This window comes from Saimiri boliviensis, chromosome 11 (assembly GCF_048565385.1).
Source record: "Saimiri boliviensis isolate mSaiBol1 chromosome 11, mSaiBol1.pri, whole genome shotgun sequence".
Taxonomy (NCBI): Eukaryota; Metazoa; Chordata; class Mammalia; order Primates; family Cebidae; genus Saimiri; species Saimiri boliviensis.
The window spans coordinates 103,200,850-103,254,922 of NC_133459.1; the positions used below are offsets into that span (position 1 = coordinate 103,200,850).

Below are 54,073 nucleotides of genomic sequence, written 5' to 3' on the forward strand. Positions count from 1 at the left end.
CATCCCAAAGTGCTGGGATTACCAGCATGAGCCACTGCACATGGCCTCAGTTTTCTTTTGAAGACTTTTAACTAGTAAGAAAATGAAATGTGTATATTTGTCTATGTGTTACCATTTCTAGTGCTTGACATTCTTTTTTGGACACTCAGATTTCAATCTGATACCTTTTTCCTTCTGTAGGAAGGATGTCCTTTAACATTTTTGAAGGACAGGTATGCTGGTGATGAATTCTTTTACATTTTATAGGTTTGAATAGTGTCTTTATTTCACCTTTGTTTTTTGAAAGCTAATTTTTCAGGGCGTAGAATTCTACGCGGACAATTTTAGTCTCAGAGTGTTTAAAGATGTAGCTCCACTGTATTCTTCTGTGCATTGTTGCTGGTGACAAATCTGACACCATCCCTCTAATATCTTTGTTCCAGTGTAGATAATGTGTGCTTTTTCTCTGGCTGCTTTTAAGATTTTTTTATCATCATTGAGCAATTTATGATATGCCTTGGTGTCATTCTTCATATTTCTAGTGCTTGAACGTGTTGAGCTTTCTGGATCTGTGCATTTATAATTTTATTACATTTGATAAGATTAGTTTTTTTTTTTTTGGAGGTTCCCCCCTGCCGCTTGGGACATGGTCTTGCTACATTGCCCAGACTCGTCTCAAACTCCTGGGCTTAAGGGATCCTCCTGCTTCAGCATTTTGAATAGCTGGGACCAGAGGCACGTGCCACCATACCTTGCTTGGTAAGTTTTGGATTATTATTTCTTCCATGAGTTTTTCTGCCATCACTGTGTTTGCTTTTGATGGACGTTAGTCACCCATATGTGAGGTCAGCCGAATTGTTCAACAGCTCATTGATGCTATTTTCCTTTATTATGTTTTTCTCAGTATTTCTTTTTAGCTACGTTTCTTTGCTATGCCTTAACAATTACAATGTTTTTCTTCTATATTTTCTAATTTGCTGTTAATCCCTTGCAGGACATTTCCTCTCAGATATCACAGTTTTTCTTTCTTTTTATTTTCTGTAGAGATGGGGTCTTACTATGTTTCCCAGGCTGGCCTTGAGCTCCTGGGCTCAAGTGATCCTCCTGTCTTGGCCTCCCAGAATGCTGGAATTACAGGCATGAGCCACTGCACCGAGCCCAAATTTTCATTTATTAATGTTAGTGTGGATCTTTTTATATCTTCCTTTGGTCTACTTAATTTTGGGGACTTATGGGATTACAGGTATAATAACTGATTTAATGTTCTTCTCTGGCAATTGTAACGTGTGTCAGCTCTGAGTCAGTTCAGCATGACTGATTTTTCTCTTCATTATGGTCATTTCCCTGTTTCAGTGTGGCTCTACATTTTGATAGAATGACAGACATTGTAAATTTTACTTTGTTGTTTGCTGCATATTTTTGTGTACCTATAAATTTTGAGTTTCGTTCAGGGATGCAGTCAAGTTGCTGACAACCAGTTTGATGATTTCAGCTTTTGCTTTTATGATTTGTTTCAAGAGGTCCACAGCAGTGCTCCCTCTAGGGATAATCAGTTCTTACTACTGAGACAAAATTTTCCTGAGTTTCTACTCTATGCCTTGTGAATTATGAGGCCTTTTTCTTTAGTCATCCTTTGGAAAATAGGCCTCATTCTAGCTGTTTATGAGTTCCAGGCACTGTTCTTTTTAATCCTGTAAAATGATGTTTTCCTCTGAACCTAAGTGGCGTCCTCATGTGGATCAGCACTAGCTGCATGCTGGTCATTGTCTGCAGTATTTTCTTTTTTTTTTTTTTTTGAGACGGAGTTTCGCTCTTGTTGCCCAGGGTGGAGTGCAATGGTGCGATCTCGGCTCACCGCAACCTCCGCCTCCTGGGTTCAGGCAATTCTCCTGCCTCAGCCTCCTGAGTAGCTGGGATTACAGGCACCCGCCACCATGCCCAGCTAATTTTTCGTATTTTTAGTAGAGACGGGGTTTCACCATGTTGACCAGGATGGTCTCGATCTCTTGACCTCGTGATCCACCCGCCTCGGCCTCCCAAAGTGCTGGGATTACAGGCTTGAGCCACCGCGCCCGGCCGTCTGCAGTATTTTCTATTTACTTTCCACAGCTCGTTCCACCCTGCTACTCTCTCTCTATGGACTCTATGCTCTCTTGGCTTCCGTGGACTCTCAGCTCCGTGTCCTCAACTCAAAAGGCTCACCGAGCTCCTCCTTACTTTCCCCTCCCTGTGCCTAACTTGGAAACCCTCGCAAGGCAGTAAGTCAGAACAATTACATAGGGCTCACCTGTTTGGTGCCCATCTCTCAGGGATTACAGCCCTGTCCTTTTTTACCTGATGTCTAGTATTTTGAAAATATTCTTTTTTTGAGACGGAGTTTCACTCTTGTTACCCAGGCTGGAGTGCAATGGCGCGATCTCGGCTCACCACAGCCTCCGCCTCCTGGGTTCAGGCAATTCTCCTGCCTCAGCCTCCTGAGTAGCTGGGATTACAGGCACGCGCCACCATGCCCAGCTAACTTTTTGTATTTTTAGTAGAGACGGGGTTTCACCATGTTGACCAGGATGGTCTCGATCTCTTGACCTCGTGATCCACCCGCCTCAGCCTCCCAAAGTGCTGGGATTACAGGCTTGAGCCACCGCGCCCGGCGAAAATATTCTTTACATGTATTTTGTCTGTTTTCTATTTTTCTTTATTTTACCAGGCAGGAAAGTGAAATCCAATTCTTCTTACTTCATAGAGGTTGCAGCAACTCTGTTATTAAAAAAGTTGAAAATGTCAATCTAGATTCTGAATAGGAACTTTTAAATTCTGTACAGTATGAAACCATGAACTAGAAAAATCCTTAACTCCTGTATTCAAAAAGCACCTTATCAGTTCTAAGAACAACTTCTGCTTGACCCTATGCGAGAAAATGCAGGAGCCCCATCATCTTTTGCCCCAAGAGCTGGGCAGATGTTCCTGCGAAGTGTGTGGTAAAAACCTGTCCTGGGGAAGATATGCCTCCTTGAGAGCATGTCAGCCTTAATCACAGGTTACTCTCTCACGAGTACTCCACAGGAAGGATGAGGAATGATGACAAAGTGAGAAGGTGGGAAGTCTCAGCTTCCCATGAGCTCTTTGTGGGGTCTAACGAGTAACACTGGGTCCAAGTTGATTTCTTCCTGGGGGGCAAGGGAGAGACATCATCCTTGCCAGATATGTGGCTATAACCCAGGGCCTGAAATAGGGCCAAAGATTTCCAGAGCCTCTTCCAGGCCCTCATTGAGTCACTCCACAGGAAGCCTCAGAAAGGGAAAATGTTTTTTTCAGTGGGTCTTTCTTTCCCTGTTGTCAGAAAAAATTTGAGTATAAAGCTGCAGAAATACCACAAGGTACTATCTGCAAGTTAGTGGTATTGCTGTGCCCAGGATAGAAGATGAGAAGGAAGAGGAACAGGAGGAAGAAGAGGGCAAGCAAGATATGTAAAACACCCTGCTGAAGTTAGTTAGTGAGACAGAGTTCGCAGGAGTTAAAGTGTGTTCACAGGAGGTTAGCACAGATGCCTTTATGTTTTAGAGTAGGGTGCAGATAGTGGTTATAGAAACATTAAAAGCAATGACAACAAACAAAAGTTGAGCAAATCATATCCATGAGATGTTTCAAAGTGGATTGAAAGGAATGGGTACCATGTGAAAAAAAGTGATTGCTAGGGGACAGAAGGAATTCAACCCCTCAAACATAAGTCCTTCGGTTGCATGTCAAGTTATTCTCACACTGCATCATTCTGACACGGACTCTCCTTCCTCCCTCTCTCATTTATATGCACCCTTGTGATGGCACTGGGTTCTCCAGGATAATCTGCTTGTCTCAACATCCTTAACTTAATCACCTCTCCAAAGTCTTTTGCCGAGTAAAGTAACACAGTCACAGGTCCCAGAGATTAGGATTGGACATCTTTAGGGGAGTTTACATACCACAGCCATTCACCTTGGTGAACATATTTCTGCAAGCCCCTCAGTCAGTGCTAGCCCCTCACTTCCAAAAGTAAGCTAGTTGAAAGCAACTCTGTCCAATGAGCAGCTTTGAGTGCCCACCAGTCAACACCAGCTCTATGTCTATGCCCTTAACCAGTTTCTGAATCCCGCACTTGCTACAAATTCTAAGTCCAGTATGCTCAGATACACTGAATGATCAGCATAGCTCTATCCTTAAAGGGAGGTCTCAGGGCGACCCTATGACCTCACATGGCCCGTACTTCCTTTTCCTAAAAGCTTTCACTGCTGTGGACTCTCCAGAACCACAAGGCGAGGGTTTGACTACAGGTGATGCAATAAATTCAGTCTTGTGTTTACTAATGCAGAAATTATGAGGTGGTCTGTTTATTCGACAAAATGTCTCAATGTTACATGTATAGAATTACAAAGAAAGAAAACAGAAAGAAGAAAAGAATGGAAGGAAGGGAGAAAATAAAGAAAGAACACGCAAGTGCTACTGCAGAGGGATCTGAATCAGAGAGAGGAGGAGAAACTCTCAGGGAGAAGAACCTGAGGATCCAGTGCCTGTGAGGCTCCCACAGAGCTGGGAGCTGCTGACATCTAGATGGGAGGAGCAGGCTGAGGGGAAGCCAGAACTGAAGGTTTTCATCCATCCAAAATGTACATGTTGAAGCCCTAACTTCAGTGTGACTTACATAGTGATGAGGCCTTTAAGGAAGTGATTAAGGTTAAATGAGGTCATAAGCTTGGGGCCCTGATCTATAGGATTAGTGTCCTTCTAAGAGGAAACTCAGGGAGCTTGCTCAGAACCTCACTCCTCCTCCCACAAATCACACACAGCGAGAGAAGGCCATGTGGGGAAATTTCTGCTTTCTGAACCACGCTGTCGTGTTTTGTGATGGCAGCCTGAGCTCACTAATACAGGTTTGTTAGACGGTGGCCTAAGCAGCTCCGACCTGGGCCTTTGTGGGAGCTGCCAAGGTTTTGCTCATTGCTCAGTTTCTGTAATCTGCATCCACACCTGCTCTACCCTTGTTAAGGCTGATCTCTGGCTTTAGAAAGAGAATTGGTCATAAGTTTATGATTTGATAGCCTACTTGGTCACAAGAAAGAATGACCCGGACCAAGGATCTTCTTTGATTTTTCTCTGGGAAAAGTTTGACATCTGACCTTGGACAACTGCACTCAGATTCTACAGGGTGACCCTATGACCTCACATGGCCCACACTTCCTTTTCCTGAAAGCTTTCACCGCTCTGGACTCTCCAGAACTACAGGCAAGTGTTTGGCTGCAGGTGAGGAACCTGAACCAGCCCTGGAAGACCCAGTGGCAAAGGAAAGAATCTCCAGAATGAGGAATGGGAAGGAGGGTCAGAGGCTTTTCTTACAGGAAGAAAGGAGGCTGGAGGATCAGAGACCTTGTGTGTGTGTGTGTGTGTGTGTGTGTGTGTGTGTGTGTGTGTCCAGGATGAGGTTAGCAGAGTTCCAGAGAGACTGGGTTACCCGCCTGGGGCTGAGTACAGATTCCTTGGTATTCAGGCTCAGGTCCTCTTCCTCTGCAGGTCCTCCCTATCCCGCCTCCCTACACCTCCCTCCTCCTCATTCTGTCCTCCAGCCTTTGTGGCACCACCCCTCCTTCCTCTCCCTGCTCCCCCTTCCCCTCTGCCCTGGCACCTCCTCTTCCTTTCACACACACAGGATGCAGGTCAACACTGGAAGGTGTTGCCACCGTCTGAGAAGCTGAGGGAATGTTTTACACCAGCAGGAGAAGCACTACTGAATTTCTATGTGTTCAGGACCTGTTTTTGAGGAGACCAAGTGAGATGGCTCCAGCCGTAGGGTGAAGCCTCCACAGGCAAATCCTGAGGCCAGGGCAGCACGGGCCTTAGGCTAAGCTTAGGTAAAGTAAGGAACCATCAGTACTTTTGGTCCCTGGCTAACAACTGGCCCCCAGTCTGCCAGGAACTTGAATTTTCCAGGTACCCTGCTCCTCTGCAAGGGAGTTCCAAGGGGAAGGACCATGCTGCTTTCTTGTGTCCCTTTGGGGAGGGGCGACAAGTGTATGAGGATCCCCATGTTTCAGGAGCTGGGGGCAGCAGGGAGGCCAGGCCAGGGCAGATTCAAAGGGAAACACCCAGCTTCTCCACTTAGAACTAGCTGAATGTTCAGAGCTAAAGGGTAGTGCACCCCTAGGCTCCCCGACTCTGTTGTTGCCTTTCCCTCCTTTCCATGTGATCTTTGCTTCTTATGAGATTTCTGCCACTAAAGCCAGCCTATCGGGAAGTAAAAGCACACTTAAAGAAAACAAAGAGTATTAGTATCAGCATTAGTATTGGTGCAGTCCTATGGTCCTCAATGAGTTACCTAGAATGGAGTTGGCACCTGGGTCACCTGGCTAAGGCCTGTTCAAAGAAAAGCTACCTATATGCCCATTTAGACCTAGGTGAAAGTTCCAGAGACCTAGCCACTCACCAGGAGATTGACCCTTACCATCCTCCTGAGTGTCTGGAGCCTCACTGCTGAGAGCTCTTAGCCTACACCCAGGGACACTGCTCACCCCCGGGGTCCAGGGCTTTCAGTGGCGTCTCTGTGGCTCTAACATGGAATCCTTCTGGTTTGCTGAACCAAGGGCCATCTCCCACAAAGTGGGCAGACATGGAGAGTTACCAGATTCAAAAGGTAAAACATAGTTATGTGATTTATTATATAAAGAGAACTAAAACCAAAACAACATGATTATCTCAATAGATGCAGAAAAGACTTGATATAATTCAACATCCCTTCATAGCGAAACTCCAAACAAACCAGGCACCAAAGAAACATACCTAAAAATCATGAGTTATCTATGATTAACCTTCAGTCAACATCATACTGAATGGGCAACAGCTGGAAGCACTTTCCCTAAGAACTGGTAAAAGAACAAAACAATAAATTGAATTTCAACATTTATAAAAAATTGCTTGTTAAAAGGCATTGGTAAGAGAATGAAAAGACAAGTCACACTTAGGGAGAAAATATTTGGAAATTACATATCGCATAAAGGACCTCTGTCTACAACACTAAAGGAACTCTCAAAGTTCATTAATAAAGAGACAGACAATCAAATTTTCAAATGAATAAAAGATTTGTAAAGACACTTTGGCAAAAAAGATACATGGAAGACACATAACAATATGACAAGATATTCAACATCATTAGTCATTAGGTAAATACAAACGTAAGCCACTACATACCAAGTAAAATGACTCAAGTTAAAAGAACCACCATTCCAAGTATTGGCAAAGATGTACAGGAACTAAAATTTCATGTACTGCTGATGAAAATGTGAGATTTTACAAGTACATTATTATACAGTTTGGCAGCCTCTTAAAATAGTAAACCTGCACCTACCATATGATGCTGGTATCTCACCTGAATGAAAGGAAAGGCTATGTTCATACAAATTTATTGATAAAGCTTTAATTTTAAAACCAGAAGCCATCCAAATGCATAAACAGGTGAATGAATAAAATAAATTGTGATATATCCATCACATGGAATATTATATTACTCAGCAGTAGAGCAGAGTGATCTATTAATACACCAGACATCATGGCTACATCTGAAAACATTATTCTGAATGAAAAAATAAACCAAAATACCTAAATGTGTAAACCAAAAATGCATACATAGTGTATGATTCTATTTACAGAAAACTTTAGAAAATCTAAATTAATCTATTATGACATTACACCCATCAGTGGCTGGCTGAGTTGGGGTAAGAAAGGTAAGGGAGGAATTACTAGGAACACAAGGGCACTTTGGAAGTGGTAGATATATCCACTGTCTATTTCTTTTTTCTTAGACAAGGTCTGGTTCTATCACCCAGACTGGAGGGCAGAGGCACAATCTCAGCTAAATGCAACCTCTGTCTCCTGGGCTCAAACCATCCTCCCATCTCATCCTCCTAAGCAGCTGGGACTATAGGCACATTGTGCCATGCCTGACTAATTTTCTGGTTTTTTGAAAAGATGTGGTTTCACCATGCTTCCCATGCTTGTCTTCAACTCCTGAGATCAAGTAATCCGCCTGCCTTGGCCTCCCAAAGTGTTGAGATTACAGGCATGAGCCACTGTGCCCAGCCTATATCCACTATCTTGATTACAGATGTATTTAAAAAGTTTAATTATGTGCAAATTTGCATGTAAGTTATATCTCAGTATAGTTGTAAAAACAGTATAAAATATTTAAAAACTGTCATAGCTTGATTCCATAAATCTTTTTATATTTTCAGAAAACCTCAAATAATTCTCCATATTATCAGTACAAAAGAGAAAGACTGTATGATTACCTTGACATATGCAGAAAAGGCATTTGGTAAACTTGAAAACTTTTTAAATCACAGATGACACATGCAATACTTGAATACATATAATGCAGCAGGTACAAAGCCCCTAAAAGCTGTTGGTGAGAGAACTTAAAGAAGACTAAATAGCGAAATATATATTATGTTCATGGATTGGAAGACTCAATTTTGTAAGGATATCAAATCAATATAATTCTGATTAATGTTTTTAATTGGGGCTTTTAAATAAATTTAAAAGCTAATTTCAAAATGTATTTGAAAATCAAATAATCTAGAATAAGCAAGTTGGTCTTGAAATAGAAGGAGGACTTACTCTGCTAGATTTCAAAACTCATTTTAGAGTTACAATAATTTAAAAACTAAGGCCAGGCATGATGGTTCACGCCTATAATCCCAGTACATTGAGGGGGTCGAGGTAGGCAAATCATGAAGTCAAGGGATCCAGACCAGCCTGGTCAACATGGTGAAACCTCATCTCTACTAAAAATACAAAAATTAGCTGGGCAAGGTGGCACATGCCTATAGTCCCAGCTACTCTGGAGGCTGAGGCAGGAGAATTGTTTGAACCAGGGGCAGAGGTTGCAGAAAAAATAATTAAAAATTAAACCTGTGGTACAGATGTAAATATGCATAAATCTATCAAAATAAAAGAATACAGATTCAAACAATGTGCCCACAAATGTAAAGTTATGTTAACAATATGCAACATATATACAGTTTTAAAACAAAGATACCAATGCCCTTCATTGGGGATGTGAAAGACTTTTCAATAGAAATTTCTTGAGTGAAAAAATATTTTCTATTTTAAAAAGTTAATAGTAAAAATATATCTACCATATATTGAAATTAATTTAAAATGTGAACATTAAAATAAGAAACATCGTAAAGAAAAATTGAAATTATTTTCACAAACATGACATAGGAAATTACTTCCTAGACTAGATATTGTAGCACTCACCTTAATAAGAAATTAATTAGATTGTACTTCATTTTTAGAAAGCTTCTGCTTATTATAGGTTAGTGTTTAACAAAGCAAAAACTATCCAGAGAACAAGAATCATTATTTGCAATATATGTGCATGCTGCATATATATATTACATAATTATAAATTATACTGCAAATGTATGTATATAATCTTGACTGAGTCCAAACCCTATGGTTTCGTCTGTCTGGCATGGACGGATGAAGTCCACTGTAGCCTTAGAACAGCATGGGCTGCCAAGCATTGTCAGAGAGGCTCTCAACCTCAGTGCTTCACATACATGTATATGAAAAAATGGAATTCTTCAAAATATATGAACAACTCCAATAGATCATAAGGAAAATGACAAACAACCCAGTATATCAATAATCGGAAAACTTTGAAAATTTTCCGATTTACATAAGGAGATATCTAAATGACCAATAGGCATGTGAAACCAAAATAGATGATATCACTACACAACTTGTAGAATGGCTAAAACTTAAAAGACTGATAATATTGAGTATGTGGCAATGTAGAGCAACTGGAAATAGCCTACATTTTTCATAGAAATGTAAAATAATACAACCTTTTTGCAAAACTCTGTGTCTGTTTTCAGCCTTTTACTGAGCAATTCCTTCTCTAGCTATAGATACCCAGGAGAAATGAGTATGTATCTTCACAGGAAGAATTGCACAAGAATATTCATAGTTGCTTATATGTAATAGCCAACAAGTAAACCTGTCTACCATCAGAAAAATGGATATCAAATTGTGTGATAATTATACAATAAATAGGATATTACCAGTCCAAACAAAATGAAATGAGAGAAAAACACAAACAAATCAGTAGCATATATAGCCACCTAAGTGAGGGAAGTCAGAACAGAAGACACTGGATGATTTCATTGTTATGAAGCACAAAAATAAGTAAACTTAATCTGTCGTGGCTTCCATAGTTTACATATTTGTCCCCTCTAATCTCATGTTCAAATTTGATCCCCAGGGTTGGAGGTCAGGCTTAATGGGAGGTGTTGGATCATGGGAGTGGATCCCCCATGAACAGATTCATCCCCACCCTAGGAGAAGGTAGTCAGTGAATTCTCACTCTTTTAGTTCCTGCAAGAGCTGGTTGTTCAAAAGAGTCTTGCACTGTTCCTCTCTCTCTCTTTTGCCTCCTCTCTCACCATACGATCTTTGTGCACACTGGTTGCCTTTCATCTTCTGTCACAAGGAGAAGCAGCCTCGGGCCCTCATTAGGAGCAGTTGTTGGTGCCATGCCTCTTGTGCAGCCTGCAGCACTATGATGGAAATATGCCTCTTTTCCTTATAAATAACTGAGTCTCCGGTATTCCTTTATAGCAACACAAAGGGCCTAAGAAAGTGACAAAATTTAGAATATATTCCTTATTCGGGGGATGAGTATGACTGATAAGGAATACGTCAGAACATTTTGGCATAGAGGAAAATGTTCTCTAACTTGATATGGGTATTATGATACAATGTATAATTATATTAAGATTCATTAAGCTGAACCCATAAGTTTTTTTGTAGTTTACACCATGCAAATTATACCTTAGTGAAGAGCTATTAGCAAAAACCAGAAAGACAGGTGACAAAAACTCAAAGAAATAAAAATTGACAGAGGATAGATAACAAATATTGAGTGGATAAATAATAGGAGTCTGTTGAGAAAAAAAAGAAAACAATGGAATAGGACAACCACAATAAGGCATAATTTTTAAAAAGACTTTGAAATTTAAAAGTTTGAAATACTACTAAAATGACACAATGTTTTCTTGGAAAATCAGTCTAGAATCACACTCTGAGATATAGTCTAGCAAAAGTACTATCATTGAGTTTGAGCTAATTGTAGAAGGCAGGCTTTGAAGGTCAAAAGAAACTGCTTTGTAATTCTTACTCATCACTGGATTTGTGACCTAGGGAAATTCCATAATCTTTCTGAGTCTGTTTTCTTATCAGCAGCAGGACAATACCTAAGTAATAGGTTGTATACACAATTAAACATGATCTTATGGCAGTGGACATCAAGCATAATTAAGTATTAATAATATATTTACATTGAACTCTCCTTTATCTACTTTAAAATTGTAGACAAACAACAGTTGACAAAGTATAGACAAAAAGTTCTAACATAAATATTCTTCCATTGTTTCTTGGAAGAAGTCGCACATAACAGTAAGAATAATTAGAGAGGATCTAGTTCATATAGAACAACCTTCCCCAAACCCTAAAGCAAGTCTGCTTTCTAACACCAGAGATGAAAGCAGTCTATTCCACACAGAGTGTACTGCAGGGGTTTGACTCTGCATATGTATGACCCAGTCAACCCTTGCAGTTCCCTCTGTAATAGACTAAGGAAGTCTGCTCCTGCTTTAGAACAGCATGGGCTGCCAAGCATTCTCAGAGAGGCTCTTGACTTCTACTCTAGATGTCCTGAGGATTATGTTCAAGTGAGTTGGCCTAAGGCCAGCTGGATCACATGATCAGGGCTCTCACCAGCGTCAAGGTCAGTGGAAGGATATCAGTCCCCAGAGCTCTGTTCCAGCCCATAAGATGCTCCATGGAGGGATGGAGTGCATATAAATACCAATCAGGAGAAGTATCAGAAATGGACAGGAGTCCTGAAGGAGCAATGTCAACCCTCCACTAAAACCCAGGAAAGTTCTCATTCCAAAAGTGATGTCTTAAAGAGAACATAGTTACAAATCTTTGTGACCTTGGATAAACATTTCTTAAGTAGGCACAGGCAACGCCAAAACAGATAAATGGACTTCATAAATAAAATATTTCATGCTTCCAAGGACTCTGCCAAGGAAGTTAAAAGATAATTCACAGAATGGAAGAACTATTTGCAAATCATATGCCTGACAAGGGTCTAGTATCTAGAGTATATAAAGAATTCATATAACTGAGCAAAAAAGCCCAATTATTCAATTTAAAAATGGGAGACAAGATTTGAATAGACATTTCTGTAAAGGATACATACAAATGGCCAAAAAGCACATGCAAAGGTGTTCAATGTTTTTCATCATTAGGAAAATGTAAACTTACGTCAAAACAAGATATCACATCAGACTCACCAGTACTTTACAAAACAAAACAAAACAAAACATATGTTTGGAAAGTTATGGAGAAAACAGAATTCCCATAGATTAGTAGTGGGAATGTAAATTGGTATAGTCACTGAGATTGGAAAACGGTCTGTTAGTTCCTCAAAAAGTGAAACATAAAGTCACATATGAGGCAGCAATTGCACTCCTAGTTATATCAGCAAGAAAATTAAAAACAAATGTTCACTCAAAAACATGTGCATAAATGTTCACAGCAGCATTATTCATAATAGTGAAAAAGTGGAAACGTCCCAAACAGCCATCCTTTGATAAGCAGATAAACAACATGTGGTGCAACTATAAAATGGAATATCATTTGGCCATAAAAAGAAGTGAAGTACCAATGCATGGTACAACAAAGATGAACCTTGAGAACTTTGTGATACGTAAGAGATGCAGATGCAAAAGGCCACGTTGCATTATGCCATATACAGGAAATGTCCAGTACAAGTATATCCAGAGAGAGAGAGAGAAGGTAGATTAGTGGCTGACAGGGACTGCAAAAACGGTGAAATTGGAGAGTAACTGTCAGAAAGTACAGGCATGCATTTTGGCATTAAAAAAGTATTCTGGAGGCCAGGTGCAGTGGCTAATGCCTGTAATTCCAGCACTTTGGGAGGCCGAGGCGGGTGGATCACGAGGTCAAGAGATAGAGACCATCCTGGTCAAAATGGTGAAACCCCGTCTCTACTAAAAATACAAAAAATTAGCTGGGCATGGTGGCACATGCCTGTAATCCCAGCTACTCAGGAGGCTGAGGCAAAAGAATTGCCTGAACCCAGGAGGCAGAGGTTGCGGTGAGCTGATATCGGGCCATTGCATTCCAGGCTGGGTAACAAGAGCGAAACTACATCTCAAAAAAAAAAAAAAGTATTCTGCAATTCGGTAGTGGTGATGCTTGCAAAACCTTTGGAATACAGTAAAAGATGCTGAATGGTATGCTTAAAAATGGTGGATTTTTTTCTATATGAACTATACCTTAGAAGATTATGCTTTAGAAGTGAAAATATAACAGTAATAAAGTGAGGTGTCTTTCCACATTCCATATGCTGTATTTTTATTTTTATTATTATTTTTTAAAAAGCATTTTAGAACCACATTTAGTGGCTTTCTTCTGTAATCCCAGCCCTTTTGGATGCCTAGGTAGGAGGATTGCTTGAAGCCGGAAGTTCTAGACTAGCCTGAGCTAAATAGCAAGACCTTATCTTTACAAAAAATAAAAAAGTTATCAGAAATGGTGATGTGTGCCTAGAGTTCCAGCTACCTGGGATGTTCAGAGAGGAGGATCACTTGAGCCCAGGAGTTTGAGGTTGCAGTGAGCTCTAATCACCACTGCACTTCAGCCTGGGTGACAGAAAAATACCCTGTCTCAAAAAGAGGCATCTCACGGTAATAGTAAGTGGTTAGAATAGGATGCTGCCAGCATGTTGTGAGGAAGTAAATTAAATGCTGAACTTTTGTTTTTTGGGTTTTTTTTTTTTTTTTTGGCAGAATTGAGATACAGGGGAGAGAAACATCTACTTGGAAAAAGCCCACACAACTGAGTTGGAAAATGTGGGAAGAGGTTTGTGGGAGAGGGACTGTACCTGAGATCTGGCTCCAGTACTTACAGCAAAGGGAAGTTGGGCAAGTTACAGACCCTCTGTGCCTTGGTTTTGTCACCAACAAAACAGAAAGAGTCATCCCATAAACTGTGGTATCAGAGGGTCCCCAAACTGACTGCACATCTGAGTCACGTTAACAAACACCTTCCGGGCCCCGCCTGAGCTCACTGAATCAGAATCCCTGCAAGGAGGACAATAAACTTGTATTATCACTGACCTTCCCAGGTGTTTCTTACTCTGATCAACTTGGGGTTAGTAACCATTGAGCTGCATCACATCATTCCAAACCAAAACACAAAAGCAGAGCAAGAATATTTTCAATGCAGTCACTACAGCTGAGGAGAAACTGTTGGGGGAACGTGGAAATGAGGGAGATCTGGCTTTCTGGGCTCTCCTGAACCTTAGCCTGAGTACAGCAGACACAGGAGTCCTTCTGGACACATGCCTGTGGGCATGGCAGTCCAGTATTGAAAGAGTGGAAGCCCTAGTTTCAAATTCAAGCTTGCTTTGAGTAGAAATAAAGTTTACCTTTTTTGGCACAGCAACAGGACCAACCTTCTGCAAACTGCTCACCTTACAAGAAAAAAAAAATCATACTGCCAAGAATTCAAACTTCAGCAGACCTGGGTAAGTAAAAAAGTCTTATAACTCTAACCAGCCACATAACAAGAAACCAAACATTTAGCAAGTTTTTTCACATTCAGGAAGCTGTGTTCACTAGATCAGAGGCACTGAGATGTGAGGAATAAATCCCCTAAAAAGGGAAAGCATTCCTTCCTGTCCTAGGACATCACAGCCAAGCTCAGAAAGGTGGGAACCCAGCTGCTCACTCTGCGGTATGGGTTGCTTTTGTATCTGGAATGTGTCTGACATCCTGAGACCTGGACCCATTTCAGGGAGCTTTGGGAGGAGCGTGAATCACTGATGGAATTGGACAGTGTGTGGAGATGCTTCAGCAGGACAAGGGTAAGTGGAGGGGCACGGCCAGGTCACAGTGAGAGACAGTGAGCCGCGCTGATGGGGATGATCGAAGATTAAAAAGAAAAGTTTGTGCTTCCACTTCAGAAACTGAAACCAGTAACTCATTTGCTCTTATAAATAATAACAAGTATTCTCCTATTTACATAAGAATTTAATCTCAAAATAGAAATCAGAAAATTATTAAGTCCAGGACATAAAACTTAAACTATAGCTGATGTTTATTCTTTCTAAATAGAGCTAAGAATAAAATCTTCTTCATAAAATATCTATCATTATTATAAAAAGGCAGAAGTCTTAACGAGAATCATTGCTACTCAATAGAAGAGTGAATTAAATACAGTCAAGGGCAGATCCAAGTCTCATACTTCTATTGTATATTCCAAATTTCCAGGGAAATTCCAGGTGCTAGAGGCTATTTCCTGCGCTGTTAAAGCAAGGTGCACACACTTCTGAATTTTGGTCCCAATACTCTAGGAGGGAACACATAGGTCTTGGAAAATGATACAAGAATGAATATTCTTCTCATGACTCATTGTGGTCCTTCAACCGGAACCACAGAAACAAAAAAATGGAACTATGGTCAAATAAATGATTTGGTTATCCCTCTTCTTTTTTTCAGTTGCATTTTAGGTTTTGAGGTACATATGACAAACAGGCAAGATTGTTGGATAGGTACGCACGTGGCAGTGTGATTTGCTGCCTTCCTCCCCCTCACCTATATCTGGCACTTCTCCTCATAGGCTATCCGTCTTTAGGTTTTTACTTGTTTCTTACAGATGATAACAATGCCTTAAGGATTATGATGAAAATATGATATCCAAATATGTGTACACTTTTGAAAAAAATGCCTAGTACAAATTGGTCAGTGAATAATTATGGAATAATCATGTGAATCTTTACTGAAATATACAGATTCTCTGAACAATTTCTGAATAATCATTGTGATTGCTTTATTTGCAGTGCTCAAAACTCATCACTGTTTAACCTCAAGTAAATCACATAACTTTGTGAACTTGCAGTTTCATCATCTGCAAAATGAAGAAACTTGAGAGATTTTCATTCTGACACAGAATGTCAGGTCTTCCAGACACCAGAAAATAATGTATTTACAGCCTGTGATACATCTCAAAGCACTGTCATTACACAGTGTAGCTGGAGGATGGTGCAGGCTGCTGAGAGGCACGTTTTCAAATGGGATTGACCCAGTCCTTCCTTCACTTCTACCTGAATGCTGGGTAGCCTATGTTACACTCATCCCACCTTCAACTCACGCAAGCCCGGCAGCCAAACTTAGGAGACCCGGGTACGGGACCATCTTCCAAGTGCTAGCCTCACAATCTAGATAAGAAAGAAAGCTGAGAAAGTGAAGAGGTCCCTGTCATCCAACTAATCTTCTACTGCACAGGAACACTGAGGATCATCAACCACCCCGACCATGACCAGGATCTTGCCAGGTTCTGTTAGTGGAAGGCAACAACATATCAATGGTGTTGTAGTAACTATCTATCTATCTATCTATCTATCTATCTATCTATCTATCTATGTATATCTCCAACAATACTCCGTAAGAAGTGTTCATGGCCCTGTTCCTTTCAATACATGGGAACATTAAATGAAAACAAAAAAATAGAATCATGTTTACAAGACTTCCCAAAATATATGTTCACACATGTTTTCAGGGGATATACACAAATGATTTTGATCACTTGATACCTTGAAAAGAGCTCTCATGGGACACAATGATATTGGTAAGTGACAAGTATGAAACGAGTGTTCAGTGACATTAAGGAAACAAATCAACCCACAGATAGAGGAAGAGTTTTGTGCATAAGGATGTGAAATGGTCTTAAGTGTAATGAAAAACCAAGATGCTACCTCAGTCAGAGAAAAAAAATCAACATAATAATGGGTTACATTGAGGAGAATACTGAGCCAGGGGAGAAGATATTTTTAAAAATAAATTATTGATTAACTTTTCAGTAGATATAGAAGAAAATGCAGAACCCAGAAGGTACCATGACAGTCTAAAATTTTGATATCATTTATTTGTGGAAAAGCCTTAAGATCTCTTTGAACTAGAGCAGGTGGGGTGAATTCCTGACTACCACTAAGAAAACGTAACTTCGTGGGAAACTATCTCTACCTTGATGATTTTATACACACAAGATGAACAACAAGGAATATGCTTAGATGTACTGAGAAAGAGGTGAGTCTGCAGCACTGTCAAAAAGGTGCACAAATACTGAGAGACTGCCGAGGAAATGGTCCCCATCAGTGACTCGCAGGTGAGACCGGGGGCCTTGGGTTTCAGCACAGCCTGGGCAATTGGAATGCAGGGCTCCTGAGAGTCCATGACACCCCCACCTTTGAATTCTGTTATTGCAACAGCAGATGGTTACCTGGCATGCTGGCTCTGACCTCCCTCACTCTTGTCAGAGGCAGAGCTACGAGCAGTACCTTTGGCTCTGAGCTCAGGACTCATAAACCCTGTTTTTACGGTTAAGGACCCCCAACGACTGTGTTGTGTGGATCAAGTACTTCTCAACTGTAAGTTAACAATTCCAGCTGTTGTCATCCCTCAGTCCTGACGAAACCTAGTTGATTTCACTAGTTTTTGATCCATCATGTACTTGGGTTTCTTCTCCCCAGTCCCTGTTTGAACTCTCCTGCCACAAATTTCAGCAAGGTTCTAAATGCCACACATTTGTCCCATGACAGGACAGAGATGAATATACTAGAAACCAACCAGAAATTGTGCTCCCAGCTGGCAGAGAGCCAACAGCAGTTTGAAGACCTCAAGGAGAAATTTCTTACAAGTCAAGCTACTGCCTACTCACTGGCCAAGCAACTGAAGAAATATGGTAAGTTCTATAGATTCACCATCACAAAAGAGATGAATCAGCACCTGTCTTCTCTCTGAGATACTGAACAGTCTCTTCATCAAAATTAATTTCATCATTTCCTTAGTTCTAAGAAAACAGAAATGGGTATTTTAACTTCATTGTGTTAAGAATGGGAAACAGAGGCACTACGTATTTAGCCACTCTTCCACATTAGCAGTCCGATGTGAGGTGGGACTAGAGTTAAAATCCTGCTTACTGACCTCTGACACAGGCAAGGAACCACTTGCTCTTCTCAGCAAGATGCTCAATCATGTTTACGAGAACGCTCTCTGTACCCTAGAAGATCCTGCAGACAAATAACATCTAGTCTGTTGGTCTAAAGGCCCGGAACTAACCAACTGCCATTCCGTTTAAGCTTCCTTTAGGCCCAATAGGCAAACCTCTCTTCAGGGAACCCCAGAGAAAGGTGGCAACAGCACAGAGTACCTGCTCTAAGGAGCTTAAAGAGGAGACTGCTCCCAATAGTAATGGTGGCATCCGTAAGTAACAGCATGAAGAGCCGGGAGTACCCTGGAGAGAGGGAAGTCCTGCTTCCTGGGACACAGGCTGTTTTTCTGAAGAGGAAGGAAGATGGCACGTAAGACGCTAAGGAGGCAGCTGTCCTGTGTGTAGAGGAGGGGGCCTGGGCCAGTCTCCTGGGCTTGATCCAAGTGGCCTATCTTCTCTGTGCCTCAGTTTCATCATCTGTTCATTGGATACTATAGTAATACCTACCTTTGTAACTTGCTGCAATGAATTACATGACATGTTTCTTCTCAATCTCCTAGAACAACTCTTGGAACAGAGTAAACACTATCTATTAATTCTTCATCCTACTCTTTCTACCTTAATTCAAACCTTATTAGTATTTGGTCATATTTCTATGATGACCTCAGGGCCTTAGACCTCATATTTATGCAATTATATTCAGATATGACTTTTAAAATCTTTGACATATTTGTGCTTGAAATTCCCAGTACCAGGGAATCCATGAGTCCCATAGTCCTAAGGGCCTTTCCTACTATACAGGATATCACTATTTCATGCCCCAGTAGAGTGTTTGACAGGAGAGACTGCAAGGCTTGGGAAAGTGTCCCAGGATTCAGAGACAGGCTTTGGGGGCTATGACTTCTAACTCTGACTCATCCCAGGTGAATTATCCTGTCCAGTTACTTGATGTGCCACTGAGTTTCTTTTTCTCCATCTCTAATTTGGAGAGTGTCAGATGCCAGCAAGATGGGAGGTTGATAATAAAAGATGAAAAAATCCCTCACTGCAATCTGGGACTGGGGATGCTTTTGTCCTTGGGATAGACACTGCCACCTGCCCTGCAGGCAGTGACCACACCAGCATGTCCAGCCTTCCACTGAGGCAGGCATGACTGTCTCTTCTCAGAATGTGAAGAGGACAAAGACATCATACACTCTGCGCTGAGGGATGAAGTGCAGTTCATAGAGGAGAAGCTGGCAGAGAAGCTCAGGTAAGCGGAGGAGCTCAGGTGAGCAGACGCCGTGGGGACAGTCAGGTGGGCAGGGCTGTGATCTCTGAAGTACAGCAGTTCAGCTGGGAGAAGCAGGAGCTAAGCTGGGCCAGGACAAGGGCAGGCATTTCCATGGCAGGCACATTTCACAAAAACACTCATAAAACAGAACAGTAATCTTAGCAAGTTATGGGTTGCAGTTGTTTCTTGAGCTTTCTTTTCTCGTCTTAAAACAACTAATTGTTGAGTTGAAATTTGCAAATCCAAAATTCATTAAAAGAAAATGAACCACCCAGCAGCATTTAATACACTCAAAATGGTGTGTGATCACCACCCATTTAGTCTCAGTCAGAGTCACCTCCTGGCTGACAGTTTTTGCTCTTAAGGATTCTAAACTGCCGGGGGATGTTGATTAAGTTCTTCACAACCGTAAGTCAACAATTCCAGCTGTTGTCATCCCTCAGTCCTGATGAAACCTAGTTGATTTCACTAGTTTTTGATCCATCATGTGCTTGAGTTTCTTCTCCCCAGTCCCTGTTTGAACTCTCCTGCCACAAACATCAGCATGGTGGTAACTGCCACACCTTTGTCCCATTACAGGACAGAGATGAAAATCCTAGAAATCAACCAGGAGTTGCGCTCCCAGCTGGCAGAGAGCCAACAGCAGTTGGCAGACGTCAAGGAGAAATTTCTTATAAGTCAAGCTACTGCCGACTCTCTGGCCAAGCAACTGAATAAACATGGTAAGCTCTATAGATTCACCATGACGAAAGTGATGAATCAGCACCTGTCTTCTCTCTGAGATACTGAACAGTCTCTTCATCAAAATTAATTTCTTCCTTTCCTTAGTTCTAGGAAAACAGAAACAGGTATTTTAACTTCACTGTGTTAGGGATGGAAAAGAGGGGCACAATGTATTTAGAAACTTTTCGATGCTAGCAGTCTGATGTGAGGTGGGACTAGAGTTAAAATCCTGCTTACTGACCTCTGACACAGGCACAGACCACATGCTCTTCTCAGCAAGATGCTCAATCATGTTTATGAGAACGCTCTCTGTACCTTAGAATATTCTGCAGACAAATAACATCTAGTCTGTTGGTCTAAAGGCCTGGAACTAATGAACCGCCATTCCATTTAAGCTTCTTTGAGGCCCAATAGGCAAACCTCTGTTCAGGGAACCCCGGGGGCAACATGGCAACAGTACAGAGTACTTCTACTAAGGAGCTTAAAGAGGAGACTGCTCCCAATAGTAGGAGTGGCATCCATAAGCAACAGCATGAAGAGCCGGGAGAACGCAGGGGAGACGGATGCCCTGGCTCTTTTTCTAAAGAGGAAGAAAGACAACACGTAAGACACTGGGAGGTATCCGTGCTGTGTGCAGAGCAGGGAGCCTGGGCAAGTCTCCTGAACTCCATCCAAGTGGCTTATCATCTCTGTGCCTCAGTTTCCTCATCTGTTCATTGGGTACTATTATAATACCTACCTCTGTAAACTGCTGCAATGAATTATATGACCTGCTTCTTCTAAATTTCCAAGAACAATTCTTGGCACAGAGAAAACACTATCTGTTAGTTCTTCATCCTACTGTTTCTAACCTATTTCAAACTTTATTAGTATTTGGTTATATTTCTATGATGACTTTAGGGTCTTAGACCTAATATTTATACAATTATATTCAGATATGACTTTTAAAATCTTTGATATATTTGTGCTTGAAATTCCCAGTACCAGGGAATCCATAGTCTGTTGGTCTAAACAGGCCCATAGTCCTAAGGGCCTTTCCTACTATACAGGATATCACTACTTCATGCCCCAGTAGAGTGTTTGACAGGAGAGGCTGCAAGGCTTGGGAAAGTGTCCCAGGATTCAGAGACAGACTTCAGGGCCTGTGACTTCTGACTCTGCCTCATCCCAGGTGAATCATCCTGTCCAGTTACTTGATGTGCCACTGAGTTTCTTTTTCTCCATCTCTAATTTGGAGAGTGTCAGATGCCAGCAAGTTGGGAGGTTGAGAATAAAACATGAAAAAGTCCCTCACTACAATATGATACTGGGGATGCTTTTTTCCTTGGGATAGACACGGCCACATGCCCTGCAGGCAGTGACCACACCAACATGTCCAGCTTTCCACTGAGGCAGGCATGACTGTCTCTTCTCAGAATGTGAAGAGGACAAAGACATCATGGACTCTCTGCTGAGGGATGAAGTGCAGTTCATAGAGGAGAAACTGGCAGAGAAGCTCAGACAAATTGAGAAACTCAGGTGAGCAGATGTCTTGGAGACAGGCAGGTGGGTAGGGCTGTGATCTCTGAAGTACAGCAGTTCAGCTGGGAGAAGCAGGAGCTAAGCTGGGCCAGGACAAGGGCAGGCATTTCCATGGCAGGCACATTTCACACAAACACTCGTAAAACAGAACAGTAATCTTAGCAAGTTATGGGTTGCAATTGTTTCTTGAGCTTTGTTTTCTCTTCTTAAAACAACTACTTGTTGAGTTGAAATTTGCATATCCAAAATGCATTAAAAGAAAATGAACCACTCAGCAGCATTTAATACACTCAAAATGGTGTGTGATCACCACCCATTTAGTCTTAGTCAGAGTCACCTCCTGACTGACTGTTTAGGATGCTCAGGCATCCTAAAGGCTGTTTTTGCTGTTAAGGATTCTAAACTGCCGTGGGGTGTTGATTAAGTTCTTCGCAACCGTAAGTCAACAATTCCAGCTGTTGTCATCCCTCAGTCCTGACTACACATAGTTGCTTTCACTAGTTTTTGATTCCTCATGTGCTTGGGTTTCTTCTCCCCAGTCCCTGTTTGAACTCTCCTGCCACAAACATCAGCATGGTGGTAACTGCCATACATTTGTCCCATGACAGGGCAGAGATGGAATTCCTAGAAATCCTCCAGGAAGAGAGCCAACTGCAGTTGAAAGACATCAAGGAGAAATTTCTTAGAAGTCAAGCTATGGCTGACTCTCTGGCCAAGCACCTGAAGAAATATGGTAAGCTCTATAGATTCACCATCACGGAATTGATGAATCAGCACCTGTCTTTTCTCTGAGATACTGAACAGTCCCTTCATGAAAATTAATTTCATCCTTTCCTTAGTTCTAGGAAAACAGAAACAGGTATTTTAACTTCATTGTGTTAAGGATGGAAAACAGAGGCACTACGTATTTAGCCACTTTTCCACATTAGCAGTCCAATGTGAGGTGGGACTACAGTTAAAATCCTGCTTACTGACCTCTGACACAGGCGCAGAACCACTTACTTTTCTCAGCAAGATGCTCAATCATGTTTATGAGAACGCTCTCTGTACCCTAGAAGATCCTGCAGACAAATAACATCTAGTCTGTTGGTCTAAAGGCCTGGAACTAACAAACTGCCATTCCGTTTAAGCTTCTTTGAGGCCCAATAGGCAAACCTCTGTTCAGGGAACCCCGGAGAAACGTGGCAACAGTACAGAGTACCTGCTCTAAGGAGCTTAAAGAGGAGACTGCTCCCAAGAGTAACGGTGTCATTCATAAGTGACAGCATGAAGAGCCGGGAGTACCCTGGGGAGAGGGAAGTCCTGCTTCCTGGGGCACAACCTCTTTTTCTAAAGGAAAAGAAAGACAACACGTAAGACACTGGGGAGGTAACAGTGTCGTGTGCAGAGCAGGGGGCCTGGGCCAGTCTCTGGGCTCCGTCCAAGTGGCCTATCTTCTCTGTGCCTCAGTTTCCTCATCGATACATTGGGTATTGTAATAATACCTATCTCTGTAAATTGCTGCAATGAATTACATGACGTGTTTCTTCTAAATCTAGAACAATTCATGGCACAGAGAAAACTCTACCTATTAGTTCTTCATCCTACTGTTTCTAGCTTAATTCAAACTTTATTAGTATTTGGTCATAATTCTATGTTGACCTCAGGGCCTTAGCCCTCACATTTATGCAATTATATTCAGATATGACTTTTAAAATCTTTGACATATTTGTGCTTGAAATTCCCAGTACCAGGGAATCCATGAGTCCCATAGTCCTAAGGGCCTTTCCTACTATACAGGATTTCACTACTTCATGCCCCAGTAGAGTGTTTGACAGGAGAGGTTGCAAGGCTTGGGAAAGTGTCCCAGGATTCAGAGGCAGACCTCGGGGGCTGTGACTTCAGACTCTGCCTCATCCCAGGTGAATCATCCTGTCCAGTTACTTGATGTGTCAATGAGTTTCTTTTTCCCCATCTCTAAGTTGGAGAGTGTCAGATGCCAGCAAGTTGGGAGGTTGATAATAAAAAATTTAAAAATCCCTCATGGCAATCTAGTACTGGGGATGCTTTTTTCCTTGGGATAGACCCGGCCACCTGCCCTGCAGGCAGTGACCACACCAGCATGTCCAGCCTTCCACTGAGGCAGGCATGACTGTCTCTTCTCAGAATGTGAAGAGGACAAAGACATCATAGTCTCTGCGCTGAGGCATGAAATACAGTTCACAGAGGAGATGCTGGCAGTGAAGCTCAGGCAAACTGAGGAGCTCAGGTGAGCAGACGCCGTGGGGACAGGCAGGTGGGCAGGGCTGTGACCTCTGAAGTGCAGCAGTTCTACTGGGAGAAGCAGGAGCTAAGCTGTGCCAGGACAAGGGCAGGCATTTCCATGGCAGGCACATTTCACAAAAACACTCATAAAACAGAACAGTAATCTTAGCAAGTTATGGGTTGCAGTTGTTTCTTGAGCTTTGCTTTCTCTTCTTAAAACAACTACTTGTTGAGTTGAAATTTGCATATCCAAAATTCACTAAAGGAAAATGAACCACCCAGCAGCATTTAATACACTCAAAATGGTGTGTGATGACCACCCATTTAGTCTTAGTCAGAGTCACCTCCCGACTGACTGTTTAGGATGCTCAGGCATCCTAAAGGCTGTTTTTGCTGTTAAGGATTCTAAACTGCCGTGGGGTGTTGGTTAAGTTCTTCGCAGCCGTAAGTCAACAATTCCAGCTGTTGTCATCCCTCAGTCCTGACTAAACATAGTTGATTTCACCAGTTTTTGATCCATCATGTGCTTGGGTTTCTTCTCCCCAGTCCCTGTTTGAACTCTCCTGCCACAAACATCAGCATGGTGGTAACTGCCACACCTTTGTCCCATGACAGGGCAGAGATGGAAATGGTAGAAATCGTCCAGGAAGAGAGCCAACTGCAGTTGGAAGACGTTAAAGAGAAATTTCTTATAAGTCAAGCTACTGCCGACTCTCTGGCCAAGCAACTCAAGAAATATGGTAAGCTCTACAGATTCACCATCACGAAAGTGATGAATCAGCCCCTCTCTTCTCTCAGAGATACTGAAGAGTCTCTTCATCAAAATTAATTTCTTCCTTTCCTTAGTTCTAGAAAAACAGAAACGGGTATTTTAACTTCATTGTGTTAAAGATGGGAAACAGAGGTACTACGTATTTAGCTACTTTTCCATGTTAGTGGTCTGATGTGAGGTGGGACTAGAGTTGAAATCCTGCTTACTGACCTCTGACACAGGCGCAGAACCACTTGCTCTTCTCTGCAAGGTGCTCAATCATGTTTATGAGAACGTTCTCTCTACCCTAGAAGATCCTGCAGACAAATAACATCTAGTCTGTTGGTCTAAAGGCCCGGAACTAACAAACTGCGATTCCGTTTAAGCTTCTTTGAGGCCCAATAGGCAAACCTCTGTTCAGGGAATGCCGGAGAATCGTGGCAACAGTACAGAGTACCTGCTCTAAGGAGCTTAAAGAGGAGACTGCTCCCAATAGTAACAGTGGCATCCATAAGTAACAGCATGAAGAGCCGGGAGAACCCTGGGGAGAGGAAAGTCCTGCTTCCTGAGGCACAGGCTCTTTTTCTAAAGAGGAAGAAAGACAACACGTAAGACACTGAGAAGGTAGCAGTGCCGTGTGCAGAGCAGGGGGCCTGGGCCGGTCTCCTGGGCTCCATCCATGTGGTCTATCTTCTCTGTGACTCAGTTTCCTCATTTGTTCATTGGGTACTATTATAATACCTACCTCTGTAAATTGCTGCAATGAATTACATGACGTGTTTCTTCTAAATCTCCTAGAACAATTCTTGGCACAGAGAAAACACTATCTGTTAGTTCTTCATCCTACTGTTTCTAATTTATTTCAAACTTTATTAGTATCTGGTCATATTTCTATGATGACTTCAGGGCCTTAGGCCTCATATTTATACAATTATATTCAGATATGACTTTTAAAATCTTTGACATATTTGTGCTTGAAATTCCCAGTACCAGGGAATCCATGAGTCCCATAGTCCTAAGGGCCTTTCCTACTATACAGGATTTCACTACTTCATGCCCCAGTAGAGTGTTTGACAGAGAGAGAGGCTGCAAGGCTTGGGAAAGTGTCCCAGGATTCAGTGACAGACATTATTTCACAAATATGTATGACTATATTTCACAATGAGATAATGCCCCTTGCTGTGTGATGTTGGAGAAGGCACTTGATGTGGGGGCATTGGTAGTAGGAAGTGGTCTAGACTGGAGCACTCCCCATGGAGAGAGTGTCCCTGGATAGCACAGTGGAAGTCACTTGGAGGACCCATGAAGTCCCCGATGTATGGAGTATTGTGGGACAAGTTTGTCCTGTCCTAAGAGAAACATACAGGTTGTAATGCAAGCTGTGAGAGGACACAGAGCCTGTGCCAGGGCATCAGAACAGTGGCAGGATTGGGGAGACAGCTGCTGAAGCTTAGAGAGAGGCTGGACAAGCCTCCAGTAATGTGGGGAGCAAGAAGTCTTTTCAATATTTGGCCACATCTTGATTGTGACCCTCCAGTTCACAAACACATTCCCTCATGGATCAGAACATGCCAGGGCATTCTTTAGAGATAAACAGGAGAGTTTTCAGCACAATGCAGACCCATACATGGATGTTCATGTCTCAGTGCACATAGGGCTGACTGTGCTTCCAGTGGGTGAAGTGGGAAATATCTGAATAGATGCTTCTGTATTTGTAGAACGTGATAAAGATGAAGATAAAGATGTTACAGATGAGGAGGTCGAGAAGGTGCAGGAATCAGCTCCCCTCAGGTAACACTGAATAATCAGGAGTGGGTAATGGTTGGTAAAATATGGAAAAGATCTCAGAAAGAACACAATGTAGGTAAAGGTAGTCACAGATTCCAGATGCAGGATACAGACAGCTGCAGAGTGCACTGATTTCATGCACTCACCAACAAGGAAATAGCCCTGTGAACATGCGTGTCCATTGTCTTCATGGCACATGTAAGCATGACCCTCGATGAACTCACTCGCCCTAGGAACTTCCTGCACACACAGAAGAAACCTGTCCTCCCATGTAGTGAAGCCAGGATGAGATGGAAAGCCGCTTTCCACATGGTTGTCCTTAGACTCTTGTTGGGGAAGCTAAATAAATTGACAAGAAGCAGAGGAATTAGAAAACGCCTATCAAAGTTAAACATCAAGAAAAGTGCCCAGGAAAACTTTATATTTCACATCACAATGTTAAAATTAAAAAAAAATCTACAAGGCACGCCATCCCTGGAGTCTACCAAGGCTCAGACACCTGTATTCCCTTGGGAATTATCATGTTTGCAAGTATTAGATAGAAGGAAAGGCAATAAAAATAGCTCATGTCATGCTCACAGTTTTGAGGACAAGTGATGTTGAGGATAAAGGAACTCTTTCTATCAAGATTCAACAACCTGTATTCAATTGGCCTCTGATGCTAGTTGCAACAAAATGTATGCAGAAGTGCTGAATGCACTGTGTCCTGGCAGTTTCCCACAGGGATCCCTCCATCTCCTTCCTCCCCAGCTCACTGTCTGTGCAGTGCACTGAGCACCTGCTGCTCTGTCTCCTGCTTGAGACAGGGAAGAATACGTGTGTCTCTCTGAGGGCACTGCATTGGCTTCCGCTGGCCTCTCCTGTGGTCCTCCCTCTAGAACCAGCAGGGCGCAGTGGTTTTGGTCCTGTCCAGTGTTTATTCTCTGTCGTCTTTACTCCAGGCTGAGCCAGGAGCTGCCAGAGGTAAAAGAGCTGGAAGCCCCAGAAGACTCCTTGGATGAAATTTACTTGACTCCTTCAGTTCAACATGACCTGTCTGACTGCCACCAGCCTGATAGCGGCACCTTGTCTTACCTGGATGATCAGTTCACATGCTGTGCTCTGGATGTAGCCTGTGAGTACCCCAGCCTGAAGGTCACAAAGCTTCAGTGTCTTCCCAGGCAGCCTCCATATGTTTTCTTTCTGCAACTTGTGCTGCTGAGACAGGCTGTCAGTGCAGGCAGGCCATCGACACTGAGCCTGTTTTCAATCTGGCTCTGGGATGCAGTTTTGATCACATCCATCCAGAGGGTGAAACTTCCTCTACTCCTGTCCCAAGTGACTCCTCTGTGACCTGGCTCCTTCCTACTGTGGACATGAAAGCTGGAAAGGGGTTAGGGCTTTTAGCAAGTTCTTGCCCACAGTAGCTCATCTAGATATATTTGCACAAGAAACCTTCTTCTTTAAGACCTGGAATCTCTCCTTTCTGAAAATCTGTCGTTATCTACATGCCTTCAACAGTGCCATTATCTCTTCTCCGGCCACCCACACATGCAGGCAGTTTGGCACAACTATTTCACTTCAGGGACACCCTAGCCCTGGAACCCCAGCCCCTGTCAGTGTCCCCAGGCACAGGAGAGGTGACATCGCCTGCGTTTACAGGATGTCTGTGTGGCCTGGGTCACTGGAAGGCTTTAGTGAGAAGCAGGGACAGCAAAGATGTGTGTTCTGGGTGTGTTTACCAATGGGAAAACTGAGATTGTTTCTACTGAAGCCCTTTTTTTTTCAGCTCCCACCCAGGAGACCTGTCCCCAAGGGACTTGCAGTGGAGACTTGAGCCACTACCTGTCAGAGGTGCAGGCTTCACAGACACAGCTGGAACCAAACACCCTGGTGCCCGTTTCTTTGGGACTACAGCTGGATCAAGGGATCGACTGCGGGAATGGCTTAGCCAGGCAGGGCCTTTCCACCACCTGCAGCTTCACAGCCAATCCTGATTCTGGGACCCAATGTCCCTTCCAAGGTAGGGAAGGAAAGGGGAATAGGAAGGTCTAGTCCAGGTCTTGGTGGTCACAGTGCTATGGGTGGAGGAGAGAATGGGTCCTCTTCGTGCTCACTCAGGATCAAGTTGAAATCCATGATGCTCCAACCCAGTGAGGTGAGCAAGAGCCTGGGGCTTAGGACAAAATCTGCTCTCAGGTCCTGGGTTTCCCTCTTTCTGGTTGTTCACTTTGGCCTATGAATTTGTCTTTTGGGGATATAAATCTCTGTCTCCTCATTGGACCTACCTAAAAAATAGTATCTACACATAATCATTGTTGGGAGTATTATTATAATTTCTAAAGGACCGGATTCAATAACAATTTCTCAATAAACCTATATATAGCTGTTATCTAATCCACTTATCTTTCTACCAAATTTACACTTAGAAAGTGACTTCACAGACTATGCCTTCTCTGAGGTAGAGCAATTGTGACGCTCCCTGTTTTCTAGAGACCCCTCTTCCCTTCATTTTTCACACATACCCCTCCGCCTGTTTTCTTCTTCTTCCTCCCCATGCCTCGTGAAGCCAAATCTCCACTATGAGGCACTTTCATTGACCTATGAGGTCAGTATATATCCTGGGCCCACAAGTCAGTGTCATGACATGTCCAGCTCCTTTTTCTCCTTTTGGTCTTTTTTCTTTTTCTGTGTGTGGCTCTTTTTGAAAACAAAGGGAAACTTTCACACAAAAAGTATTAACATCAGTCTCTTTTATGAAAATCCATTGAGTTCATCATCTCCACTCATGTCCAGAGCCTTGTCCTCAGTTTCCATCTCACAGGGATCCACTTGGGTTCAGATTCCCTTAAAACCCTGGGTCGTGTTCATTCTCACTCTCCATCGCACTCAATATCACCTCCTGAGCCCCTGGGGCTGCCTGCTCCTCATCTGTCAGGGGATGTCCACAGCTGAAGAATGAGGGGACCCCTGTCCTCAGGAGGAGGGATGGTCACATGAGATAACAAGCATTATCTGTGTCCCTGGAGAAGACACACGGATGGTGCTCAGTGGTTGTCGGGAGATAGGCAGTCCCTTACAGGTGCCAGGATAACTTATTTAAACTGATTTCTTCCCACTGGAACCTCCTTTGCTTCTCTATGGATTCTCACACCCCCAGCCAAGACTCACCCCAGTGGCTCACACACACTCTTTCTTACTCATGTTCCCTGGAGTCTAGAGACTGAATCAGGCTCCAGGTAAGAGGACAGTGAATGCTTTTGTCTCATTTATATTTTCCTTCAGCTGGTGATTTCTCCTGCTTTCTAATAGGTCATTTGTTTCTCCCACACCTGTTCTTCCTCATTGTGGTCAGGCTTCTAATTTTTCTTCCAATTTCAGTAAACCAGAATAGTGATTATAATGTTACATTCAATATCTCCCACCTTCCTGTATAACAGGTTTTCATTCGATTATGTCCAGATATATAAATGGATGTCATTTATCACATATATTATGTATATTTCGTGTGTATGCTACATAGGGTGTATATGTATATGCAATAGGCCTTATAATGATGCAAGTTTTGTAAATTCTCCAGGTTTAGGCTTCCCCGGTTCTTTTCTCATCAGCTGCTGTAACCTCTGCCTGGTCTCACCTCTGTGTCCCATGGGCTGCCACCCAGCCAGGCCCTTCCATCCCCATCTCCTGTTTGCACTCAGCTCTGATTTAACTTTCACTTTTGAAATCTCTTCCCTCCCCAAAGCACAGACTACATGCAGGGAGTTTCCTTGCTTTTGCCTTATCTACCTGGAAGCTATTTGTGTTTCTTAATCCTGTGTTTCTTGACTATTTTTGTGAATCAGGAGTGCCTTGTCCTCCTGACAATCTTGTCCTTACCGAGTAATGGAAGAAAGATCAACAAAAAGAAAATATTAAAGTCACTCTATTGGCTTCCCCTCACACTTTGGACTTTCTTGTCCAAGGCCACATTCCTGGTTTGACGTCCTTTGGGTGGAAGAGAAAGTCACAGTAAGATCATGGATGTCAGTGGGTGTCATTGGCTGTCATTTTGTTTTCAGAGCTGGTTTTAGAGCCCTCTGTTGGGATGAAGAACCCTCCGCAGCTGGAAGGTGATGCACTCGAAGGATCAGCGGACAACACACAAGGGCATCACGTCACTGGCTGCATTCATGCCTCAAGTGTTTTGAAACCCAAGATGATTAAAAGAAAACTGTGGTTCAGCAAGTGGATTCCCAGGCCTTCATGCTTAGGGCGCAGAGGTAATCCCATCTATGACTCTTAGCTGCACTCACTTCTTATTTCTCTCTGTCTGTGGTGACAGCTCATTCTCCCACTGCTTCTTCTCTTCCATTTGTTCTCTCCAGTGGCTGCTGTAACCTCTGTCTGGCCTTAACTCTGTGTCCCATGAGCTCCCACCCTGCGAGGCCTTTTCTGTCCCCATCTCCTCATTGCTCTCTGAACTCTGCTCTATTTCTTATTCTGCTGTCTTCAGAGTACATCTCACAGCCACAGGAGAGCCAGACCTCCTTGTCCTCACCCACATCCACAGTTTAAGCTGCTGAACACGGGGTTTCTTTGCTGGAATTGCACACTCTCCTGGGAAATTTACCTTTCCTCCCAGCATCCCCAACCCCATTGTCTTTTTCTGCAGGGAGCATTGCCTTAATGCCTCATTTACCCAGTGAGGTGAGCAAGAGCCTGGGGCTCTAGGACAAAATCTGCTGTCAAGTCCTGAGTTTGTCTCTTTCTGGTTGTTCACTTTGGCCTAAGATTCTGTCTTTTGGGAATGTAAATCTGTTTCCTCATCAGAGCTACCTAAAAAATAGCATCTACCTGTAATCCTTGTTGAGAGTATTAATTATTATCATTTCCAAAGGGCCTGATTCAATAACAATTGCTCGAGAAACCTATAAATAGCTGTTATCTAATCCACTTGTCTTTCTGCCAAATTTACATTTAGAAAGTGACTTCACAGACTATGTCTTCTCTGAGGTAAAGCAATTGTGACGCTCTCTGTTTTCTAGAGACCCCTCTTTTCTTCTTTTCTCACACTTACTCCTCTGCCAGTTTTCTTTCTCTTCTTCCCCATCCCTCATAAGGCCAAATCTCCAATCTGAGGCACTTTCAGTGACAACCTATGAGGCACATTCAGTAACAGTGTCAATCCTGGGCCCATGAGTCAGTCTTATAACATGTTCAGCTCCTTCTTCTCCTTTTATCTGCTTTTGTTGAAAACAAAGGGCTACTTTCAAACAGAAAGTATTCACATCAGTCTCTTTTATGAAAATGTATTTAGTTCATCATCTCCACTCATGTCCATGGCCATGTCCTCAGTTTCCATCTCACAGAAGCCAATTCTGCTCAGATTTTCTTAAAACCCTGGGTGGTGTTCATTCTCACTCTCTGTTCCACTCAATATCTCCTCCTGCAGCCCCTGGGGCTGCCTCATGCTGATCTTTCAAGCAAAGCCCTTAGCGGAGGAATAAGGGGACCCCTGTCCTCAGGAGGAGGGAGGGTCATGTGAGAAAATGGGCACCATATGGGCCTGTGGAGAGGACACATGGAAGCCACTCAGCAGGTGTCAGGGGATGTGCAGTCCATGACACGTGCCGTGATAACTTATTTAAACTGATTTCTTCCCACTGGAACCTCCTTTGCTTCTCTATGGATTCTCACATCCCAGCCAAGACTCACCCCAGTGGCTCACACACTCTCTCTTACTCATGTTCCCTGGAGTCCAGAGCCTGAACAGGCTCCAGGTAAGAGGACAGTGAATGCTTTTGTCTCATTCATATTTTCTTCAGCTGGTGATTTCTCCTGCTGTCTAAAGATCATTTGTTTTTCCCACACCTTTTCTTTCTCATTCTTCTCATGTTTCTATTTTTTTCCCAATTTGAATGAAAAAAAAAATAGTAATTATAATGTTACATTTACTATTTCCCAAATCTCTATATAATATTTTTTATTAGATTAATACTTAAAGATATATGCATTGAAGTAATTTATCATGTATATTATGTATATTTCATGTGTATGCTACATAGGGTGTGTATATATATATATATGCAATAGATCATATAAAGATGAAACTTTTGAAAATTCTCCAGGTTTAGTGTTACCTGGTTCTTTTCTCATCAGCTGCTGTAACCTCTGTCTGGTCTCACCTCTGTGTCTCATGGGCTGCCACCCTGCCAGGCCCTTCTATCCCCATCTCCTGTTTGCAGTCAGCTCTGATTTAACTTTTATAATCTCTTCTCTCCCCAAAGCACAGACTACAAGCAGGCGGGTTTCCTTGCTTTTGCCTTATCTACCTGGAAACTATTTGTGTTTCTTAATCCTGTGTTTCTTGACTATTTTTGTGAATCAGGAGTGCCTTGGCCTCCTGACATACTTGTCCTTACTGAGTAATGGAAGAAAGATCAACAAAAAGAAAATATTAAAGTCACTCTATTGGCTTCCCCTCACACTTTAGACTTTCTTGTCCAAGGCCGCATTCCTGATTTGATGTCCTTTGGGTGGAAGAGAAAGTCACAGTAAGATCATGGATGCCAGTGGATGCCATTGGCTATTGTTTTATTTTCAGAGCTGGTTGTAGAGCCCTCTGTTGGAATGAAGAACCCTCCACAGCTAGGAGGCGATGCAGTTGAAGGCTCAGCAGACAACACACAGGGGAACCAAGTCATTGGACACATTCATGCCTCAAGTGTCCTGAAACCAAAGGCTATTAAAAGAAAACTCCGGTTCAGCAAGTGGATTCCCCGGCCTTCATGCTTGGGGCGGAGAGGTAATCACATCTATGACTCTTAGCTGCACTCACTTCTTATTTCTCTGTGTCTATGGTGCCAGCTTATCCTCTCACTTCTTTTCCTCTTCTATTTGTTCTCTCCAGTGTCTGCTATAACCTCTGTCTTGTCTTCCCTCTGGGTGGCACCTCCCCCAACCACCAGGCCCCATCTCCTCTTTGCTCCCTGAACTGTTCTAGTTCTTCTCCTTCTGCTGTTTTGAGAGTTTCTCTCGTGACCACAGGAGTGCCAGGCCTCATTGTCTTCATCCAACTGTATAGTTAAGCTGCTGAACACAGGGTTCTTTGCTGGAATTGCACAATCTCCTGGGAAATTTACCTTTCCTCCCAGCATCCCCAACTCCATTATCTCTTTCTGCAGAAAGCATTGCTTTAATACATCATTTACACATAGGTTTTTCTCTTGATTCGGCTTTTAAGCAACCCAACTGATTCAACCCTTAATCTTCCCTTGTTCCTCTGAATGAGAAGTGTTAAAACTGAGCACAAAGAGCCCCATTTAGAAAACTCAACTCGAATCAGGTGGCAGTTTCCTACTGGCCTGGAGTCAGGTTTGTCTTCAGCTCCAGATCTGCAGAATTGTCCAATGTAGATGGAGTTGCCGGGGACTCAGTGTTCTCACCTCATGGACTCATTTGAGCTGACATTAACTGGGGGACATTTTTGATCCTCTAAAGTGACATCACTTCAAAAGTACACACAGAGGGCAGGACTTCAAAACTGCATACATCGTGAGGTACATCATTCCAACCTCTCTCCTTTTTATTCTCATTTCCACTTCTACAAGTCCAGTTAATGGCCTAAAATGCAACTCAGATGAAACTGGAGGCCAGTTTATATGAGATAGCATTTTCTGAATTTATGTTTAGAAAAGTGACTCCACGACCAGCTTTATGCATGCACAAGATGACAGGCAAGACCTGCCCAGTTGATAAGAGAGAAATTTCATTGAAGTTGTCAGAGAGAAGGCTAAAATCCATGGAACTCCTAGGAACAAAACTGACCATGAGATGGTCAGCAAAAGGAAAGAAAATGGTGGTAAATTGGGTTGTTCTATTTAGTATCTCTATCTCCTGCTGCCATGTAATAAACACCTGGTGAGATTTCAATGAAGATGAATGCCTTGAACTCACACCTTGAGATTCTCACTTACATGGCCTTGGGGTGTGGTTTGGGTGTGTGTAGTTCTACAACAGTCCCATGTGCCTCTAATCCATTGCTAAATATAAGACCACTGGTCTTCTATGATCTCAGGTTACCAACATGGAAGTGCCCCATATGTGCAGCCACTCCAAAGGCTGAGCCTCCGTCAGGCTTTGATGAGACCTATATTCCCCTCTCAACAGTACTGTTTGCATAGCATAGAAAAAATCAAGAAGAAAAACAAGAAAATTAATAGATTAGACCTTTAGCCTCTGCCTGAAGCTCACTTGGTCAATTTAGAATACAAGATAAAGTGAGAAATAGTCATTACATTAACATCTAATGTACAGAAATAATATTTCTGTACCTATTACATATAGTGGAATTTAGTATTTTCTTTGGCAGTTTAAAATAAAACTTCCAGTTTACATTTAACCACAGATTTTACCGTGCACTAATTGGCTCAGCCCTGCATTGGGAACATTTTACTTTTGGTCAGTTATTGTCCTTCCGCAAAGCCCTGAAAGAAAACTTACTGGCTTCACTCTCCTGAAGAGAATGCAATAACAAATCAAGACTGAAATTCTGCAAGAGCTCATATGTGAATACTTCTTTATGCCACTCTTGACACTGACATTAAATATTAAAAAATAAACTTTCCCCAAAATGTACTTTGGAAAAACAATGAGTGGGAGGGGAGAATGTAGTAAAACAGAAACTAATCCTTTTCACTTTGGACTTCAGGGTTTTGTTGGTGTAGATCAGGCGTCCCCAAACTTTTTACACAGGGGGCCAGTTCACTGTCCCTCAGACCGTTGGAGGGCCGCCACATACTGTGCTCCTCTCACTGACCACCAATGAAAGAGGTGCCCCTTCCTGAAGTGCGGCGGGGGGCCGGATAAATGGCCTCAGTGGGCCGCATTCGGCCCACGGGCTGTAGTTTGGGGACGCCTGCTCTAGATATTGAGAAGATTTCTAGAAATCCGGTAAGGTGTAACCAGGTGTGGAATCAACTTCCAGGCATTAGGGAAAATAAGTAGGGTCATCATTACAGTCCCTGCTCTCTCTTTGCTAACTCCATTTGGAATGTCTTTTTTTCCTTTAATTTTCTTTCCTCATCCTCTTTGAAAGAATACTTATAAATATATTTGGTTTTTCTTTAAAAAATTATTTTAACCAACCAAACAAGCACCACAGGCATTATATCTCTTATTTTTTTTGTAAAACCTTATTTCTGTTCCAGCCAAGGTGACCCAACAGCCTCTCATGACTGTTGAGACCTCCAGATTGGAGCCTTTCCTCTGTCTTCCTCCAATATTTTTGAAAGGGCCTTAGTTTGTGGGTTCTAATTCCTGGGTTTTCAATAACAAGTCATGTGGCCTTAGTTCAATCGTATCCCAGTGGCATCACTACGCCTCTGTTTTAAAAGCTGGAAGTGGACGTGGATGTTGTCTGAGGTTCCTGCTGCTTCTTATATCCAGAGTTCTTCCCATGGCCTCCTGCTCCTCCCTGGAAGACTGGGACATGGAGTTTAAGGGAGTGGGTTTCTCTGCAGAGGATCTTCCTTTTCTGCAGCCCTCTGTCTCAGCACGTATGATTGATGCTGAGCACATCCTCAGTGGGAAGAAAAGCCATCACTCTGCTCCAGACAGAGGGGATCAGGAGGAAAGGGGCTGATGCTCCCGGCTGCCCATTGGGCATAGGTGGGCTCTCTATATCCTGCACCGCAGGCTGACTGGAAGTTCAGGGAAGTTCACTGGTGTTTTCTTCTCACTTGTGAATGGTGCTTCCCCTTTCAGCCAGCCCAACCCTCACCCTCAGCTCAAGCTCCCAGCAGGGGATCAGTTTGCCCTTGGGATATCACCACTTAGCAATCCCTCTAAACTCAGCCTTCAAAAGGACCTGACAAAAATGCTGATTTGATTATTTTCTCTCCCTCCCCTACAGGTACCATATAGTTCCAGAAGGATGCAAAGGATGAAAGAATGCCAAAAGTGTAGCTTTTCCAATTGATGAGAAAAAAACCAAGACAGTAAAGCAAGTTCAAGTCCAAATACAATGACACTGCAGGGAACCTTCACAGGGGATTGAATTTTAGACCACAGAATGCTCTTGCTGATTTCAACCCACCAGGCTTCTTTGATTTCAGAAGCCACAGTCCATCCTAATCCAATTGTGATCAATACCTAGAGAGACCAATTCTCAGGAGGACACACAGCATTGACAGGCCTTAGCCCTGCTCCTCTCAATTCCCATCCTGTGAGAACAGAAGTCCAGAGCCCCTGGGATGAGACAGCATGTCACCCGGGACTCTGCCGGGGTAGAGTATGAACAATGCCATGTTCTTGCTGAAAATGTTTAGCCTGAATTTCATAGAAGGCAATCCTCGGACAATTGCAGAATGTAGAACATTGAACAGCACAACTGACCTGTCTCCTTCAAACAGTCCATGTCACCACCAAGAACACAACAAAAAGGCGAAGAGACATTTTGGGTTCAAAAAGAGTAAAAACCAGGTAGCTTATCTATTTTAGTCATTTTGAACCCCAAACATCTCTTCCTCTTTTGGTTGTTGTCATTAGCAAAGACCACTGCAGAGTCATGCTGTGAGCTTCCTACCTCAGCGCATCTGCAGGCAGAGAAAACCCAGTGTCTTCATCCCCATATTTGTGATACTAGGACGTTCACTTGGTTAAGGAGGGGGTCTGTCAGCTCTGTCCCTTTTAAAGACACCTTATTTATAATTTGAAAGTGGTTTGAAACAGCACGAATATCCTGTATTTTAACAATCTCCCTTTGAGTATTTTATCATCAATTAATCACCCCTGCCTGGGTCAGTTAATATATTTATGTTTTTACATTGGAAACTTTCTATCTCAAAATTTTACTATATACTTGTTTTTTGCTGTCATTCTTTGTAAAAAATATCTATATATATATTCCCTGCTAAAATTTTAACTTTCATCCAGAATTAATTTTAATTTGCTTTTGCTGGCATTCTGCTGTGATAGAGAGTATTCATTCTCTGCCCCAAATTTAACTTTTATCCAAAATTAATTTAATTAGTTAATTTTAGTTTATTAGTTAAAATGTTTAAGTTTTAAATCTAATTAAAATTTTTTTGTCTATCACTCTGGACTACTGGATTTTTTACATATAGTGTTTTAAGCTTTTATTGCTATAATTGGTTTTGGGAGATAAGAATACAGATTAACAACAACATTCTTATTTCCCTGTTTACATTCTAAACTCTTCCATATTTTAGTCTATATTTACCATATGTGGTAGATTGTATTTACTGTATTTCTTTGTTGATGTTAGTTGTTTTCTTTTTGTATTTGTGTGTATGTGTGTGCCTTTTGTTTGTTTGCTATTTAGGAAGGGTTGTATAGCTCCTGTTTAACATTGCACTAAGAAAATATTGACATCACTAATCCCCTTTTAACGTGATACACTTCTACTATTTGGTTTATAAGTTTTAAATTACATCTTTCAACTTCAAAATTGTACCACTATGACAATCCAAGACATTATTTTCCTCTTCTCTAACTTCTTTACCTGCCATTTCTTATTTGTTATTTCAACCCAAACATAAAGTGACAGCCTATGTGTCCCACCTGTCCCCACTTTGGTTTTTGGTTTAGATCTACAATTAAATACATTGATGCACATGCTGTTCAAAAGTGTATCCGAAGCATCACTTGTTGACCGGAATTTATCCTTAACAGAGGCCTCATGAGGGAATCAGGTCTCACTGAGTTTTGCATGCTTAATGAACTTTTCCCACTGTCTTGATACATGGATAGGATCACTGGATAAGGTACTTGCCCAAAATGTATTTTTCTTGTGATTTTAGGAAATATTGTTTGGCTTTGGGGGACAGGCATGTGTGTTCTCATTCTGGGATTCTATTTTGTTCTAGCAGGACCTTTAATTTCTACCAATTACTTCTACCAGTGTATATGTATGCGGAATGCTGGGAAGATGGCCGCCTAAGAACAGCTCAGGACTTCAGCTCCCAGTGAAAGTGCAGAGGGTGAGTGGACGCCGCATTTCCAGACGAACTCTTATTGCCCACAGACCAGGAGATACCCAGGCAGAGGGGTCGCCAGCGTCGCAGTCCCAGCCGGTGCGGCTGTTTTGGCCCCCGCGGGGCTGATTCCGCCCACGCGGCTGCTGTGACCACTCCCTGTTGCTGCGGTTCTCCGTACAAAAGCCACTGGTCTGGGAGCCCTCTTAGCTGGCGAGCAGAGCCCTGAGACAGCAGAGTTGCCCATTCATCTGAAATAGTGAGTCAGGCCAGGAGATTCCTAGGCAAAAAATCCGCCAGGAGCTGGCGCCGCAGTTCGAGCCGACTCCGTGAGCCGCAGCACGGGAGATCCCGGCGCCTTTTCAACAAGCGACCGGAACGCGGGGTCGTTCAACTTAAAAGAAAAGACTCTGAGTCAGGGAGCCAGGTGATCAGGCTCGGTTGGTCCCACCCCTCCACCCCCAACAACAACCAAAACAAAAACAGTAATTGGAAACCCTCTGGGTTGAGCCCTTCAAACCAAGCACAGCTGAACCGGGACGGTCCGGCTCCGTGGGGGAGGGGCTTCCGCCATTACTGAGACTCTCCACCGCTACGGAGGCAGGCTGCCGTTGCCGAGGCAACCCGCCGTTGCCGAGGCAACCTGCCACAACAGAGAGAGTCCGCCATAACAGAGGCGGGGCCACCATTGCCCAGACAGTTCTAACTACGCCCATATAAAAAGGACTACAGGGAAGAGCTCAGGGCAGCTGGGCGGAGCCCACAGCAGCTCAGCAAAGCCCCTGCGGGCAGGCAGTGGCTAGGCGTGCTGCTAGCTGGGCGGGTCAGACCTGAAAGAAAAATCAAAAAAGGCAGTAGTGCAACGGAAACTCATAAAGCTCCAACTCCCTGGGACAGAGACAGACAACAGGTGGATAAACCCACAAAAATGGGAAGAAACCAGCGCAAAAAGGATGAAAACTCCCGAAACCAGAACACCTCTCCTCCTAAAAGGGATCACAACTCCTCACCAGCAAGGGAACCAGACCGGATGGAGAAGGAGGGTGATGAAATGACAGAATCAGACTTCAGAAGATGGGTAGTAAGAAACTACAGTGAGCTAAAAGAACTTGTTCTAACCGAACGCAAAGAAAAGAGGAACCTTGAAAAAAGATTGGACGAACTGCTGACGAGAATGGACAGCATAGAGAGGAGTATAAGTGAATTGATGGAGCTGAAAAACGCAACGCGAGAACTTCGTGAAGCATGCACAAGCTTCAACAGCCGAATTGACCAAGCAGAAGAAAGGATATCAGAGGTCGAAGATCAACTCAATGAAATAAAAAGAGAAGGCAAGAACAGAGAAAAAAGTGCAAAAAGGAATGAACAAAATCTTGAAGAAATGTGGGACTATGTGAAAAGACCTAATCTACGTCTGATAGGTGTACCTGAATGTGATGAAGAGAATGAATCCAAGCTGGAAAATACTCTTCAGGATATTATCCAGGAAAACTTCCCCAACCTAGCAAGGCAGACCAATATTCAAACCCAGGAAATACAGAGAACACCACAAAGATATTCCTCAAGAAGAGCAACCCCAAGGCACATAATCGTCAGATTCACCAGGGTTGAAATGAAAGAGAAAATGCTAAGGGCAGCCAGAGAGAAAGGCCGGGTTACCCACAAAGGGAAGCCCATTAGACTCACAGCAGATCTCTCAGCAGAAACCCTACAAGCCAGAAGAGATTGGGGGCCAATATATGTATGCATTAATATATGTATGTATATGTATATAGCATGTGTGTGCATATATGTGTGTATAGATATATTTAAATTTACACATGTGCGTATATATATATGTATGTATATATATGTACACATACACATGTGCCCTTGGAAGACTGGGCCCTCTGGTCCTCTGCACCATGAAGCCCCTGCCTTTCAATTCCCCAGTAGCAGGGTTCTGATCCACCAGGTCTCAGCCATGTTTTGTGTTTGTTTCTCCACACTCACATTTTTACCACAATGACACACATGTATACATATATATATATACACACACACACGTGTGAATTTTCAATTTGTATATATATACACACATGTGTATATAAATGGTAGATCTAAATTAAATATATACATATGTGTATATATATATATATTTTTTAAATTATCTTTGCATATACATAATCTTAGGGATGGAACCAAAGTCTAAACCAAAAATTCATTTAAGTTTTATATATGTCTTATACACACAGTCTGAAGCTAATTTTATGCAATATTTTAAATAATTTTGTGCATGAAACAAAGTTTGTGTGCATTGAATCTTCCACTTATGGCATCATATTGTCACTCAAAGTTTCAGATTTTGAAGGATTTTTGATTCAGATTTTCAGATTAGGGATACTCAACTTAGACACTTAAATCTCTGGACCATAAAATCATGAGTATTTTTTCCTCAGTGATCTCCTATATTCTCTATACAATAAATATGTGCCAGTTTCATAATCAGAAATGAAATTACAAAGATAATTTAAAAATAGAAAAGAAATTGGTATGAAGGAGATTTTTAAGGTTGCTGAAAAAATCATTCTAATATAAACCAGCTAGCTAATGTAGCTTTTTTTTCCTTAGGATTAATTGCCTTAGACAGCATGTAATCAGAATTAAAATGTTAGAATAAAATCAGTGTATTTTAATCTATTTTTAAAAACTTAATAATTTTATAATAGTTGATTTTTCTAATCACCACTGCTTTCACAAATAACCTTAGCTCTTCTAGGGGGAGCATGGTAGTATTTCAATGCAGGAAAAGTGTTGTTCAAAATGCTGTTCATTGACTCATCCTGTCGGGTTGCAAAAGACTACCAGGAAGTTTGTGAAGAATGCTTTGTGGGTAGCAGGAAGTTCTGAGGTTTAACAAATAAATTTGGCTAAATAAAATTCTGACACGTGTGGTGGTAGCCAGTACTCCAGTTCATTCATGTTCAATTTTGATTACTACAGCCAAGCCATAATTAGGTTGGTAATGATTTAATAATCCAAATAATTTTTTAGATTCAGTGACACACATGATGCACAATGGTCTTCATTCTCTACTTTTATTTTTGGTAGCACTGCTAATGTTTTTAGACCAACATAGCTTTTGTAAAATTAAGAAAAATATTGTTTTAGAGTTGGTGTCTCACTCTGTCACCCAGGCTAGAATGCAGAAGTGAGATTATAACTCACCTCAGCCTCAAACTCCTGGGCTCAAGTGATCCTATCACCTCAGCCTCCTGAGTAGCTGGGACTACCAGGCATATGCCATCTAATCTGGCCAACTTACGCTTATTTTTAAACATTGTTTCTTAAGAGAAGACATAATGGCATTTAATGTGATAGTGTATTCTAAACAATTTATGATTATGATTTATGGTCCCCAAACAAATATTATTATTTCTGGTATAATTCTGTCTGCAGAAGAATGGAAACAAGAAAGTATTGCTCTCTTCCTCCAATATTAATATTTTTGAGTAAATATACTGCTTTAAAGTGTAGAGTACGTATCTTATGAATCTTTCAATATACCTTGGAGGAAGGCAGAGCAGGGATTATTAATTTGGTCTTGTACATAAAGAAACTGAAACTTAAGAGATTTTCAGTTAATTTACTAGAAGTTAAAGATGTCTAAGAGAAGAAAATGTGAACTAAGATGATATTTAGAAAGGACAAGTTGATTGGAAGCAGACATACGTGGATATGAGTCATGATTCTGTCATTTGGGAAAGTCACTCAATCTCTCCAATAATCAGTTTTCACATACGTACAAAAGGTATTAAGTCTAACTTTGCTGGATTGTTAGGACCTAAATAGAAATAATATGCTAAGCATGTAGAATTTAGGATGTTTCTTTAACAGCTATCTTCATTCATTTCTCTTAAATATCTTTATGTTTAGGAGACAGTTATAACTGAATATTTTAAGTATGGAAAGAAGCATGACTTGGGGATGCAGTTAGAGACAATTTTAACTCTTTGCCAGGGTCACTTTGAATTTATTCTGTGGGATTAATTCTTCCCTTGCTCTAGATCAAAGGGCAACTCCTACACCTTATCACTTTCAGTTAATGAAAGCTTCTTCAAAAAAGTAATTCATATTGTGCGACCCGCAGAGACCCTTCCCAAAGCAAATGAGAGCGAGGAGTTGTTAAGCCGAGTCCAGGTTTATTGGGGTTTGCGGGCAACTCGAGCGGGAGAGGGAAGAGCTGCACCGAATGGCTGAAGACATAGGTTTATATCGGGAAGGTGACGGAGTTTAGGCGGAGGTGTCAGCTGCTGGTTGGTGGAAGGGAGAGCAGAGGAGGGTTTTCTGCGTGCCAGAAGGGGATTGGTCACCTCTTGGCGGGCTTAGGTTTGAATTTTATTGGCTGTCTTGTTTCTAGGCAGACTACTGCAACTGCCAAGGGGTGGGGGATGGGGGTTGGCTTTAGGTTTGGCGGGTTAAGGCTGAGCAGTGATTGGCCGCCCTGCGCTACCAGGCAGAATAGGGTCTGCAGGCGGACTCCAGGAAGTGAGGGACAAAATGGCGACTGTGGGTTTTTCTACCAAACACATATGAGGGTAGTCATCAAAACTTCAATCTCAATTTAAAGCGAAAACTTCTCCCTTCACTCAGGCCAGCTGCAGACCAAAAGCCTGCAGTGGAGAAGGTGGACATGTTTGCCCTTTTCTTTTTTCTCCTTCTAGGATTCTTCCTTCTCTAGGTCACTAACCACATCAGAGTCACAACGGTAGAAAGGAGAGGAAGCAGGGGGTTAGCAGGTTCTTACTTGAGTACAGTTGAGAGCAGCACTGCGTTCTCTGCCCTGAGAGCTTTTAAAGCTCTCTCTTTCTCTCACAGGTCATTTTCTGTGAGTTGTCTGGAGACTCTCTACCCCACCCCGTTACTATGGATCTCTCACGTAATTTCTTGGTGGGTATCATCCCCTGTCCTCCCTGGCTGGTCACTTACGCCTCCTTTTTCAGTTCCTAGACATCCGATGCTGCCTCTACATTTTTCCCCCCTGCTGAAATCTGTACCTCTTCCAGACATCCCTTTCAGAAAAAAATCTAAGACAACCCCACCCTGACTGTCTTGCACAGCTCACATCTGGTACAAGAGAAAAATTCATATACTCTTCGTTTCAACAAACTCTGAGCGAGTAATTTGCCCAAGGCAGCAGCTTCTCTTTCGCCTTATTGTGAGAACTGTTAGCTGACATTTCCTAATTATATTTGCTGTGTCTTCAAAACTCATGAGACTTGCATCAAAGTTTGTTTCTGTCATGAAGAGGGGATCAGAAATGTGGTGTATATATGCAATAGAATATTATTCAGCTTTGAAAAAGAAAGAAATTCTGACATGACAATATGAATGAACCGTGAGGACATTATGCTAAATGAAATAAGCGTCACAAAAGGACAAATACTCTACAATTTATTTATATGAGGTACTTCCAGTAGTCAAATTCATAGAGTAGACTGGTGGTCGCCAGGGGCTTCCAGGAGGGAGGAATAAGTAGTTAGTGTTAATGGGTACAAAATTTCAGTTTCATAAGATGAAGAGTTCCGGAGTTTTGTTGCTCTAGTGCGAATGTACTTAATGCCACTGAAATGTACACTTAAAAATGGTTAAGATGATAAATGTTATGTTATGTGCATTTTATCACAATTTAAATATAAGGCCAGGTGTGGTGGCTCATGCCTGTAATCTAGGCAGTTTGGAAAGCCAAGGTGAGAGGATTACTTGAACCCAGATATTTGAGACCAGACAGGGCAAAATAGTGAGACCCAGTGTTTAGAAAAAAATTAAAAATTACCTGAGCATAGTGGTGCATGTCTGTAGTCCTAGCTACACAGGAGGCTGAGGCAGGAGGATTACTTGAGCCCAGGAGTTTGAGGTTGCAGTGAGCCATCATTATACCATTGCACTCCAACCTGGGAAACCCTGTCTCTATAAAATAAAATAAACTTTAACCATCTCATGCCATTTTTGCAGCATAAAGCTGCATTATATAATTCAGGATTAAATAAATGACTGAGTCATGGATAAATCATTCACAGGGCTTATCGAAGTCCTGACTCAATATGAACCTTTAATTTTATTATTGGTGGAAAGATGCTGATGTGCCTGTATTTGAAATATATAATATAGTTTTAAAATATAAATGTATTACATTTCTTTTGATGGTTTATTTTAGATATATTGTCATACACGTGAGTGAATATGGACAAAATATTTTTTTAAAGGAGAAAAAGTGTTACATTCAGGTTTTAAATCATAACATTTTAGTTCTGTATCGTTTGTTGGTGTATTTCAAGGATCTATAACTGTAATGATGACTTAAAAAGTAAAGATCCACCTATCTTTTCTTTCCTCTTACCCGCTCCTGCCTGCACTCACCTTTCAGCTTTTATAGCCTAGCCCAAAGCCATTCTTCATCTTTAAGTCACAGCGCCCTCTACTGAGCTGTAAGCAACATTACATTGCAGCCATTTTTTCCATGAGTGGTTGCCTTTCTTTCAGAAGCAGAAAATAATTTTCAAAATAATATGTTGAAAATGACCTACAGAGATGAACTCCCTGCAAATCAAATTGCTCTCAAACTATTTGAAACGTTTACAGTTATACAAACAAAGCCACTTTACTGCAAAGATACAAGTAGTCATGAGATTGAAGATACAATCAGACTTTAATGTAAAGGACACTCAGTTTTTTAGTATATGTAGCAAAAAAGCATGAAAGAAAACAGCAAAAACTCTTATTTTAAAATGAATAAGAGATACTTTAAGAAATGTGCATTTGAAATTTTTGTCTGCAGAGTGTTAGCTGTTAAAATAAATGCTAGGGGAGCAATTTTTATAAATTCTTAGGTTAATTGTAATTTATCTGACCCAAATTTCTTCTAGCTATAGAGCCCTTTAGGTGTGATGAAGTTATTTTCTGTATCCCCTGCAGATTATATGCTGCAGGAGGACCGAGAGTTTTGTTGGTTTTCTTCACTGCTGCATCCCCTGTATGAAGATCTGTGTATGACACACAGTAGGCTCTCAATAAATATTTAATAGTTGAATGAACAAAGTACGTGGAAAGAAATGTCTATTCACACCTGCTTTGCACTTTGAAAAGCACAAAAGACTTTATTACAGAACCGCTTGTGATTCGTCATTTTATTTCCATCTGACTTATGCCCCTTTTTTCTTACAACTTTGCTCATCGTTGTTATAATATGGTACCTAACTCTTCAGTGTTTGGATATGTTCTTGTAAAACTTTATACATCTAACATGATTGGGGGGAAGTAGTTTATGTAAGAAAATTCATGTAGTTTCTGTAAGAGAATCATGTAACTGGCTTTCTCTTTAAATAATCCTATGTAAACTTTTTATTAATGTAGTAGCAATTCCCCTGTCTTCTCAAGCAAAGAATGTAGATAATAAATAGCCTGTCTTGGAATTATGCTTTCTTTTTGTTTGTGTTAATAGTTATGATTGCCTTGTGTTGTAATGAAATTCTAGCTTGGATGTTAGCTTTTCCTCCACCCAGTGGTCACTTCTGTCATTGTGCCTGGCTCAGACATTCCTGACCACTGCCCAGCTACCCTTCAGGCTTTCCAGCTTTGAATCTGCTCTTATGCTGGAAAATAAGTAAACAAATATGACAAGTACCAGATATTAAATAAAATTGAGTATGTCTCCAAGTAAGGACCAAAAATCATGGTTTCAGTGCACAGCCTCTGTGCGGAGTTGAGAATACCATCTTCATATGAATGAGGTACTATCTCTATGTATCTATCACCTAACAGACAGAACAAATTTTTCTTTTAGCATATGATAACTTATAATGAAAGCTTGGAAAGTTTGGAGTCGTTATGAACATTTTCAGTAGAAATGTATTCTAAAAGTCGATAAGAAACAACATCAATTATACTCAGTGCTCATTACGTACATTGCATCTTGTTTGTCAGTGCTTATTTGAAATGTCTCCTCCACAAACAGGAAGATATGTGGGTATTAGGGAAAAACTTGGTTTATTTTTAATTCCCCCTTTCTTTCATAAATTTGGTCCCAAAATAAGCAGAAGGCAGGTATTATACAGGGAATTTTGGCAACCAATGCTAGCATAATCTTACCCTGTGATTCTCTTGGCTTAAGGATGGATCACACACTATGCACCCAGTATGCTATTTCCTTTTTCCTTAGCGACCTTTGTGAGTATGGAATCGTCATTGCTTCCACTCATCTTTGCAGCCCTCTTCATGCCAGCTTTCTGACCCCTCCTCCATGATGCTGGCAGCATCAGAGACAGTGTCACAAGTGGAGAGATTGCAGGGAGGTAAATTATCTGGTGTAACTTCACTGTTAGCCATCAGACTAGGCAACAACGATGTGTATTCCATCTGTCTAGCATCACTTGACCACTTTTACTATACAGTACTGCTGATCTGATACAGTATTATAAGACTGGTTTTGTTTTGATCACACAGGGACAGTTTGCAAGGTAACATATAACACAGCCAAACCTGAGGACTGGTACAATCTGAGGAAGTTACGGAGAGCTTTTTAAAGGGTGTTAGAGCTTTGTACCTTAAAAACGATTAATTTACAAAAAAGTTGCAAGCACACTTTAAAGAATGCCTGTCTATGTTCACCCAGACATTCCATCCAAGTTTCACCAAATGTTCCAACAACATCCTTTGGGATCACATATTACACTTGTCAGATTTCTTTAGTTTCCTTCAATTCAAAAAATATAGTCATTCCCTGATCTTTGTGGACTTCGCATATTTGAAGGTTACAGGCTGGTCATTCTGCAGAATATCCTAATTTTGGTTTGTCCGATGTTTCCTTGTGATTAGATTCAGGTTATGCATTTTTTGGGGACTGTCACAGAAGTGATGTTCTCTCTTTGCTGCCCCATATGACCCCGATCTTATTTCCTGTTACTGGTTACATTAATTTTGGACATTAAGCTAGTATTTCCTGAGCTTCTTCATCACAAATTCTTTGTTCCATTTGTAATGTATAATATTTTATTGAGACACATTTTGAAACAAGGTAATTATCACATTTCTTATCCAAATTTTATCCACTGAGTGTTAGCACTGATATTTCTTGCCTGAATTTCTTTTACCATGATGATCACCAGATGGTGATATCCTAATTCCATCATCCCACCAACATTTATTAGTGGGCATTCAACTTTAGAGAAGGAATTTCTCTTATCCCATTTGTATGACATCCATGTGGATTGATGGATTCCTATTTTATATAATGTGATATAATCTGCTAACACTATTTATTTTGATACCCAAATTGTCTTAGGTTTGCCCAGGGAGAACACCTCAAGCTGATTCTGTGTCCTTTTACATGTCTACATTCTTTGAGCACTTAGTATCTTGTGAAACAAGATGTATTTTGCTTCTTTTGAACCTTTGTTGTCTCTACCCTGCAATCAGTTATTTCTCCAAGGTGCCCTCGTTTCTTTCAGAGAATGATATTTAGAAAGAAAGATCTGGGTACTGGATGTGCTCATTGCTACTAGGTCCTATCAGTGGACAGAGGTAGAAAATATATGTATGTAAGTGTGTACATATATACACACACATTACACACACACATACACAAATCCCTTTATATTTCTGTATCTAAAAATAGTTAACACCATGAACTCACACCGGTACTACTAATTATAATCCAGCGCTATAGGGTTCATTCTAGCCTAATTCTTTTCATATTTCAACTCACTTCTCTGACTTAGCTCTCATTATCCTCAACATACTTGTTTGCTCAATCTCCAGTCTTTAACCAATCTCTCAGCCTCATCAAGCCATTGCTCTTCTCATCCACCTTCCTTCCTGAGTTCTGACTCTGGTTGGACAGTTTTCCTCATACAAACCTGCCTAATGACTTTAATCTGAGAAGGAAGGAAGGAAAGAAGGGGGGTGGGTGGGACGGAGGGAGGTGGAGTCTTTACATACAAAAAATAAGTGTAGAATATCAATTCAACTTACATGATTATTGATTATTGGATGTACAAAATGTGTTTTTTGAATTTTAAATATATCAGTCTTTAGGATGTAATTTAAATAAATTCTGAAAACTTAGAGACAGTTTTAATATAGTCATTTTAATAATTTCAAACTGCTGAGTTATGTGGTTTTTAAGGCAGTTTGAATTTAACACAACTATTTTGAAATGAGAAGTATTTACATAATTTAGTAATGATGGCAATTTTCTGGTAACTAAGTGCCATATTTATATGATTGAGAATTGTTTGCATTCATTTTTGGGGGTGGAATGGGGTTAGTAGACAGGCAGAGCAAGAGACAGAATTTGTCTTACCTGGAATTCCATCTCCTAAATGACTTGGAAAACCTGATGGAATTTCCAATTAGCTTTATGTATTGTAAGTGAGCCAAAACTTAAAATGATTGTCTCACTAAAGACTACTAGGACACCCAAATTCAAAATTCATTACACAATAAAATTAAACTTCCAGAGGTCTTTTGTGAGGCAAGATGGCCAAATAGGAAGAGCTCCAGTCTGTAGCTCCCAGTGAGATCGATGCAGAAGGTGGGTAATTTCTGCATTTTCAACTTAGGTACCCAGCTCATCTCACTGGAATTGGTTACCAGTGGGTGCAGCCACAGAGGGTGAGTCAAAGCAGGGCAGGCATTGCCTCACCCAGGAAGTGCAAGGGGACACAGAACTCCCTCCACTAGCCAAGGGAAGCCGTGAGAGATTGTGTCCTGAGAAACAGTGCCATCTGGCCCAGACACTATGTTTTCCCCAAGGTCTTTGCAACCTGCAGACCAGGAGATTCTGTTGGGTGTCTATGCCACCAAGGCCCTGGGTTTCAAGCACAAATCAGGGCAGCGGTTTGGTAGACGCTAAGCTAGCTGCAGGAGTTTCTTTGGTACCCCAGTGGCACCTGGAACACCAGCAAGATACAACTGTTCACTCCCCTGGAAATGGGGCGGAAGCCAGGGAGCCAAGTGGTCTTGCTCAGCAGATTCCACTTCCATGGAGCACAGCAAGCTGAGAACCCCTGGCTTGAAATTCTCACCACCAACATAGCAGTCTCAAGTCGACCTGGGACACTTAAGCTTGGTGGGGGAAGGGGTGTCTGCCATTACTGAGGCTTGAGTAGGTTGTTTTCCCCTCACTGTGTAAACAAGCCATCAGGAAGTTTGAACTGGGTGGGCCACCACAGCACAGCAAAGTCACTGTAGCCAGACTGCCTCTCTAGATTCCTCCTCTCTGGGGAGGGCATCTCTGAAAGAAAAACATCAGCCCCAGTCAGAAGTTTATACATAAAACTCCCATCTCCCTGGGATGTAGCAACTGGGGAAGGGGTAGCTATGGGTGCAGCTTCGGCAGACTTACACAGTCCCATCTGATGATACCCACGCAAACAGAGTCTGGAATGGATGTCCATCAAACTCCAGCAGAACTGCAGAAGAGGGGCCTGTTAGAAGGAAAATTAACAAACAGAAAGCAATAACATCAACAACAACAAAAAGAATGTCCACGCAAAAGCCCCATCTGAAGATACCACCGTCAAAGATCAAAGGTAGATAAATTCACGAAGATGAGGAAAACCAGCGCAAAAAGGCTGAAAATTCCAAAAAGCAGAATGCCTCTTCTCCAAAGGATCACAACTTCTTGCCAGCAAGGGAACAAAACTGAATGGAGAAAGAGTTTGACAAATTGACAGAAGGTGGGTAATAACAAACTCCTTCAAGCTAAAGGAGCATGTTCTAACCCAATGTAAGGAAGCTAAGAACCTCAGTAAAAGGTCCCAGGAACTGCTAACTAGAATAACCAGTTTAGAGAAGAACATAAATGACCTGACGCCGTTGAAAAACACAGCACAAGAACTTTGTGTAGCGTATACAAAATATCAACAGCTGAATCGATCAAGCAGAAGAAAGGATATCAGAGATTGAAGATCCACGTAATTAAATAAACCATGAAGACAAGATTAAAGAAAAAAGAATGAAAAGGAACAAACAAAACTTCCAAAAAATATGAGACTATGTGAAAAGACCAAACCTACACTTGATTGGTGTACCTGAAAGTGATGGGGAGAATGGATCCAAATGGGAAAACACACTTCAGGATTTTATCCAGCAGAACTTCCCAAACTAGCAAGACAGGCGAACATTCAAATTCAGAATATAGTGAGAACATCACTAAGATACTCCTCGAGAGGAACAACCCAAAGATACATAAATGTCAGATTCAACAAGGTTAGAATGAAGGAAAAAATGTTAAGGGCAGTGAGAGAGAAAGGTCAGGTTAAACACAAAGGGAAACCCATCAGATTAACAGTGGGTATCTCTGCAGAAACCCTACACACCAGAAGAAAGTGGAGGCCAATATTCAGCATCCTTAAAGAAAAAAAATTTCAAATCCAGAATTTCATATCCAGCCAAACCAAGCTTCATAAGTGAAGGAAAAATAAAATCCTTTACAGACAAGCAAATGCTAAGGGAGTTTGTCACCACCAGGCCTGCCTTACAAGAGCTTCTGCAAGAAGCAGTAAGTATGGAAAGGAAAAACTGATACCCAGCCACTGGAAAAACATACCAAAATGTACACACCATGGACGCTATGAAGAAACCACCTCAATTAATGTGCAAGATAATCAGCTAGCTCATAATGACAGGATCAAATTCACACATAACAATAGTAACTTTAAATGTAATGGGCTAAATTCCCCAATGAAAAGACACAGACTGGCAAATTGGATAGAGTCAGCACTTTGGGAGGTCCAGGTAGGCGGATCATGAGGTCAGGAGTTTGAGAACAGTCTGGCCAACATGGTGAAACCCTGTCTCTACTAAGGATACAAAAAATTAGCTGAATGTGGTGGCTCATGCCTGTATTCCCAGCTACTCAGGAGGACGAGGCAGGAGAATCACTTGAACCTGGGACGTGGAGGTTGCAGTGAGCTGAGATTACACCACTGCACTCCAGCCTGGGCAATAAGAGCAAAACACCATCTCAAAAAAAAAAAAAAAAAAAAAAAGAAAAAAAGTCAAAAAGTCAAGATTCATCTCTGTGCTGTGTTCAGGAGACCTGTTTCACATGCAAAGACACAAGTAGGCTCAAAATAAAGGGATGGAGGAACATTTACCAAGCAAATGGAAAGCAAAAAACTGCAGGGGTTGCAATCCTAGTCTCTGATAAAATAGACTTTAAGTCAACAAAGATCAAAATAGACAAAAAGGGCATTACATAATGGTAAAGGAATCAACGCCACAAGAAGAGCTAACTATCCTAAATATATATGCACCCAATGCAGGAGAAGCCAGATTCATAAAACAAGTTCTTAAGAGACCTACAAAGAGACTTAGACTCCCATACAATAATAGTGGGAGATTTTACACCTCACTGACAACATTAGACAAATCAACAAGATGGAAAATTAACAAGGATAATCAGGACTTAAACTCAGCTTTGGACCAAGTGGACCTGATAGACATTTACAAAACTCTCCAACCTAAATCAACAGAATACACATTCTTCTCAGCACCATGTAGCACTCATTCTAAAATTGACCACATAATCCACATAACTGGAAGTAAAACACTCCTCAACAACAGCAAAAGAATGGAAATCATAACAGACAGTCTCTCTGACTACAGTGAGATCAAAGTAGAACTGAGGATTAAAACACTTACTCAAAACTGCACAACTACATGGACACTGAACAACCTGCTCTTGAATGACTACTGGGGGAATAATGAAATCAAGGCAGAAATAAATATGTTCTTTGAAACCAATGAGAACAAAGACACAAGGTACCAGAATCTCTGGGTCACAGCTGAAGCAGTGTTTAGAGAGAGATTTATGGCACTAAATGCCCAAAACAGAAAGTAGAAAATATCTAAAATTGACACACTAACGTCACAATTAAAAGAACTAGAGAAGCAAGAGCAAATTCAAATGCTAGCAGAAGAAAAGAAATAACTAAGATCAGAGCAGAACTGAATGAGACAGGGACACAAAAAAACTCTTCAAAATTCAATAAATCCAGGATCCAGGGTTTTGAAAAGATTAACAAAATAGACTACTAGCCAGACTAATAAAGAAGAAAAGAGAGAAAAATCAAATAGACACAATGAAAAATGATTAAGGCAATATCACCGGTGATCCCACATAAATGAGAATACTATGAACACCCCTAGGCAAGTGAACTAGAAAATCTAGAGAAAATGGATGAATTCCTGGACACATATACCCTTCCAAGACTAAACTAGGAAGAAGTCAAATCCCTGAATAGACCAAAACAAGTTCTGAAATTGAGGCAGTAATTCATAGCCTACCAACTAAAAAGAGCTCAGGACCAGATGGATTCATAGCTGAATTCTACCAGAGGTAGAAAGAGGAGCTGGTATCATTCCTTCTGAAATTATTCCAAACAACAGTAAAAGAGGGACTCCTCCCTAACTCATTTTATGAGGCCAGCATCATTCTGATACCAAAACCTGGCAGAGACACAACAAAAAAAGATTTAAGGCCAATATCCCTGGTGAAAACTGATGCAAAAATCTTCAATACAATACTGGCAAGCCAAAACCAACAGCACATCAAAAAGCTATCCACCAAAACCTGGAGACAATAGATGCTGGAGAGGATGTGGAGAAATAGAAACAGTTTTACACTGTTGGTGTGGGTGTAAATTAGTTTAACCATTGTGGAATAGAGTGTCAATTCTTCAAGGATCTAGAACTAGAAAAATCCTTTGACCTAGCAATCCCATTACTTGAAATATACCCAAAGGATTATAAATCATTCACATGTACACATATGTTTATTACAGCACTATTCACAATAGCAAAGACTTGGAACCAACCCAAATGCTCATCAGTGATAGACTGGATAAAGAAAATGTGGTACATATGCATCAGGGAATACTATGCAGCCATAAAGAAGAATGATTTCACATCCTTTGCAGGGACATGGATGAAGCTGGAAACCATCATTTTCAGCAAAGTAACACAGGAACAGAAAACCAAACACTGCATGTTCTCACTCATAAGTGGGAGTTGAACAATCAGAACACAATGAGACACACGGAGGGAAACATCACACAATGGGGCCTGTCGGGAGGTGGGAGAAAGGGGGGAGGGATAGCATTAGGAGAAATACCTACTGTAGATGACAGGTTGATGGGTGCAGGAAACCAGCATGGCACATGTATACCTATGTAACAAACCTGTACATTCTGCATACGTATCCCAGAACTTAAAATATAATGAAAAAATAATTATCCTTCCAGTAACGGTTATGGTTTTACACTGAACTAATCAAATTCTCTTACAGAGCCTGTTTTATGATTACTCAAATTTGAGGGAGCAATGACCAGGCTATTTGCTTCCTTCCTGAATATTCTTGAAGGATTTTGAAACAGAATTGGTTCTTGTAGAGAGGCAGATACTTTGGTCTTGTTAGCACTTGTAAGTAAGTGGTTCAATGGATAGAAAGGGTAAACATGTTTACCAGCTAAAACCAGCAGCATCTAGAATGATTATTCAAAGATTCCAAAGTAGGTGCTGAAAGAGGTCTTCAAGGATTGAAACTGATCAAGTCTGAAAGTTGTTCCAGTGGAAAATGGTAGTACACGAGAAGGTTAGAAGTTGGGGACAATAGAAGTAGCTAAATTGGTCTGAACTCTAGACTTTTGTTCTGACCAAGGAAATGAATTAAGGAAGTGTGAA

General features: G+C 41.6%; 1 protein-coding gene across 1 annotated transcript; it reads left to right on the forward strand.

The window, feature by feature from the left end:
* Window positions 1-343: 343 nt before the first annotated feature.
* On the forward strand, window positions 344-37,324 carry LOC104652280 (NBPF family member NBPF4). The gene is made up of 15 exons (XM_074381317.1): window positions 344-738; window positions 13,887-17,527; window positions 17,699-17,841; window positions 19,258-19,342; window positions 19,943-20,085; window positions 21,502-21,604; window positions 22,216-22,340; window positions 23,753-23,855; window positions 24,467-24,591; window positions 26,321-26,393; window positions 27,332-27,504; window positions 28,159-28,392; window positions 30,431-30,631; window positions 32,956-33,156; window positions 36,265-37,324. Exons 3-15 carry the CDS (start codon window positions 17,706-17,708, stop codon window positions 36,273-36,275), a joined length of 1,713 nt encoding a protein of 570 aa, XP_074237418.1. The 5' UTR covers window positions 344-738; window positions 13,887-17,527; window positions 17,699-17,705; the 3' UTR covers window positions 36,276-37,324.
* Window positions 37,325-54,073: the final 16,749 nt, after the last annotated feature.

What these genes read in the sequence shown, in the direction of transcription:
- LOC104652280 (XM_074381317.1), top strand. Translation starts at nt 17,706, where the DNA reads ATGAATATACTAGAAACCAACCAGAAATTGTGCTCCCAGCTGGCAGAG. An exon ending in AAGCTGGCAGAGAAGCTCAG is followed by an intron (nt 19,343 to 19,942) that starts GTAAGCGGAGGA and finishes GTCCCATTACAG; the next exon opens with GACAGAGATGAAAATCCTAG. An exon ending in CAAGCAACTGAATAAACATG is followed by an intron (nt 20,086 to 21,501) that starts GTAAGCTCTATA and finishes GTCTCTTCTCAG; the next exon opens with AATGTGAAGAGGACAAAGAC.